The 72,089-nt window shown below is 37.3% G+C and overlaps 4 protein-coding genes and 1 pseudogene across 5 annotated transcripts in view; 3 read left to right on the top strand and 2 right to left on the bottom strand.

The window, feature by feature from the left end:
* LOC132191357 (putative protein S-acyltransferase 4) overlaps nucleotides 1-1,234 on the top strand; it is a 16,151-nt gene extending 14,917 nt beyond the window's left edge. For both annotated transcript variants that reach the window (XM_059606321.1, XM_059606322.1), the window contains exons 5-6: nucleotides 1-454; nucleotides 772-1,234. The exon at nucleotides 1-454 is cut by the window's left edge and continues 103 nt beyond it. In XM_059606321.1, the coding sequence (XP_059462304.1) occupies nucleotides 1-452 (452 nt within the window). In that variant the 3' untranslated portion in view covers nucleotides 453-454; nucleotides 772-1,234. The remainder of the gene's footprint in view (nucleotides 455-771) is intronic.
* Nucleotides 1,235-1,547: 313 nt separating this feature from the next.
* Nucleotides 1,548-3,509, bottom strand: LOC132191356 (cytochrome P450 81Q32). The gene is made up of 2 exons (XM_059606320.2): nucleotides 2,590-3,509; nucleotides 1,548-2,288 (listed from the first exon to the last, which is right to left on the bottom strand). Exons 1-2 carry the CDS (start codon nucleotides 3,481-3,483, stop codon nucleotides 1,662-1,664), a joined length of 1,521 nt encoding a protein of 506 aa, XP_059462303.2. The 5' UTR covers nucleotides 3,484-3,509; the 3' UTR covers nucleotides 1,548-1,661.
* Nucleotides 3,510-32,401: 28,892 nt separating this feature from the next.
* LOC132161745 (cytochrome P450 81Q32-like) lies at nucleotides 32,402-36,249 on the top strand. The gene is made up of 2 exons (XM_059571926.2): nucleotides 32,402-33,295; nucleotides 35,623-36,249. Exons 1-2 carry the CDS (start codon nucleotides 32,402-32,404, stop codon nucleotides 36,247-36,249), a joined length of 1,521 nt encoding a protein of 506 aa, XP_059427909.2.
* Nucleotides 36,250-46,228: 9,979 nt separating this feature from the next.
* Nucleotides 46,229-47,388, top strand: LOC148583332 (uncharacterized). Its single transcript, XM_088511366.1, has 4 exons — nucleotides 46,229-46,343; nucleotides 46,436-46,641; nucleotides 46,747-46,998; nucleotides 47,155-47,388. The coding sequence occupies exons 1-4, from the start codon at nucleotides 46,229-46,231 to the stop codon at nucleotides 47,386-47,388; spliced, it is 807 nt and encodes a 268-aa protein (XP_088367492.1).
* A 3,476-nt stretch (nucleotides 47,389-50,864) lies between these two features.
* On the bottom strand, nucleotides 50,865-53,820 carry LOC148583333 (uncharacterized; annotated as a pseudogene).
* Between the last annotated feature and the right edge of the window lie 18,269 nt (nucleotides 53,821-72,089).

Raw genomic sequence — 72,089 nt, forward strand, 5'->3', positions numbered from 1 at the left:
CTTCTATGCATAAATTCCGGTCATTTGTGGAGGAAGAACATATAATGGTGGCATCTGTGACTCCAAATCATGGGGAAGCTATTATTAGCCCAAAGGAGAAAATTGACATTGAAATGGGAACTAAGTGTGCCGAGGGCGGTGATTTAAAACTTCCAGGAATTTTGCGACATTTGGACTACAGTGATTTGGAAGATAGTATGAAGAGCGTGGAGGAAGAACGAAGAGCCGCTTTTGATCCAGTCCTGCCTGTTGAGCAAGGATCAAAACAATGTGTTCAAAGCTCCACTGATGGAGATGGAGTGGGAACGTTTATCCAAAGATCCTCTACTGGTGATGGAGCTGGAGTGTCTGATCAAAGCTCCACGGCTGCCAATGGAAGTGAAGCATTTGAGGGAACCGATGATGGAAATAACCTGCACCAAACCACAACAGCACCAGTTTTTCAAGCATAAAGGTTTTTTGGTCTTTCCATTCTGAATTTTCAAACTTTTGTTTTTAGGGATAAATACAAAAAAGCCTCCTGCACTACCACCCATTTTCAAAAAAGTCCCACAAATTGACTAGTGTGACACTTAGATATATCAAACTATTATTTCGTGGCAAATGAGCCACTCCGTTAGGGTTTGCCGTTAGATTAGATGGAAAAGTGGTCACGTGACTACTTTTTTTGTATTTATTTATTTTTTTTCATATAATCTCAACAAGTTTAACTTACTAGTCATTAATTAAGCATTTAGCCATGATAAATGGTAACAGCTGGTTTGGGTGCAGGACATTTTCTGTGGCTTATACACCTTGAAGCAGATGGGGATGATTTGTTGTTTCTCTAGTTGCCGTAGTTGGTTGCTTGAAAAGGCTGTGAGTTCCCAAATATTGAAGTTGAATACATGCTCAGGGGCATTTTTTTTATGCTGGAAAAGAGGAGAGGCTGGCATAGGATTTTTCATCTCTTCATTATTAAGTTCAGACCAAGTTTGTTATAAGCTGTAAATGTCACATGCACTATTCCAAATAATGCGGAAACCTTCAACAAAATGGCGCCGGCAACAAATGTATAATGATCTCAACATTTGTGTTGTAGGTTTTCATTTTCCTTTGTGTTCTTCTTTACCACTTTAAATTACTCATGTTCAAGGTTTTTCTGTATTTGGCTGGAGTTGAGTATATATATCTGATGAACTGGACTGACTTGTATTTATAATAATGTGCAATATTCTTTTTTTGTTCCCTTTTTTTTTTTTTGCATATCTCCAGCTCTAAAGATTTAGATTGAAGGATCTTCATTGTATCTGATTAGATTTGTTATCGATGTTCAATTAATCGTCATTTCTGATATATTGACTGGACACATGTCATAAGTGAATCGTGATAATAGATGTATGCCCTCGGTGTTGGTAAACAAAAATCGTGATAATAGGTTTTTATACAACTTTAAAAAAACAAATCGGTCATTCGATTTGCAGGTAAGGGTATGGGTTTTAAGTATTTTGTATGAAAAAAAGGATAAGAGAAGTACAAATAAAAGTCATCTTTTTATCTTACAAAAAAAAAAAAAGTCATCTTTTTAGTCCATACAGACACCTTTGAGACACATTATTATCCGGTAGAAGTCAAGAAAAGAGAAAAAGATCAGAGCTCTAGGAGATTACATCAATTGTTGTTCAAACATGATCTACAGACTTGGAAAGAAGGTTATTCATAATAGGGCGTGCCTTACACATGGCCTCCAGTGCCACAGTTTTAGGCATGGTGATTCCATTACCTTCAGCCATATCTACTTTTTCCTTGCCAACCCTTTTCCACTCAAAGCACTGAATCAATGACCCCAAAGCTAATCCCACCGTTCGTTGGGCTAGCCCTGACCCTGGACATGCCCTCCTCCCCAGCCCAAATGGCATCAACTTGTGTGCCTCTGTCTCACCGCACTCAAATCTCTCGGGCTTAAAGCTGGCTGTGTCATCCCACACCTTGGGGTCTCTGTGTATGGCCCATGCATTCACCAATAACATTGTGTTACGTGGAACATCGTATCCTCCGATAATACAATCATCAGAGGCCATGTGGGGTACTAGTAGTGGGGCTGCAGGATATAATCGAAGGGTCTCCAAAATTATCCTTTGTAGGTAACATAGTTTAGAGATATCTGGTTCATCCATCAAATTCTCTTCCCCAATTTGACTGTCCAACTCAGCTCTAGCCTTCTTCAATACGTCAGGATGGTTGAGCAGATTGGACATCGCCCACTCTAATGTCACTGCTGAAGTGTCAGTTCCGGCAAGTAGCAAGCTCTGCACAGTATACATTAGAAAAAGGGTTAAACAGGAAAAATGGACTGATCATTGGGAGTATAGCAGCTATAATTGAGCAAGATTTTATAACATGGTTTAGCTAATTCAATGTCACGGCCGACACTTTATGTGCATCTATATATACAAATGCCCCAATTCCCATCCATTAAATAAAAATAGCCCCATAATAGATATGTACACATACATGCATGAAGCCACGTTTCCCATAATTTTATACTAAAAATTATAATAATCCTATTTCCACTTATCTGGAAAAACATAAGCGGGCGCTAAAACTTACCAAAATAAGGGCTTTGATAATTTGGTTCGTGTAATAATCAGGCTGTGATTTCTGCAAGGAAAGCAGATGGTCGATCATAGTGTTTCCCTCCTCCTTACCCTTCTTCTCGTCAATAAGAGCTTGCAAGAAGGCATCCATCTTCTTGGCAAGCCTCATCAGCCTCTTCTCCAAACCCCCATGATCAATCCACCGCAAAATGGGCACGAATTCTTGAGGATTCGACGCCCCTGCTGATGCTACAACCTCTATCATCATCTTCTTAAACCGTCTCGCTTCTTCCTCGTTCTTCACCTCCTCTCCGTACCCGTAGTACCGCTTCCCCGCCACCATTCTCATTATGATGTTAAAGGTGAGGTCCGAGAACATTGATTTCAGCTCCACCTTGGTGAAATCTTGGGACGAGTTGCGACCCAGTTTGTGCAGTAAGCGCTTGATCTCGTCCCTTCGGATGCCCAAGAACATGTTGAGGCGGGGGGTGGAGAAGATCTCGAGCGCGCTGATGCGGCGGAGGTTGCGCCAGAGGTCGCCGTAAGGGACTCCTACCACGGTGCTCTGGTTGTAGCCGACAATCTTGGCCACGAGGGAGGGAGGACGGTTGGCTAAGACGATGTCGTTCTTGGTGAAGCATTCCTCGACTGCAGAAGGGGACGAAACGATAACCACGAGGCGGGAGCCGAATCGGAGAGAGAAAATCTGGCCGTATTTTTGAGAGAGGCTGTGGAAAGTCCGGTGAATGGGCTTTTTAACGAGATGGAGATGACCGAGAATTGGGAGAGAAGGTGGGCTGGGAGGGAGGTGTTTCGGTGTTCTTCTTTGAAGGTAGATGATCAGCTTGAAAGCAACGGCGACGAAGAGAAGAGAGAGGGATGAGTAGAGAAACACCATGGCTTCCATATTTGCTTCAGTGCTTCTTTCTGATATTTGATATTGAAGACGACAAAAACTGATTTGGCATGTTTTATATGTATCACGTGCTAAGACAGTGAGGCCTCCTCAAAACCTCACGCGTCAGTGAGTGCGTATGCATTTGTTTTATTTGCTTAATATATTTGATCTTTCGCCATCGACTACGTGTCGCATTGGCTAGCCGTCGATTTTTTTTATATTTATGGTCCCTTCAAGACCTCTGTTTTTTATTTTTTAGTGAATAAAATACTGTTTAAGTTAACAACTAAACCTTCTACAAACAAAAATGGACTATAATCTAATCGAGGCTTCTTATCCTCTTTCGCTTTTGTGGATTGACACCAAATTGAACCAATAGACATGAAAAAGCACATCAAGGTTGTCTCTATATATAAGCCGAGTGTCACCAAAACAGTGCATGTGTGATTTCTCTTTTATTTGCTTTATCTTGGTGTTGCCTAACAAGTAGCTTAAGAGTAAACACATACGTGGCCAAACCTGAGTGGCTGAGTTTTTTTTTTCTAGCTAGATTGATAATATATTAAAAGCCACGGCAAGATCAGGAATGATGCCGAACATAATATAGCAGTTTACATAAACCTCAACACAATCGAGAGCTCTTGACAAAGTGGAACAGAAGAAAGTTGCCATGAGACCTGAGTTCTTGGCGTAAAAAATAAAAAAGCCAGGTTCCCAGTAGGGTCCACAGGGTCCAAACCCTATAAATTATTCATTGTAGACAAAAATTACTTCAAACACGGGGGACTTTGGTGTTAGCTTCCCTTGTTTGGTCAAGCCAAACACGTTAAATGTTTGATGTAAGTGAAGAGTGAATTAATGGAGTCAAAAAATTCAACTCTCATAATTTTTATAAAAGTTTAATCAACTCAACAAATCTATAGGAAGATTTCATTGTTTACCTAGAGCACCGTAGCGTAAATTAGTTAATTTATTCATTAAAAAAACTCACGTTTTTCATATTTGTTTATATATAAGTTGTTTTTGTCTTCTTTTTTTTTTGGTGTGTTTGGTTGTCGTGTTGAGGGGTGCGATATATATGAAAATGGTGGAGATGTTGTCCGAAAGGGAGAGAGAGAGTTGAAGGGGGGGTGGGGGTGGAGATATTAAATGTATGGGCATTTAATGCACTACTATCATTAAAATTTTTGGACAATATTACTATTCAAAGCATACTAAACGAAAAAATTGAAAAATTTTGAAATAGAGAGGATCCATTTCCTAGGAGCGTCCAGGCTCAATGAATTTTTAGCAAATGCTTTTGATCGAGTTTGTAAATGCTCTCGATTATTTATTTTAATAGTTAATGAATTTTTGGGGGTTTGTGCACGTTTTATAATGGGGAGTATTTTTATGCATTCACGCACTTCACCTCTCCTTGTAGGGGCGGTATGCAAAGAACTTTCTATTTCTTTATATATTTAGTATTATTGAATATAGAAGATGATATTGTGTGTATAGAATAGATGAGAGGATTAGAGAGATGGATAATGACCGGGACCAATTGGACGAATGCAAGGGTACATATTATTGAGTCTTCGACATACTCTGTTATTTCCAAAGTAACAGATTATAAACAAGCTAAATAGATCTTTTTTATTAATCTCTTCTATAGTTTGGGCTTATAAAGTCATACTGATTGCTAACTACTTTGATAGCTAAGTCCAACTACCTTTAACTCAGGTCAACTGTCTTAACTAATTACTCTCTCACTTATTTGATATAGAACCATTATAGATCTCTCACATTGTGCGGCCGGAGTCTTAGTTTAAGAGTATATTTGAGATAGCGTTTGAGAAATAGATTTTTAAAGTTAAAAAGTATTTTTTTGGCAAAAACTTTATTTTTAAGCTTTTGCCAAAGTGCGTTTTTGCTATTTTTAATTTTTTTTTTTACCCTTAAAAGCACATTCATTTTATTTTATTTTTTTACCAAATGGATACTTTTCTTTTCAAACGAGGTTTTTTGAGTATTAAATGCACTTTTAAATTCCTCAAACAAATCCTAAAAATGACTCCAAAAAGACGGTAGAATAAAAAGAAACCAACGCCAAGACTGCTGTTTCTTTTTATCTTACGAGAAAAGTTAACATGCAGACTTATAATATCTATATCATACTAAAAATTGCATTTATATCGTTTCAAATTACCAACAAAATTGTAATTTCCTTTAGATGACAAAATTATTCTTAATAATAATAATTAAAAAAAGAAAAAGAAAAAGAAAAAAGATGGTGACAGCCACAGGACACCGTGAGTCAAAAGATTCTAATTTTTAAGGGTATTTTTGTTTTTGTTTTTTTTTAGGATAAAAAAGGTGCATTGTAAATTTTTAATAATTTGAAGGGACATTGATGTAATCTTCAATTAAAAAAGGCATTATAAATTGAGTATTATTTTGAGAGATTTTTTTATTTTTATTTTTATTTTTTTTTGGGTCAACAGCATGTGGAAAATTGAACTTCTTTTACCATTTGACGGAAACAATTATATATAAACACGGTAACCTGAGAGGTCTTCCTTTCTTTCTTTATTTAGTTTTTATTCCATCTTACATTTCTTCCAATATATAAGTTAGTTTCAATAATTCTCGTTCTTTACATTTCTTCCTAGCGGCTTGGCCTATGGTAGGTATCTGGTTCACCGCTTTAGGTATCAACACTATGACTTTCAACTTAAATGGTTTCAATTTCAACCAATCCGTAGTTGATAATCAAGGGCGTGTAATTAATACTTGGGTTGATATTATTAACCGCACTCACCTTGATAAGGAGTTATGTATGCATGAACGTAATGCTCATAATTTCCCTCTTGGCTTAGCTGCTGTCGAAGCTCCATCTACAAATGGATAAAACTTTGGTTTTAGTATTAGTATTTATGAATTATTGAAAATAAATGAGCAATAATCAACTTCTTGTTCTCTTAATTAGGCTTATAATTACTATTTAGTTGTCTTTTACTTACATAAGTCTTTTTCTTTCTTTACTTTTGTTGAAGACAATTTTTAGAGGAATGACGTGGCACGATGTCCGAGGAGTCGTCGGGCTGCAAAGAATAACAAACAAGAGGATAAGAGTTGAAGGTGGTGTGTCGGCGGGGGATAACTCCGATGCCTACGTCAGTAATGTATTTGAGAGGGAGAAAGTAATAAGCAATGAGAGCTTGTGAGAGAATTTTCTGATTACCAAATAATTAATTGAAGCTTCCCTTTTATAGGCATCAGGTAGTAGTTGTCTCCCTAGAATAGTCGACCCCACATTCTCGAGGATCCGTGTGTGCCATGTAGGGGAAGTGGATCGTGGGTACTCTGCGATCGTGAGATCGTGGAGTAAGTTAGTGGGTGGCTTGGCCACGTTTGTGTCAAACATGGGTGCCCGAGTGATCCTTGGGTGCACTTGTCTTGATCTGGTGCCCACAGTTGTGCCACATTCTAGCGAAGGTGGGTGCTGTGTTTGGGACGCTGGGTGAATCCCATGTTTATTGTTGAACATGGGATTCCTTCATATGTGGAAGGACCATTGTATCCTCGGTAAAGAACCGTTATACCCTCGGTGGGCTGACCATGCATCAGGCTGGGCCTACTAAGTCTTGGCCTGGGTGTGGTCTATGTGGGCTTGTACATTGGACTGGGCTTAGAGGCCTGTTGGGCCTTATGTGGCCAATCCATGACCCAACACTTACCTCCAATTTCCTTGTCCGAGTGACTATGAAAATTTCATGTTCTTTAGAATGAGTCAGCTTCCTGAATCCCGACCTGTCCTCGGTGAAAGGATTTTCTTGGATACATCTTCGGAAATTTGAAATTTTGAATTTTAAAATTTTGGAGGGAATTTGTCTTTCGAACTTCCGAGCTAATGATTTTTGAGACCGTTGGTCTTCCCGAGCTATGGTCGACAGCTTGCACGCTCGACCTTGTTTTTTGGGTATTGGGCCACGTGTCTTCGTTGGTGTGGTTGAAGAATCGGTAGCTACGTGTCAAGGAGAACTACAGGGTTTCGTGTGCCACCCATTCCTCTCCCCACTTAAGTGCATTTTTACGAGGCTTATAAAAGGCGTCTTCTTTCCCTCTTTCTTCATCTTACAAAATTTTCGCAAGCTTCTTTCACAGAGCTCCATTTTCGTTTCTTCAAAGCTTTGCTGCAAAATTTTCCTCCAGCTTGCTTCCATTCTTCCAGTTTCCCCCAATACTATTTTTTGAGAATATTATTTTTCAGGGTATTAGTTAGATCTGTTCTGTTTGCTGAACCTTTTGTGTAATACCCCGAAATTTATACCCTAAAATAAGGTGACCTTAATATCAAGGATAATGAGGATTTGCAATTTTATTAAGATTTATATGGAGTTTGGAAAATAGACTTAATGTGAAAGATAATGGAAATTGCTATCTAGAAATATAGTGAGTTATTGAAAGAAGAGTCGCATTGTTTTGGACGCTGAAAATTCAATGAGTGACCTTAAATAAAACTGCTTTAAGACCTTATAGAATGATGAGAAAGGGAGATTTTAAAAGTAGTTTCATGATTTTTGGATGCTTGTAGAAGGAGTCATGATTTTTAGTAGATACAAGTGTCAAAACAGGAATTTCAGTCAAACAGAGGCACAGGATTTTGAGGGACTTTTGAGGTACCAAAAGTATATGGGTTACTATGATTTTTGGATATATTGTGGGTCTTTGAATGAGAAAAATTTCAAGTCAAATTTTGTGTCATTTGGAGTTAAATTGAAAAAGTTATGATTTTTGCAAGTTTAATAGGTCAAGCTGTCGAGTAGTTGAAGTACCTGCGATTTGGAAAATTAATTGAATGGGTTAATGATGTCTGTAAGCCACGATTTTTGGATATGTGGTAGTCAAAAGGTTTAGGTTCATTGTTGTGCAAATTTATTTAACTTGCAAGTGCACGAATCAATTGTAGTTAATGGATTGCAAGTGTGAGGTCGAACCCACAGGGAATTGTGTTTTTGAAAGAGCAATTTATATCTAAATTAATTAAATCTTAATCTAGTTCCAAAAGGTTTTTGATTTTGAATTTAGTTTTGAAATTAAAAGACAGACGTAAACTAATTAAAATAAACTAAGAGATAAAAGACTAAGGTTTGAGAATTCACACTCATCGAATCATAACAACATACTTCCATGTTTATCAATATTAATTTGAAGTTCTCACAATTAAAATCTTAGATATGTTTTACTATGCTTCAAACAATTAATCAAAACCATCTCATGTATCCATTCATTGCACAAATCACAAGAGGAATCCAATATCAATTAAATCATCAGATGTACCGTAAATCACAAAAGATATATAATCTTAATTGAAAGATCAAATGTATCCGTAGAACAAATCATAAGGGATATCCAATTATTTAGGCAAATAAAATCAAGCAATCAATTATGTGAAATTATCTTAAATCATCAAATGTATCATTGAATCACAAAAGATATCAAAGAATCACTCCACACTTTGAAAAGAAGTAAAACAATTTAAATATTAAACCCAATAAAATCAGATAAATAAAGACTTACATAAAAGTATTGATGTTCTTCATCGGTGAGGCTTCATCCCCAACCTTAGTTGGGAATTTATCTCCACATAAAAATAAAACCTAAACTAAAAAGAGAAAAACTGTAGAATTTTGCTATCTAGAATTGTCTATATCTTCTTGAATGCAAAGAGGTCTATTTATAAGTTTAGGAAAGTCCTAAAAGCCCTATTAAACCTAGATAATTCGGAAGTCTGTCTCCTAGTCAAAATAGAAGTCTGAAATCAGAATAGGATTTATCCAGATTTGTGTCCTTTAATTGAGGGGCAATTTTGGCATAGTAACCGTCCGAATTAGGAAAATCCTATTTCACAATGAATTGTATTATTTTGAGTTAGTTTTCCAATACCATTTGAATTACTTCAATACAATATTTGAGCAGAAAGTTATGTTCAAAATACTGAGACGTGTGCAGAATCTTAATTTGAATTAAATCTGAAATTTTATCAAATCTGATCTTTAATCCAATCTGATCTTTAATCCGATTTAACCTTTTCTTAAATTTGGTTAAACTTAACCACCTCATCTAGGTTTTCTTAAAGTATGCTTTCTTCCAAACTTTGCATTTGTCCATTTAAAGCTGTAGTTTTTCTTCAATGACCTATAAAATACTTAAAACACAAAACTAATAGAAAACATTAAACAATGACACAGCTAAAGGATTAACTAATGTAAAGAAATGAGTCCAAATGTGGAATATGTGTCTCAAGAGGGACAGTGATGAAGGCAGGAGCTTCAGTACTCACTTCCATGTCACCGGGTAGATTAGGATCCATTGGGGACTCACTATTCTCATGGTGCTCAACTTGCTCCTCTTTCTCTTCCTCTTCTTTGTTATCCACAATTTCCTCACTCTCTAGTGTGATGGTGACTTGGGCATGCTCATGATAAAAATTTTTGGAATCATCCTCATCAATCATGTAGTGCCTTTCAGCCATCACTAACTTTGAAGCTCTTCTTCCTCTATTCTGTTGAAGTCAGCAACTAGATGACCTATCTATCCTTCTATCTTGGTCATGACCTGCTTAAGTTCTTGTATGACTCTTCCATTAGCCATGTTGGAATTCCTCATCTCTTGTACAGCTTGATTGGTGAAATCTTTTAGCTCTTGTATATCTTGGGAATTGCGCATGGTAGTATTCTTCATATCTTGTATGTTCTTATCCATTGATTGCATGAATACTTTCATCATGTCTTCCAGTGATGATTGTGGTGCAGGCTGTGACACTTGAGTGGTAGATTGATAAACAGGAGGTTGAACTTGATGATCGAACTGCGGATATTCTGAATGATGCAATTTATCAAATTGGTGAGCATAATTTCCTATAACCTGAATTGATCTTGAGAAATTAGATTGGTTGCTCCAATCCGGGTTGTAATAATTGGAATTTGAATTAAACCCCGAACTGGAGAAACTGGTATTGATTTGTTCATATGAAAGTTAGATCTAGTTGCTCTGATTTGGTTTAATTTGTCCCATAAGTCGTTGAGCTCAACTCGCAGATTTGGACAATTATTTTCCTCATGATAAGGATTGAAACAATATGAATATGGTTTATGTAGGTAAAAATTTTGATGGTAGTTGATAGGAGTTGGTGTCCTATAACTAGGAGAGGCATAAAAATCATTAAAATGAAAATTCATGCTACTCCCTGATTTTTTAGCATGCAAATATCCCACATAAAACATTAACCGTTTAATTTTTTTTTTTTTTTTGGTATTTTTAAATAAATTAAACTAAAAAAAAAAAAAACTAACTACCTAAACAAATAAAACTAAAATTTAAAAACTCACAAAAGGGACCAAAAATAAATTTTTGGCAAAGATCTACGGAACTGCTGCAATTGTTGCCTTTGCTGATGTGCGCTTGATCGCACTTGAGTGAAGATGCGGCAGGTAACGAGCGCAGGTAGGGGTGTAAACGAGCCGAGCTTGGGCGAGCTTTAGCTGTCCAGGCTCGGCTCTTTTATTTTTGGGCCAGGCTCGAGCTCGAGCTCGAGTCGAGTCGAGCCTGACTTTGCTGTTCGAGGGCTCGACAGGGTTGGAACCCTGTTCGAGCTCGTCTACTCTTTTTTTTTTTTTTTTTTTTGGTAATTTAAGCCTAACTTTAAGAAATCTGCCCAATATTTTCTGGGCAACCAAACAAACACATCAAACGGCAAGGAATCTCACATTTACAAGGAATCTCGACCCACCCAAAATTGATCCCAACCATAAAATTAGCCTAACTTTAAGAAATCCGCCCAATATTTTCTGGGCAACCAAACAAACACATCAAATGGCAAAACCCCAAACCACCCACCACCCAAGAAGAAACGGAGAAAAAATAACCCAAAAAGAAAAGAAAAACCCACAAATCTTATCACCTCCTCCGCCTCCGATCTGCGGTGTACTGCGAGAGTGAAACGTCCTCCGAGAGCGGCGTGGACAGCGGGGTTGGCAGTGGCAAGTTCCTGGAAACAGGGCACGAGCCGTTCAGCTTCAGCCAGGCGTCGAGGTGTGCAGTGGATGCTGTTGGGGGCACTGGGAGAGTGGTAGGAGCGGCAACAGAGAAAGGAGGCAAGGAGGATGGTGGAGAGTCTGTGAGAGGAGAGTCGAGAGAATGGAGAGACCTGTCGAGAGAATGGAGAGATCTGATAGATTTAGGTTAAATTTGGGTTCTCTAATTTACAACCGTTGGATTTGGAAAAATAATTAAATTTTAAATATTAACGGTTGGATTCGTTTTACCAAAAACTTATCCCATGTGGCTGTGTCTACTTAGATCTGGTGTGCTTGTTTAATATGATCCATTGATCATATATACGTTTTCAACATTTAATATTACTCGTCAGATTAGATCAAACAAAGCAAGTTTACGGTGTCTCTGTTACACCATATACATTCTTCTTAGTAAATGCTTGATAGTTGTCATCCATTAATATCATCCAACGGCTATTAGATCATCAAAACATTTTGGACGGCTACGATTACACTTATATACCATAGATCAAATTCAAATTCAAGTAAATTATTAAATTCAATAAAAAATTCAAAATTCAAAATTTAGAAATTAGGAATAAAAATTGTGTTATGTAGTATTATTTAGGGTCAGTTTGTTATTTCAATTTTAATAATTTCAATTTTAAAAATTGTGTTTTTTTCAATCGCGTATTTTTTTTTCTTCTTATTTTAGATTAAGTATTTTTTAAATTACAACGCAAAACGCTTTATGTCACACACTCACACACACTAATCACTATTATCATATTACATATAGTATTATTTAGTTAATATGTTAAAATGTTAATGCTTAACACGAGTCAAGTATATAATGTCAATATTAATATATATTGTATCTTATATGTAAACATTTATATACTTATATGGTTATATGATTGTATCATTATCTAATTTATATGGGTAATGGATCAATGTTAATTGTTATAACTTATATACTTATATTATATGTTCTCATTATCACGATTCATGATATATGATTTAAATTCAAATTGTTAAGTTTTTACTTACCGTAAATTGTGATTATAATGTATAAATTATAAGAAACACATTAGTTACTTAATTATTAATCATTTAATCTAATAGTAATACTCAAACTCTAAGTAATAAATTCATATGATCTAATGGTCGTACACTCATCCTTAAATTTTATGATCATATTATCTCACAATTAATATTAATATTAACTTAGATCTAAGATCATGTGATACATCATATATGTTTTATAAGAATAAAGTATATAATTATAATGTATTGATTAAATAACACAATAATTTATGCAGATATACCATATGATTATATAATGATTAATGATTATGTGATATATACGATTTCAATTTCCAAAGTATAAACTATCTAATTATAATATTTGTATTAAATGACACAATAACTTGTGCGGTTGTACTATATGATTATATATATATATATATATATATATATATATATATATATATATATATATATATTTCTTATATGTTTTTATATTAATATATACATATATTATATATATAATATATATACACACATATACATAAATAACAAAAAAAAAAAAAACAAAGGTATATAGTATATTTGTTATTTTTGAGTAAATGAGTAATGTTGATTATATATTGTTATTTGTTACTTAATAAAAAATATACGAGCCGAGCTCACAAGCTGCTCACGAGTTAGCCGAGTCGAGCCGAGCTTGCTTCGTTTAATATTCGAGCTAGGATTTGTGTTCGCGAAGTGCTTCATTTAATATTCGAGTCGAGCACGAGCCGAACTTATGCGAGCCGAGCCCAATCTTGCTCGCTAGACGCTTCGCTCACTTAACAGCCCTAAGCGCAGATGCCCTTGAGCTTGCTGTCTTGGTCCCAAGTGCACTTTATCGTAGCAGGGCTGCGATTGATCGCACTAGTAGGGGTTGCGGCAGAACTGTAAAACAAGCCAAAAAAAAAGAAAAAAAAAAAAAACAACAACAACAACAAACAACAAAAAAAATCTTCTTCTTTTTTTTTTTTTTTTTTTTTTTGTAATTAGTAACACGAATAAAAAAAAATAAATTGCAGAAAAATAAAATCCTAATTATAACTAGTAGAAGAATAAAACTAATTTATAAATAAATTGGTTTAAAAAATTAAACAATTCCCCGGCAACGGCGCCAAAAACTTGTTGTGCAAATTTATTTAACTCGCAAGTACACGAATCAATTGTAGTTAATGAATTGCAAGTGCAAGGTCAAGCCCACAAGGAATTGTGTTTTTGAAAGAGCAATTTATATCTAAACTAATTAAATCCTAATCTTGTTCCAAAAGGTTTTTGATTTTGAATTTGGTTTTGAAATTAAAAGACAAACGTAAACTAATTAAAATAAACTAAGAGATAAAATACTAAGGTTTGGAAATTCACACTCATCGAATCATAACAACATACTTCCATGTTTATCAATATTAATCTGAAGTTCTCACAATTAAAATCTTAGATATGTTTTACTATGCTTCAAACATGTAATCAAAACTATCCCATGTATCTATTCATTGCACAAATCACAAAAGGAATCCAATATCAATTAAATCATCAGATGTATCCATAAATCACAAAAGATATACAATCTTAATTGAAAGACCAAATATATCCGTAAAACAAATCACAAGGGATATCCAATTATTTAGGCAAATAAAATCAAGCAATCAATTCTGTGAAATTATCTTAAATCATCAAGTGTATCCTTGAATTACAAACGATATCCAAGAATCACTCCACACATTGAAAAGAAGTAAAACAATTGAAATATTAAACCCAATAAAATCAGATAAATAAAGACTTACATGAAAGTATTGATGTTCTTCATTGGTGAGGCTTCATCCCCAACCTTAGTTGGGAATTTAGCTCCACATAAAAATAAAACCTAAACTAAAAAGAGAAAAACTGTAGAATTTTGCTATTTGGAATTGTCTATATCTTCTTGAATGCAAAGAGGTTTATTTATAGGCTTAGGAAAGTCCTAAAAGCCCTATTAAACCTAGATAATTCGGATGTCTGTCTCCCAGTCAAAATAGAAGTTTGAAATGGGAATAGGATTTATCCAGATTTGTGTCCTGTAATTGTGGGGCGATTTTGGCATAGTAACCGTCCGAATTAGGAAAATCCTATTTCACAACTAATTGTAGTATTTTGAATCACTTCAATCCGATATTTTAATAGAAAGTTATGGTCAAAATACTGAGACGTGTGCAGAATTTGAATTTGAATCAAGTCCGAAATTTTATCCAATCTGATCTTTAATCCAATCTGATCTTTAATCCAATTTGACCTTTTCTTGGATTTGGTTAAACTTAACCACCTCATCTAGGTCTTCTCAAAGTATGCTTTATTCCAAACTTTGCATTTTTCCCTTGAAAGCAGTAGTTTTTCTTCAATGACCTACAAAATACTTAAAACACAAAACTAACACAAAATATTAAATAATGACACAGCTAAAGGATTAACTAATGTAAATAAAGGGGTCCAAATATGGAATATTTGACACTTATCATTCACTGCAGATTAATTGTAGATTTTTATGACTACGTTCTAATGTAAATGCATGAGGATTTTAAAGCTTGACAAGTGACCAAGCTCAAGATGACACATGGCCTTGCATGAGAAGTTGCTTGGGGACCAAGTTTAAGTTGCTTGATTGACACCTAAATTTACAGATGGCATATATAGCATGCTCCCATTGCTTTCTCGGTGAACACCTGGGCAGCTAATGTGTCAAGCTTACTTGACACTTGTACTAGTTCAGCAGGTGGCTAGAGTGCATGTGGGACAAATGACCCTGCGGCTAGCTCTTACATCTTTTAAAGGGGAGCAATTTTTCCCATTTGCTTACAGCTCTAGTGAGCGTGAGATGAGGGAGAGAACCAGAAGGGTGTCCTACCAAGAAAGAAGAAGATAAAAATAATAATAAAAGAAAAAGAAGAGAAAAGAAAAGAAAAAAGAAAAGAAAGGAAAGAGAAGAAAGAAAGAGGAGGAAGAGAAAGAAAAGGGAGGAAGAAGAATTTTTAATACGGTTGATTGTTGATGAATTTTTAATACGGTTAACAAATTTGATTAATGGGTGTTTCTATTGATGGATATTTTTTAGTTCATGAGTTTGATTTGTAGTCTATGGTATAATGACTTTTAGGTTGTTAAGTGATTGAGTAATTGGAGGATAATTTTTGGGTTCTTGTTTTGTTAGCCGAAAATTGAGACGAGGCTTGAGTTTGCTTTGACAATTGAAAGATGGATTGATGCATTCTAGACGACTTTTGATTTTGAGGAATTAATGTATTGATGATGCTTCGGTTATGAATTTGGGTAAATAGATGATGATTAACACACATTAGGTAACCTATCTAAGACCTTGCATGTTAGATTTCAAATTATCAACCAAAGTTATAAGCATGGAAATTGGTGTTGGTCGACCTATGAGAATATATGATTATGCCTAGGTGCGATTATTACTATCTTGATGTTTTGGATTTTACTGATTGTAAGTTAAGAGATGGCTTGGCTGGAGAAAAGTGATGATTTGGTGATGGATGAATGTTTTGACTAAGGATAGATGGTGGAGGGATAGAGATTAGTGATATGATCCTTAAATAACTAAAGTGATGAATGATTGAAACATGTAAACGAATTGATGACTAAGGTGCTATTTACCTCCGTTGTAGGAATGGTGAATTGGATGCAGAAGCAGAATAAAGGCAGATGGTGCCAAGTAAGGGGACACAATATCAAAAACCCCAACAAATTTTATTATAAATCTTTGGAAAAATGTTGGGGATTTTATAAAGAATTCACTTACATGATTTTCAATTGCACTTCCTTTCATATTTTAATACCAAGTTTTATTCAATCATATGTCATTGTTTAAGAATTTTACGTGTTACAGTTACCCTATTTCATGATTTATGCATGACTACAATTATGAATGAAAAGAGCTCTCAAAGTTCATGGCATAATATATAGTTACAAATGAGCTTACAAATCATATGAAATGTTATATGTGTATTCATGATTATAAATGTTTAACCCGAGACACGATTATAGTGACGATCGGTACCGCATAGGGTAGCATGGCAAGCAACCGAAGGACGGTTACGAAAAGTGTGTGCTACCAGCCAGGTGGCCTTCACCTAGGGAAGTTCCCAACCTGGTAGCTCTCCCCTGTGACGACAGGATGAGCATATAGGTCCTTCGGGACAAGCCAACGTGCGCTTCTCATGGTAAATTTGTGGTGTCGGGTCAAAGGGTAAGACAATTATTTGGAAAGGAAAGTAAAAGGAAGTGCTTACTCATTTTGCAACTAACATGCTTATTTTGTTAATTATGTTATTCTGTATAAATTGTTATTGTGCATGACAGAAATTTAGACATAGAAATCTGTATAGCATGTTTTATACCATCTTGGTGTTGTGGCTACTTATTGAGTTGTCGAACTCACCCCTTCTCCCTATACATCTTTTTCAGATTGCTCTATATATCGTAGTACTGAGGACATGGGTACCGGTGGGCCTCGTAGTTGTTAAAGATCCTATCGTGTCTTTATGGACTAGCAAGAGCAGTAGCAGCAAAAGTGTTTGGGACTTCATTCTATAGACTAGACGGCTTGGGATAAGCGTAGACGGTGTAACTTTATTGCTTATGAAATTATTGAATACTAGCACATTATGTGTTTGTGATTTTATAATGAGAGTTTACAATACTCTTGTAATTTTATGTTTTTGTGGTGCACATATGGTAGGAGAAATTTATATTTTTATTAAAAATATGTTACAGTTGCTCTCAGTCGCTCTACCTCTAGAACTTGGGGCGTTACATTTCGTCTGTCCAAACAGTCTGGTTCTCTATTATCTCGACCTCCTTCTTCCTTTCAATGAACCCGAGGTTGACCATCTTCGGTTGAGTATAACACATCCTCTGGTTTAGAGTGATTATCTGTGTATTCATCAGTCTCTGTTTCCAGAATTCCTCTATATAATGGGTTGTTGTTGTGCAAATATCAACCTAAATTAATAGGCAAATAAATGTATGTTTAAACTCGCAAGTGCACAAGGTCAAAACAGTAGCATAGAGTGCAAGTACGAGATCATTCCCACGTGGATTGGTAAATTTTGATTAAAATTAAATTCAGTAAACAAAACAAGATAAAAGGTTGATTTTGATTCAATAATGATAAAAGGTAGGGCTTTGATATCCATCACTAATCACATTTAGATAATATAACAATATGCCAATGATCCAATCATATTATGAATACTTAATGTTTGCCAACCTAAGGGCATGGATGTCTACTCCTTAAGCTATTGATTTTCCTAAGCAACGAATTAGGCATGAGTGACTACTCTAATTATTTTCTTTCTCAAAGGATTTAGTATGGGTGTCTACTAAGTTGTTTTTTAAGAAAGTATAAATCTATGGAAATCGACAAACATTGGTGTCTACTCCTAGTTCCCCATGTTGATTAACCCAAGAACCCGTGGTGAGATTCTTTTGTTACTCTATTAAACCCAAGACTCAATCATCCAAATTGATTTTATTAACTAATCCATACTACGTGCATATGTTGATCAGGTACACACATATGAGGAATTCAATAAAACAGGAATTAATCAAGTTAAGCATCACAATATGATTATCACAAAGGCACCAATATTGAAATATTAAACAAACATAATTAGGGCTTCAATCTAGCCCTACTAAAGAGTTTAGTTACACATGAGTTTGATGTTAAACATCTTCATAAAATAAAATAGAAAGGAAAAGAATATACCTGAAAGCTTGAACTTGAAGAGCCTTCAATTCTTTTCCTTGGAATTCTGTATCTATTCTAAAGGCTTAAAGGTCTATTTATAGGACTTAGGAACACTCTAGAAACCCTAGAAATCGTAGCTTTTGCGTTCTAGTTCACCTAGGGTTTTGAAGGGTTGAAAAAGAGCACTTTCCGGAATAGGGCGCTATTGCCTTACTCTTCACACACGCTCGATCGCGGCCCGTGTTCGCTCAATCGTAGGTCTGCGATTGATCCTATGTCTTCTGCGCTTAATCACAAATGTGATCGATGCTGCTTCTTGTGCGCACGAGGGCAAGGTTGCGGTCGTCTTGAATTTCTCTGGTAGTGTGCTTGAGCACAGATCTCTTACGATCGATCGCACACATAAAAGAACTAAAATGGCACAAACTAACAAAACTAAAGAATTAACAAATATAAGTTAAGGGCTAAAATATGAATATTTTGGCACTTATCACACCCCCAAATTTACATATTGCTAGTCCCTTAACAATATGAAACAAAAAACAAAATGAAAAACATAAAACAAAAAGATAAATCCATCTTCCGTGGGATGTACGATTGCATTTAGCATATGCAACAAGCCTTTTAAACCCCTAGGAATTCCCTAGAGGACGAGTGAAGTCTCGTGAGGGTTTTCCAAGAATGTTATCCACAAACATTATGCACAAGTTCATGTTATCCAAAACTCATGTGTCGCTCAAAACCATGATTTTCATTCATTAGCAAGCTTAAAAAGATAAACTCCATCTTCATAATGAATTAGAATTTTAAAGTCTAATCACTTACAAAAGACAGGCTAAAGTATCACAAGTTCGAAACAGTGTAAAGTGAACTAGCACACAAATATGAAGCTTCCACTTATTTCCAATGTGCAATGTCTCAATATTTCAAAGTTCACTAAAATCCCCATCAGAGTGAATAACTATGGCATAACTTTCTTTTTCTTCTTTTTTCTTTTTGGTTAGGCTATGCAATGTTTGGTTCCCTTAAGCTTTCTAATTGACCCATGTAGTGAGTGTTAAGTCAATGACTCCCAAACCAGGTGGTTTTATGGCATTAGGTGTAAAACACCCCTAAGGATTTACTAACTCGAGTCAAAAAAGCTACGAAACCAACTAACCATGACATTAATCAAATCAAAATTCTTCACTTTTTGACATGAACACTCAATGCTTTGAGGCAAGAGGCCCAGCTACTTAGTGAATAGCTTATCAATGATCATTTTTTTTCTTTATATATCTATATATATATATATATATATATATATATATATATATATATATATATATATATATATATATATATATGCCAAAGTATCTATCTAATCAATCATCTAGTTTCACTCAAGACATAGAAACACACATCAGACTTTCATGTCATACCCCACAAATTATGTCCTAATGTGCTTGTGTAAGATCAGATCAAACATGTGAATTCTCAACTGCCTAAAGCAAGTAACCAAACAGAAAAACTCTATCATCAGATCATGTATTTAAAATTTTAAGCTCACCAATGAAATCAAATCACAATTCTTTCAGATCAACCAAAATTTAAGACAAACATGAACATGCAAATATATATATATATTAGGACCAGGTGTGTCTAAATGTGTCTCCCATACCCCCAAACTTAAATTACACATTGTCCCCAATGTGTTTAAAACATTGAAAGATCTTACCAGGGAGATGGACAAAACTTTCTGGAATAGCATGGCTCGTAGCACACCCCCAAACTGGAACGTACGCACCCTCGTTCCTGAAAAGTAAAACACTCAAACAACTAAAAAGGAACCAAAAAGAAATTAAAGATAAACATAAGAATAAACTGAAAAACAAATAGAAAAATAATAAGATAAACTGTGGGGGTGCCACCCATAAGCGCTAAGTTTAACGTCTTCAGCCAGACTGTTGTCCTCCTCTCATTGTTGTCCTGAAGAAGATGCTTCTGAAGGTGGTGGCAATCGGTTTAGAATGGACCGCATCATTACTTCTAGGTTTGCTAATCTTTGGTCTGTTAGGAATTTCTCCTCCCGGGCCTCCAGTCTTTGATCTGCCAGCTCAGACCGGAGTGCGGCCATCTCTTCATTGATGGAACGATATTGTGCAACGCCAATAGTGATAGTCTCCTCCTCTTCTTCCGCTTCTTGCTCAGCTACATGTTCATCTTCTTCCATAGGCTCTTCCTCAAACTCTTCCGCCTCGGCTGCTGGTGTTTGAGGTGCCCTTGGCATGTGTAAACAACTTTGATTCCATTGTCTTATGCCAAACCGCGAGGTCTTGGTGACTGGTTCATCTTCTGAGGTGCCCTTTATGCCCTTTTTTCGAAGTATGTGAGTGAGTAAATATGCAAAGGGCAACCCCCATGAGTTGGTATTCTCAACTCCCCCTAAATGCACCCCACTCCAGAACTTGTGAATTTGGCTCCAAATAATCACAGGAATAGAACACCAAAAACCTTTATGAAAGGCGTAAAGTGTTTGGAGGAATAGAACTCGCCTTTGAGTTTTGTGTCCTAAGGGAAAGGCATTGTGATGCAAAACAGAGTCTACAAGCCAGAGTTGTGGAGGCATCTTGGCTCGGCTGCCAACATTGTTATGCTTGTCCGTAAACTGCCCTCCACACATGTCCGCAATTGTATCTGCAACGTAGAACCTGGGAGGTTGTGCCTCAAACAGTGCTTCTTCTGGAGGGTACTCATCATTGCACTTTAGAGCAGTGGCAATGTCAGCTGAAGTCACCTCAATATCCTTGCCTTGAACTGTTGGGGACATGATACCCAGCCTGGTGCAGTCGAAAGAAAGATGCTCATAGAACTCTGTGATCAATTTCTTGTATACAATGGAGGTAACGGGCTTGAACATTCTCTCCAACCCACGACGTTTGAATTCTTCAACCACCCGGCTAGTAGCTTCAAGGTGTTGGAAGTCTTCTCGAATTGCAAAGGTCATCTAAAAAAGAAGCTCCCTCTGCTCGAAAGTGGGTCAGGAGGGAGTGGCTTGAGTGTCAGAGACCCAAGAGGATGAAGCTCGAGCTTTAGGCATTGTGCAGCTTGGTTCAAGAATTTCGTTGAACACCTGGTGTGCGGTATCACGAGCTAGAACTACAAAACCACTGCAAAAATGGCCCAACTCCCTGCAAAAATAGATAAACCAACCATAGAAGCAATCTGTGCGTGGGGAAACACCCATAGATTTCTCTACCAACAAAAATTTGGGGAAAAATGGGAATGGGTAAGAATGGGGGTTGGGGTGAGATGGGTGATGGGGGAATGGGTTGTGAGTGATGTGTGGCAGTGAGTGGCGGCTGGAGGGTGAACAGCGACGTGGAGGTGTGGTGGTGGCGAGAGAAGGCCAGTGGAGGCAAGCTTGTAGTGTGCAGTGAGTGAAAAGGGGTTGGGGAGTGTTCTTCGGCGCAGGGAAAAATTGAGAGAGGAATGGGGGAAGGTGACCTAAAAATCGGTCACGTGACTCTCTGCCTGAGTGCGCTTGATCGCACTCGTGCAGACATGTGCGGGTATGGTGGTGATGCGCTCGAGCTCATGTAAGGTGCCCTCGTTTGCAGAAATAGAATGTCAATTTTTTTTTTTTTTGAACAATATTGTATCTAAGTAAAGAAAAACAGACAATAAAAAATAAAAACACTAAAATTACTACGGAAAATAATGAAAAACTAAAAATATCAATTGACACAATGTAAAAGATGATGTGTAAATATCTACCTAAATTAATAGGCAAATAATTGTATGTGTAACTCGCAAGTGCACAAGATCAATATAGTAGTATATGGTGCAAGTATGAGATCATTCACACGAGGATTGCCGTAAATTTTGCTTAAAAAAAATTCTGTAAGTAAAACAAAACAAAGATTGATTTGTGAGTTAATAAAGATAAAGGTAGGGCTTTGATATCCACCACTAATCATGCTCAAACAATATAAAAATGTGCCAATGCTTTAATCATATTATGAACACCTTATGTTTGCCAACCTAAAGGCATGGGTGTCTACTCCTTAAGCTATAGATTTTCCTAAGCAACGAGTTAGGCATGGGTGTATACTCTAACTCTTTTCTTTCTTAGAGGATTTAGCATAGGTATATACTAAGTTGTTCTTTAAGAAAACATGAATCTATGGAAATCGACAAACACACGGAACCTAGGGCATGGGTGTATACTCCCGGTTTTTCATGTTGATTAACCCAAGAACCCGTGAAAAATTCTTTTGTTACTCTATTAAACCCAAGACTCGATCATCCAAATTGATTTAATGAACTAATCTATACCACATGCATATGTTGATCAGGCAAACACATATGAGGAATTCAATAAAACATGAATTAATCAAGTTAAGCATTACAATATGATTATCATAAAGGCGCCAATATTGAAATATTAAATAAACATAATTAGGGCTTCAATCTAGCCCTACTAAGTAGTTTAGTTACACATGAGTTTGATATTAAACATCTTCATAAAATAAAATAAAGAGGAAAAGAATAAACTCGAAAACTTGAACTAGAAGAGCTCTAATTCTTCTCCTTGAAATTGTTTGTCTATTTTAAAAGCTTAAGGGTCTACTTATAGGCCTTAGGAACACTCTAGAAATCCTAAAAATCGTAGCTTTTATGTTCTAAGTCGCCTAGGGTTTTGAAGGGTTGAAAATGAGGACTTTCCGGAATAGGGTGCTGCTGACTTGCTCTTCATGCATGGGTGCGCTTGATCGCAACCCGTGTGCGCTTGATTGCAGGTATGCAATCGATCGTATTTGTTGAGCGCTCGATCGCAAGTGCGATCAAGGCTGCTTCTTGTGCACACTAGCGTGCGCCTTGCTCGTTTTGGCTTGGACTTCTCTGGTAGTGCGGTCGATCGCACTATCAAAACCTTTTGCTTGACTCAAATTTTCCTGCTTTTTCCTAATTTTGTCCTCTAAGCCTGAGACTTCCAGAAATACTTTATTTTCTTCCAAATGCCTACAAAAACACAGAAAGCACATAAAATAACTAAAAGAGCATAAACTAACAAAACTAAGGAATTAACAAATGTAAGTTAAGGGCTAAAATATGAATATTTTGGCACTTAATACACCCCAAACTTACATAATGCTAGTCCCTTAGCAATACATAACTAAAAATAAAATGAAAAACAAAAAACAAAAAGATAAATCCATCTTTCATGGGATGTACGATTGCATTTAGCATATGCAACAAGCCTTTTAAAACTCTAGGCATTCCCTAAACGACGAGTGAAGTCTTGTGAGGGTTTTCCAGGAATGTTACCCATAAACATTATGCAAAAGTCATGTTATCCAAAATTCAAGTGTCACCCAAAACCATGATTTTCATTCATTAACAAGCTTAAAAAAAAAAAAATAAACTCCATCTTCACAATGAATTGAAATTTTAAAGTCTAATCACTTACCAAAAATAGGCTAAGGCATTACAAGTTCGAAATAGTGTAAAGTGAACTAGCACACAAATATGAAGCTTCCAATTATTTCAATGTGCAATGTCTTAAAGTTCACTGAAATCTCCATTAGAATGAATGAGTATGGCATAACTTTTTTTTTTATTATTTTTTATTTTTTATTTTTTTATCTTTTTTTCTTCTTTCTTCTTGGTCAGGCTGTGCAATGTTTGGTTCCCTTAAGTTTTCTAATTGACCCATGTAGCGAGTGTTAAGTCAATGACTCCCAAACTAGATGGTTTTAGGGCATTTGGTGTAAAACACCTCTAAGGACTTACTAACTCGAGTCAAAAAGGCTACAGAACCAAACTAACCATGACATTAACCAAATCAAAATTCTTCACCTTTTGACGTGAACACTCAATGCTTTGAGACAAGAGGTCCAGTTACTTAGTAAAAAGCTTATCAATGATCATTTTTTTTATTTTTTTTTATCACATATATATATGCCAAAGTATCCATTTAATAGATCATTCAGTTTCACCCAAGACATAGAAACATACACATCAGACTTTCATGTCATACCCCACAAATTATGTGCTAATGTGCTTGTGTAAGATCAGATCAAACATGTGAATTCTTAACTGTCCTAAGCCAGTAACCAAACTGAAAAACTCTATCATTAGTTCATGTATTCAAAATTTTAAGCCCACCAATGAAATCAAATCACAATTTTTGAGATCAACCAAAATTTTAAGACAAACATGGCATTTTTTTTTTTTTTTTTTTAAATCACAAAATAAAACTGGAACAAAGTGTGTGTAAATGTGTTTCCTATACCCCTAAACTGAAATTACACATTGTCCCCAATGTGTCTATAACATGAAAAGAATTTACTCGGGAGATAGGTGAACCGTCTGGAAAAGCATGGCACATAGCACACCTCAAACTTGAACTGAAGCACACTTGTCCGTGCAAAACAAAACACTCAAACAAATAAAATAGAAACAAAAAGTAACTAAAGATAAGCATAAAAATAAACTAAAAAACAAATAACAAGATAAATTGTGGGATGCCTCCCATGAGCACTAAGTTTAACGTCTTCAGCCAGATTGTGGTTCTGCTTTAGTACTACTATTCTGCATCTTGGATAGACTGGAGTGTCAAATCTTCGTCTCTTGGTACCAATTTCACTTCAAGATATGGCTTAACTATGTATCCATTCACCTTGAATGTCTGATTTTTTTCTGGACTATAAACCTCCAAAGCTCCATGAGGAATACCTTGGTGACCACACAAGGACCAAACCATCTAGACTTAAGTTTACCAGGGAAGAGTCTTAACCTTGAATTATAGATTAACACTTTCTCTCCTACATGAAACTCCTTCTTGACTAGTTGCTTATCATGATAAATCTTGGTTCTTTCCTTGTAGAGCTTGGCATTCTCATATGCATCACGTCTTAATTCCTCAAGTTCATTTAGCTACAGCTTTCTCTTGTCACCAGCTTGTTTCATGTCAAAGTTGAACTTCTTGATGGCCCAATACGCTCTGTGCTCCAACTCCACTGGTAGATGACATGCTTTCCCAAAGACCAACCAATATGGGGACATACCGATAGGTGTCTTGTATGCAGTCCTAAAAGCCCATAGTGCATCATTCAAGCGCAGAGACCAATCCTTCCTACTGGGATTCACTGTCCTTTCTAGGATGCTTTTGATCTCTCTGTTGCTTATCTCCACTTGACCACTAGTTTGAGGATGGTATGGAGTGCCAACCTTATGTGTGATCCCATATTTCTTTATCAAAGAAGCAAAGATATAATTGTTGAAATGGCTACCTCCATCACTGATTATTACCCTTGGCGTCCTAAACCTAACAAAAATGTTTTCCTGCAAAAACTTCACAACCACTTTGTGATCATTAGTCTTTGAGGGGATAGCCTCAACCCATTTAGACACATAATCCACACCCACAAGAATATATAAATAACCATATGAGTTAAGAAATGGACCTATGAAGTCAATACCCCATACATCAAAGAGCTCTATCACTTGAATATTTTGCAATGGCATCTGATTTCTGGATGAGATGTTACCTGTCCTCTGGCATCTATCACAAGAGCTGTAAAACAAAAAGGCATCCTTAAACACATTAGGCCAATAAAAACTAGATTGTAATATCTTAAGAACTGTTCTCTTGGCCCCAAAGTGTCCTCCACAAGCAAATTGATGGCAATGCTGCAATTGCATGGCGCAACATCCATGGTGCGCTAAACATTGTCAAAGAGGGACTTTACTGGCGGATTGGCAATGGTCAGAATGTTCGAATATGGGGGGACAAATGGATTTCCAAGTCTTCCACAAATACGGCCCATTCTTTCCCCAGGATTTTGACAAGTGACGCTAAGGTGGGGGAGCTCATTGATACTCATAGCGAATGGTGGAAACAAGAACTGCTGGCAACCTTGTTCACTAAGGAAGAGCAAAATGCTATTAATACTATCCCGATCAGCTCTACCAACCAGCCGTATAGGCAGATTTGGCGATGCATGGCAATGGGTATTTTTTTTGGTGAAAAGTACGTATCATCTTGTAAAGGAAGTGGAACATAATAGCCAACTGAAAGGGTCCACCCAGGTAGGGGATAGTGAAATCTAGAGAATTTTATGGAAATTACCCCTCCAAAATGCGGAAAAGAATTTTATGTGGAGAGCTTGCCACAATCTTCTTCCGACGAAGGATAATCTTCTAAGGAGGAAGATTGTTAAGGAACCATACTATCCTATTTGTGGCAGAGCTGCAGAAAAGGTGTATCATGCGCTATGAGAGTGCCCAGCTACAGAGGACGTCTAGGGAGCTAGCAAACACATTTTCCAGAAATGTTCCTCCTTGGGACCAGGCTTCATGCAAGTGGCAGAGAGTATCCTTCAGAAAAGTGGGGCAGAGGATTTTACTTCCTTTGTTTGTTTGGCATGTAAAATCTGGTTTCTAAGGAATATTGTGTTTCATGGAGGGAGTATCACCCATTCGAACCAGTTACTAGAGGAGATGGAAAAGTCAAGGGAGGAGTACCTACAGACACAACGGATTGGGATTCCCGTCCCTACGGCAGCACCGGCAGACACAGAGGTGAAATGGACTCCTCCACCTGTGGAGTGGTTCAAGGCAAATTGGGATGTGGCTTTCCAAAATGATGCAGGCCGTATGGGTGTGGGAGTAATTGTGCAGGACCACAACGGTAAGGTGCGAGCAGCAAGGAGCTTTACAAAAAGGGGAGTGTTGGAACCAAAAATAGTAACCAGTCTTTTTCACACTGGAAGTGTGTTCATGTGAAACAGTTTGACATGGCAGCTCATAGGTTGGCCAAGTTGGCAACAACTGATGTCTTTGGTTATGAAATTCTTTAATTCCCGACTGTATTAGTGATGTTTTTTGATGGAGCAAATTGCCCCATCTAGTGATTGATTTTAATGAGAATCTAAATTTTATTCAAAAAAAAAAAAAAAAAAGGGAGAGTGGAATCTATTCCATCTCCATGAATGTAATTTTCATTAAGATTTTTTGAATAAGAATCCCAAGTTTTCTAAAAAAAAAAATTAAGGCCCCCTACTTAATTTTTTTTTAAAATGCATTAATATCATTTGATTCTCCAACATTCCGAAACAAATAAAGCTTAAAAAATCCATAACAATAAATAAGAGAATCAAATCATAATCAAACATTCAACCCTAAAATCAAATGGGAAAAACAAATAAATAAATGCTAGAAGATGGAAAGTTTCTAAAATACTATATTCAATTACAAACTCCTCTATTTATAAGTTTCCATTTTTCTTTCATAATCAAATATTTTCATTATTAAAAGTTTTAAAAGAAATTTTACAAATATATAGAAGAAAGTGCTCCAATTGACATGTTAAATTATATAAAAATACTTGATTCTTTTTCTAAATGCATGTGTCGCTTATAGAATTTTATTGACAAAACTTGTTACAGTTGTTTCTGTAGAAAGAAGTTTTTCAATATTAAAATTGATAAAATCGTACCTAAGATCAACAATATTGTTACGAGAGAGATTAAATGGATTAGCCATATTATCAATTGAAACGAGGATGTTAGAAAATCTCGAATATAAAAACTTAATCATAGTTTTGCACCCCAAAAGGTAAAAAGTGAGAAGAATTATTTTAAATAAAAATATAATAATAATAATAAAATAAATATTATTTAATTAATATTTAAATATTAAAAATAAAGCTCCACTTAAAAGTTTCGCCTAAGACTCCAAAATATATTGAGTGGGCCCTATATATATGATAAATGCCAAATATTCCATTTTTGAACCCTTTTATTTACATTAGTTAATCCTTTAGTTGTGTCGTTATTTAATATTTTGTGTTAGTTTTGTGTTTTTAATGTTTTGTAGGTCATTAAAGAAAAACTACAGCTTTAAAGGGAAAAATGTAAAGTTTGGAAGAAAGCATACTTTGAGAAGACCTAGCTGATGTGATTAAGTCTAACCAAATCCAAGAAAAGGTTAAATCGGATTAAAGATCAGATTGGATTAAAGTTCAGATTGAATAAAATTTTGGATTGGATTCAAATTCAGATTCTGCATACGTCTTAGTATTTTAACCATAACTTTCTGCTCAAATATTGGATTGAAGTGATTCAAGCGGCATTGGAAAGCTAACTCAAAATAATATAGTTCATTGTGAAATACCTAATTCGGATGGTTACTATGCCAAAATCACCTCTTAATAAAAAGGACACAAATCTGGACGAATCTTATTCCGATTTTAGACTTCTATTTTGACTGAGAGACAAACCTCTGAATTATCTAGGTTTAATAGGGTTTCTAGGACTTCCCTAAGCCTATAAATAGACTTCTTTGCATTCAAGAAAAGATATGGAATTTCAGATACTAGTTTTGGGATACAATTTTGGAGACAGAATGTAATCCACAGCTTTTCTTTTAATTTGGTTTTTTTTTTTTTTTTTTTTTTTTTTTTAAGTTTAGGTTTTATTTTTATGTGGAGCTAATTCTCAACTAAGGTTGAGGATGAAGCCTCACCAATGAAGATCATCAATGCTTTCATGTAAGTCTTTATTTATCTGATCTTTTGTGATTCAAGGATATACTTGATGATTTAATATAATTTCACATAATTGATTGCTTGATTTTATTTGCCTAAATAATTGGATATCCCTTGTGATTTGTTCTACGGATACATTTGGTGTTTCAATTAAGATATTGGATATCTTTTGTGATTTACGAATACATCTAATGATTTAATTGATATTGGATTCCTCTTGTGATTTGTGCAATGAATGGATACATGGGATAGTTTTGATTAATTGTTTGAAGCATAGTAAGACATATCTAGGATTTTAATTGTGAGAACTTCAGATTAATATTGATAAACATGGAAGTATGTTGTTATGATTCGGTGAATGTGAATTCTCAAACCTTAGTATTTTATCTCGTAGTTTATTTTAATTAGTTTATGTTTATCTTTTAATTTTTAAAACCAAAATTAAAACCCTTTTGGAACTAGATTATGACTTAATTAGTTTAGATATAAATTGCTCTTTAAAAAACACAATTCCCTGTGGGTTTAACCTCGCACTTGCAAAACATTAAACAACAATAGATTCGTGCACTTGCGAGTTAAATAAATTTGCACAATAATATATATATCTATAATCCCATAAAAATGTACCCCAATCCATTTCTGCCTATACATCCATCTTGAAGTTTTCTTCTTCTACAAAGAAAAGTATGGGAGTTTTTCCTAGAAAAAAGTAGATCATGAAAGATGGGATTTCTCACTACAAAAAACCGGATGGTTTCTAACGAGGCAAACAGTAACCAAATTTTGCCACGTCAGTAATTATTGACGTGCCAAAAGTGTCACGTCAACAATTTTTATTTTTGACGTGTTGAATGTGCCACGTCAATATTTATTAACATGTTACATTCAACACGTTAGGATTTTCTGACGTGTCAATATTTGACACGTTAGGAAATTGAAATTTAATTTAATTTTTAAAAATTTTATTTAAATAACTTAATATTTAAATATTTATTGACGTGATAAAATTAGACACGTCAAAATTTCTTGACGTGTCAAAGTGACATGTCACTTTGACACGTCAATAAGTTCTTGATGTGTCAAAATGACACGTCAATAAACATTTTTATTTTTATTTATTTATTTTTTTATATCAGGTTTATTTATATTATATATATTTCATCTAATTTTTGTTTTTTTATTAGGAAGGATTTTAAAATGAAAATGAGACTCAACATCTTTCTAGATCTTTATTAAATAACTCTGTTGCTGCTCTTGGCCTTCTCCGATCCGGATTTCTTTGATTTATTATTCTCCATGCAGTAATATAGAAATTAAAAAAAAAAAAAATCTGTTTTTTACTCTATTTCTTTCTTCTTTCTTCTTTTTTTTTTTTTGTTTTTTTTTTTTTTTTTGTTTTCATGCAAAAACACTATTTATTTGCAAATAAAACAAAGAAACATTAAATGAAATTTCTGACGTGCCATCTTCACATGTCAAAAAATTTCTGACATGCTATTTTAACATGTCTAAAATTTTCTGACGCGTGAAAATAGCACGTCAGAAATTTTTGACGTGCTATTTACAGACGTCAGAAATTTCTGACGTGTTAAATGTTGGCATGCCACTAAAAAAAAATGAGCGGAGTTTTAACTTTTCCCCTCTTTTTCCCTCCTTTTCCCTTTTCTTTCCCTTAATTTATTCTTTTATTAATCTTTATTCCCTTTATTCTTTATTCTTTATTCTTCTTTCCCTTTATTCTTTTATATATTCAACTTCTTTCCCTTTTCTTTTATTTCCCTAGACTCAGCTATAGATCTCCTCTTTCAATCTCCCTCTTCTATCTGCACATGCAGCCGGCTAGCTCCCTCAAGAGGGAAGAAGAAAAGGAAAAAGGAGAAGAAAAAAAGAAGAGAAGCAGCAGAAGAAGAAGAAGAAGAAGAAGAAGAAGAAGAAAAAAAGGAGAAGAGAAAAAGAAGAGAAGCAGAAGGAAAAAAAAAAAAAAAAAAAAAAAAAAAAAGAGAAGATAAGAAGATTTTTTGGGTTTTTGAAGATTTGTTGGATTTGACGTTTGAGTTTTTTATTTTTCAGATTGATTTTTTGATTTGGGTTTTTAATTTTTTAAAGAATTTTTGGGTTTGGGTTTTTGAAAATGAAGGAAAGAAGAGAGAGAGAGAGAGAGAGAGTGAGAAAATGGAGAAAAGAAGAGAGGGAGAGCTAGCCGGAGAATTAACGAAAATGGAGAAAAGAAGAGATCAGGGAGAGAGTTGGGAGAAAACGGTGGTGAAAAGAATTAAAAAATATATATTATTTTAATTGAAAAATAATTTAAATTAATAAATTTTTTAATTGAAAAAAAAATTCCAAAAAAATTTAAAAAAAGAAAAATTATTATTTTTTTAATAATTTTTAAATTACTGACGTGTCAATTTTGACACGTCAGAAAATTTTCCTAACGTGCCAATTTTGACACGTCAACAATTTATGACGTGTTACTAATGACATGTCAGAAATTTTTCGTTTCTGACACCTAAAATTTTAACGTCTGACACACGTCAAAAATGCTCTGTCAGGAAAATTTTCTGACGTGCCAGACCACCTAACACGTCAGAAAACGCATGTCAAGAAAAAATTCTTTTTCTGTATTGGATCTTAAGGAGTTGAAGAAAGAAGAAGAGTTCTGCATAATGAAAAGAAAAGAAAGAAAATGATGAAAGAAGATAGGTGGTGTTTGGTAAATGGTTTGACCTAGAAACCGTAATTGATGTAGATTGATGTGAAAAAAAAAAAGTAAGAATGTTTAGTATAAAAAAATAAAAAAGTGTTATGAAAAAGTAAAAAAATTTTGTTTCGTAGTGTTTTTTTATTTGAATAATAATAAAAAGTAAATGATATGATATAAAAAATGAAAAAATTAGAATATTTTGATATTAATTTTTTAAAAAAATGATGATAAATAGTAACAAAGAAACCAACTCATTTACCAAATAATGCCGTCAAAGGCAAACTCAGTCCCATACTAAAGTTAGGAGGAAGAAAGAAAATTTTGGGTTTGCGTTTTTTAATGCAGAAAAAGACATGCCTACAATCACGCCACTTCACTCCCTGACACCAACATTGGGAGTGGAGAATGGGTATTTGTTGAACATTTCTTTAGGAGGGCATGATACAAACTCAACTTTTTAAAGGCAAACTTTTACCTTTTTTTTTTTTTTTTTAAATGACATTATTATGAAGAAAAATATAATTTTTTATTTTTAAAAAGATACCAAATAAAAGAAAAACAAAAAATAAATAGGGTTGCTTCAAACATTTTTTTTATTTTTTATTTTTTTATTTTTTTTTAAAAAAAAGATAAAAATTAGACTTATGTGGAGAAAAAAATTGAACATTTAGCATTTGCCTTTCTCTAGTCTATATACTGATGAAAAAACAAATGCGTACGCGCTCACTGACGTGTGAGGTTTTGAGAAGGCCTCATTGTCTGATCACGTGATACATATAAAACATGCCAAATCAGTTTTGCTCGTATGGTCGATCGTCTTCATCAAATATCACAAAGAAGCAGACATGGAAGCCATGGTGTTGTTCTACTCATCCCTCTTTCTTCTCCTCGTCGCTGTTGCTTTCAAGCTCATCATCCACCTTCAAACAACAACACCCAAACACCTCCCTCCCAGCCCACCTTCTCTCCCAATTCTGGGTCATCTCCATCTCCTTAAAAAACCCCTCCACCGGACTTTCCACAGCCTCTCGCAAAAATACGGCCAGATTTTCTCTCTCCAATTCGGCTCCCGCCTGGTGATTATCGTATCATCCCCATCCGCAGTTGAGGAATGCTTCACCAAGAACGACGTCGTCCTAGCCAACCGTCCTCCCTCCCTCGTGGCCAAGATTGTCGGCTACAACATGACCACCATGGTAGGAGCCCCCTACGGCGACCTCTGGCGCAACCTCCGTCGCATCGGCGCGCTTGAGATCTTCTCAGCCACCCGCCTCAACATGTTCTTGGGCATCCGAAGGGACGAGATCAAGCGCTTGCTGCGCAAACTGGGACGCAACTCGTCCAAAGATTTCACCAAGGTGGAGCTAAAATCAATGTTCTCGGAGCTCACCTTTAACATCATAATGAGAATGGTGGCAGGGAAGCGGTACTTCGGGTACGGGGAGGAGGTGAAGAACGAGGAAGAAGCGAGACAATTTAGGAAGACAATTGTAGAGATTGTAGCCTCAGGAGGGGCGTCGAATCCTCAAGATTTCTTGCCCATTTTGCGATGGGTTGATTATGGGGGTTTAGAGAAGAGGTTGATGGGGCTTGCCAAGAAGACCGATGCCTTCTTGCAAGCTCTTATTGACGAGAAGAAGGGTAACGAGGAGGGAAACACTATGATAAACCATTTGCTTTCGTTGCAGAAATCACAGCCCGATTACTATACGGATCAGATTATCAAAGGCCTTATTTTGGTAAGCTCTAGCACGTGCATATGTCTTTCCAGAAAATATCCAAATAGGAAATTAAATTATCACCGAAAAGGTAAATAAACTTAAGTAGGAAATTAAATTACTATCTGAAAATGGATAAGGAGGTAAAAATAGATAATGCTCATCATCGGAATGGCTAATGGAAAAGAAAAATGATAAAACTAATTTTCTCAACAATCTTTCAACCATCATCAAATAGTAAATAAATAAATTTATCATTGAATTTGTGTGGCACTTACATGAGTCCACAAATCTAATGGTAAATCTATTAAATTTGCAGAAAGAGATACTTGAAATTGAAGAAATTCGTGGGCCTAATAACTCATCTCATAAAACCGGTTCAATAAGAGAGGGTTATCCATTTCTTATAAATATGCTCAAGATCTTGTTCACAAACAATGTGGAATCATTCCTCAACACCCTCTCTCACGTACGGGCCAGTATTTTCCCTAGTCCTTGTCATGGGATAAGTAGTGTGGGCTCCATTCGTCCTGTGGTAGGCTCTGATACCACAAATTTCTTCATGCTCTGATACCATGAAGAAATTTATGGGCCTAACTCATGTCATAAAACCGGTGCTATAAGAGAGGGTTGCCCATTCTTTATAAATATGCCCAAGATCTTGTTCACATGCAATGTGTGATTATTCTTCAACACCCTCCCTCACGTGTAGGCCAGTATTTTTCCTGGTCCTTGTTACGGGGGAAGAAGTGTGGGCCCCATTTGTCTTGTGGTAGGCTCTAATACCATGAAGAAATTTGTGGGCTTAACTCATCTCATAAAACCGGTTCAATAAGAGAGGGTTGTCAATTCCTTATAAACATGCCCAAGATCTTATCCTCAAGTAATGTGGGATCATTCCTCAACACCCTCTCTCACGTGTTGGCCAGCATTTTTCCTGGTCCTTGTCACATGGTAAGAAGTGTGGGCCTCATTTCTCTTGTAGTAGGCTCTGATGCTATGAAGAAATTCATGGGCCTAACTCATCTCATAAAACCGATTCTAGAAGAGAGGGTTGCTCATTCATTATAAATATGCCCAAGATCTTATCTACATGCAATGTGGGATTATTCCTCAACATCCTCCCTCACGTGCAGGCTAGCATTTTTGCTTGTCCTTGTCACGGAGTAAGTAGTGTGGGCTACATTCGTCCTTTGGTAGGCTTTGATACCATGAAAAAATTCGTGGGGCCTAGCTCATTTCATAAAACCGGTTCAATAAGAGAGGGTTGTCCATTTCTTATAAATATGCCTAAGATCTTATCCACAAGCAATGTGAGATCATTCCTCAACACCCTCCCCCACGTGCAAGCCAGTATTTTTTTTAGTCCTTGCCACGCCTGTGGACAAAATCTTGGGTATGTTTATAAGGAATAGACAACCCTCTTTTATCGAACTAATTTTAGGAGATGAGTTAGGCCCATGAATTTCTTCAGAAATATGGTTAAGAGAATGCTCTGTAACCTGCCTCAATAAGAAACCACTACAAAAAAAAAAAAAAATAGCAATTTAGTGACATGTGAATAAGGACTCTTAATGCCCAAAAAAAGTCACTATTCATTTAGTGGCGTTTGAATGGTGACCCTTTGTAAAAGACTCTAAATATTGTGTCGTTTTACTATACAAACGACATTAAATTGTGTTTTTTGGGGCCAAGCGTCACCTTTTGGAAGGTGATGCTTGAATAGTGTGCGTCACGCCATCCCACCTTGGGGGTGGTTTATTGGGCCACCCCAGATCTACCCTAGGGTGGCTCGCTGGCCAACCCCAACCCCTTAATTTTGTTTTTGTTTTTTTTTTTTACAAAAAAAAAAAAAAAATTAAGATTTTAATGTGTGGGTGAGAGAGAGAGAGAAATTGTAGTGTTTTTTAGTGTGTGGTGTTTAGCTTATAAGCCCCAATTTCGAGCGCCTAATTTTCAAAAAGTACTTAGTCGTTTGAACAAACCTTTTGTAATTAATAGTGTCGTTTGAATAGTGTTACTGTTCAAACGATACCTTTTTCCTTCTAGGGCTTGAATATATGGTGTCGTTTGAATTGTGTTTACTGTTCAAACAACACCTTATGTAGTGAATAATATCATTTGAATAGCATTATTGTTCAAGTGACAATATCTGGCACGTGAATGAACCTATCTCTAGTATGAGCCTATTTTTATTTAATGGATGGTGATAAGGGCATCTATATATAGAAGCACATAGCGTGTCAGCAATGACCTTGTTATTAAATCTTGGTCATTTATAGTTGCTATACTACCAATAATCAATCCATTTTTCTTATTTAGCCTTTGTACTAATGTATACTGAGCAGGTCATGCTATTTGCCGGGACGGACACTTCAGCAGTGACTTTAGAGTGGGCGATGTCCAATCTGCTCAACCATCCTCATGTGTTGAAGAAGGCTAGAGATGAGTTGGACAGTCAAATAGGGGAAGAGAATTTGATGGATGAGCCAGATACGTCTAAACTAAGCTACCTTCAAAACATAGTTTCAGAGACCCTTCGATTGTATCCGGCGGCCCCAATGCTATTACCCCACATGTCCTCCACTGATTGCACCATTGGAGGATACAATATACCACGTAACACGATGTTATTGGTGAATGCATGGGCCATACACAGAGACCCAAGGGTGTGGGATGACGCAACTAGCTTTAAGCCTGAGAGATTTGAGTACGGTGAAACTGAGGCGCACAAATTGATGCCATTTGGGTTGGGGAGGAGGGCATGTCCAGGGGCAAGGCTCGCCCAACAAACAGTGGGGTTGGCTTTGGGGTCATTGATTCAATGCTTTGAGTGGGAAAGGGTTGGCAAGAAAGAAGTTGACATGGTTGAAGGTAATGGGATTACCATGCCCAAAGCGGTGGCACTAGAGGCCATGTGTAAGGCGTGCCCCATTATAAATAACCTTCTTTCCGAGTCTGTAGATCATGTTTGAACAATGTGATGTCCTAGAGTTTTGATCTTTTTCTCTTTGCTTCGCTTCTACTTGATGATAATTTGTGTCTCCAAGGTTTTTGTATGGATTGAAAAAGAATAGCATTTAGGGAATTTTGAAATTGAAAGTTTGACAAAAAAAAAAAAAGTGTGTAGTTTTGGAAAATTGTTTCTATTTCAAAATTTCACAAATCATTATCTGAGTTTAAGTTTCTCATTTTGAAATTGCTGGATCACCATCAGGCCTTTGCCGGACCTCCGACAAAAGTCTCCAATCACTTTCCGCCACTGGTCATTTTTTGTATGAGGCATATCTTTTGGTCAAGGCTGACCAAAGTGAAGAGACTGTTGCATGGTACATAAAACATGGTATTCATCCGCTCCTCCATAGAATTAAACAGCCAATTCATAATAGTACAGCACAATGTTCTGCTCCAAAAAAAAAAAAAAAAAAAAAAAAAAAAAAAAAGGAAGCCAAGGAAAATTACACTGTCCCCCTAAAGTTTCACTCAATTTACAATGCACCCATCAAAGTTTCAAATTTTGTCAATGTAGCCCATCAGTTAGCCACATTCATTTTTTCTAACAAAAATTTAAGTGGAAAATGCACTTTACCCCCTTAAAATTTCACCTCATTTGCAATTTGCCCTTAAATGTTTTAAAATTGGCAATGTACCCCAACAAAGTATCAAAAATTTGCAATATGACCCATCCATTACCCATTTTTGTCTAATTTGACTAAAAATTTCCAAGTATAGCGCACGTGCATTTTTTTTGTGTCTACTTTCCAAAATTGCCCCATATTTATTTGACATAATTCCAAAAATATCCCCAATGAAAAACACCAAAAAAAAAAAAAAAAAAAAGGTTGTCGTAGCCCCCTTTGGCCATGGGGTCGCTTGGCCACCCCCAATATTTTTTTGCTTTTTTTTTCATTCTTTTTTTTAAAAATTTTTTATTTTATTTTATTTTATTTTCAAATATAAGGGTAATTAGTTCTTTTCAATAATTTGCATTAGAAAAAACATAAATTATTGATAGATGGGTCACATTCCAAATTTTTGATACTTTATTGTAATACATTGCTAATTTTTAAACATTTAATACAAAATTGCAAATGGGTAAAACTTTAGAGGCTAAAGTGCATTTTCCCAAAATTTAATCATGTGCGAGGCACGTGCTGTTTTAGTTGGGAAACTTTCTAAAATCCCCCCAATCCCACGCGTGGTTCAGTTTGAGAAAGACCTTAACGTTTTAAAAAAGACTGCCATTAACGTTTAAGAAAAAAAAAAAAAAAAAAGGAAGACAAAATCGCACGTCGTTGCTCATGGCAACTGTTAAAATAAAATATAGAATACTAGAGAATATAGGGATAAACTAAATATTGTGTTTCTGTGTGTTTAGAACTGTATACAATGAGGCCTATTTATAGTTGAATAAGGCCAGATAAAATAGGAATTACAATCAAGGAATTAATGTACAATATTACAGAATAATATCAATGTATATACAGGAAAAATATATCAAATCAGCAATTATGGTGATTGTCAGCAATTATGGTGATTATCAGAATATAATCAGAATATATTCTGATTATATTCTAACATCCCCCCTCAAACTCAAGGTGGTAATGTAGATGCCAACTTGAGTTTGGAAACAAGATCACGGAACCGTCCAGGTGGATGTGCTTTGGTGAACACATCGGCCAACTGATCAGCGGAAGCAATGGGACAGAGACGGAGGGTCCCCTGCAAAAGATGATGGCGCACAAAATGACAGTCGATCTCAATGTGTTTAGTACGTTCATGAAATACATCATTATGCGCAATTTGAATCGCACTTCGATTGTCACAAAAGATAAGAGAACTAGAGGTCTGAGAAACACCCATGTCATGTAAAAGCCAACGAAGCCAGAGAAGCTCGGAAGTGGTGTCGGCAAGAGCACGATACTCAGCTTCGGTGCTAGAGCGTGCAACAACTGATTGTTTCTTACTACGCCAAGAGATGAGAGAATCACCAAGTAAGAAACAATAACCCGTGGTGGAACGACGATCAGTGGGATCACCTGCCCAATCAGCATCTGAATATACATATAAGTCTAATGATGAGTGAGAAGAGAAATGCAAACCATGAAACAAGGTGCCCTTCACATAGCGAAGGATGCGAAGAACAGCCGCATAATGAACCGAGCGTGGTGCTGTCATAAACTGACTAACAAGGTGGACTGCATAGGCAAGATCTGGTCGTGTCACAGTAAGATAGATGAGACTGCCAACTAACTGTCGATAGAGAGTGGCATCAGAAAGTAGCTCACCATCAGTGGCACGGAGTTTGACATTTGTCTCTAGAGGGCTATCAACAATTTTGCAATCAGTAAGGCCAGCTCGTGAGAGGAGATCTGAAGCATACTTGGCTTGAGAGAGATAGTAACCTTTTGGATCAGAAGACACTTCCAATCCAAGAAAGTAGCTGAGAAAACCCAAATCCTTCATCTCAAATTGTTGGCTCAAAAACTGTTGAAGATTACGAATACCAACAGTATCATCTCCAGTAATAATCATATCATCAACATATAGTAAGAGAAGAATGAGACCAGCATCAGATCGCCGGATAAAAAGAGCAGAGTCATAGGGGCTAGAAACAAACCCAATCTGCGCAATAGTGGAGCTGAATTTGGCAAACAAAGCCCATGGAGCCTGTTTCAAACCGTACAACGCCCGGTGAAGTCGGCAAACCTTGTGTGGCGGATGATCGTACCCAGGAGGAGGCTGCATATAAACTTCTTCACTAAGATCACCATTGAGAAATGCGTTTTTCACATCCATTTGAAAAAGATCCCAATGACGCACAGAAGCCACAGCAAGGAGTGATCGAACAGAAGTAAGGCGAACCACTAGTGCAAAAGTCTCCTCATAATCAATACCATACTCCTGATTGAACCCCTTTGCCACAAGACGTGCCTTGTATCGCTCAATAGACCCATCAGATTTTGTCTTAATCTTGTAAACCCACTTGCACCCTACCGCAGTTTTGCCTAAAGGTAAATCAACTAAGTCCCAAGTATGGGTTTTGGAAAGGGCATTAAGTTCTTTAGACATAGCATTCTGCCAAAGAGGGTTAGCATGAGCCTCACGGAAGGAGTGAGGTTCATGGAGAGTAGCAAGAGCAGAATAACAGTGATAATCATGAAGATGGGAAGGAAGAGATGTTACCCGAGTAGAACGACGAGGGATAGAGGGAGCGGGCTCAAGAGTAGATGGATCAACAGGCAGGGCAGTGTCATTGGGGTCGACCGTCGGAATGTCGTCTGAAGAGCTTGTCATCCCTGCATCAAGATCAGTAATGTCGGGGAGCAAATCAAGTGAGACATTAGTGAAGATAGGAGAAGAACTAGAGGGACGAGTAGGAAAAGACTCCATATCACTAAATAGCCTATGTTCCCAAAAAGTGACGTGCCGCGAGATGCAGAGCCGTTTGGAAATAGGATCATAACAACGATAGCCTTTGTGTTCAATGCCATACCCAAGAAAACAACATAGACGAGAACGAGGTTCTAATTTTGTTCGTTCATGGGATGGAAGTAGCACGAAACAGACACAACCAAAGAGGCGGAGAGATTGGTAATTAGGAGGAGATCCATACAAAAGTTCATAGGGGGACCTATTTAAGGTAGTGGGAGACGGGATCCTATTAATGGTATAAACAATGGTAAGAGCGGCTTCTCCCCAAAAGTGTTCAGGGATAGAAGCAGATAGGAGCAAAGCCCTAACAGTGTCTAAGATGTGCCTGTGTTTACGTTCAGCACGACCATTTTGTTGAGAAGTATTTGGGCATGAGCGATGGGGAAGAGTGCCATTTTGTTTGAGGGTAGTAAGGAAGGTAGATTCACGATATTCCATAGCATTATCAGAACGAAAAATTTTTATGTTGCGAGAAAATTGGGTTTGAATCATCCGTTGAAATTCAGAGTAAATTCGGAAGTTTAGATCGATTTTGTAAAAGATAAAGCCATGTGTATCGAGAAAAATCATCCACAAAAATGACAAAATAGCGAGATCCACCCATGGTGGGAATAGGCGCAGGGCCCCATACATCAGAATGCACCAAATCAAAAGGAGCAGAAGAAACAGATGCACTATTATTAAAAGGTAAAGCACTTTGTTTTCCAAGTTGACATGCAACACAATCAAATGACTCAGACTCAACAGACCCTAATTGACCACTTGTAGCTAAAGAACGAATACGAGAAATAGATGCATGCCCTAAACGAGAGTGCCATAAACTGAGGGTGGTAGAGGGAGACCGAGATGGAGTGGCAGCTGATACAGCAGGAGGAAGATGGAGTGATGAAAGCTCAAACAGACGTCCAATCTTACGGGCGGTCCCAATTAGCTGTCCCGTCTGTGGATCCTGCACATCACAACCTCGGTTAGAAAAATGTAGTTCTAAGCCAAGTTCACAAAGTTGGCCAACAGATAAAAGATTTAACGAGAGATTAGGCACTAAGTATGTATCAGACATAGATAGTTGATGAGTTGAAACAAACCTGATGTGACTGACAGCAAGATGGGAACCATTAGCAGTGTAAATGGTGGTAGGCCTAGGTAACACAGATTTTGCAGAAAATATGGAAGAATTCGGTGTCATGTGATTACAACAAGCAGAATCAATATACCAAGAGGAATTACCTGGTGTGGTGGACATGGCGGTATTAAGATTGGACTTAGATAAAACCTGATGAATGAGAGCTTCGATTTCTGCAGGAGAAAGAGTACTGGGTTGGGGTGCAATATCGGTGTAAGACATATCTGATGTATCAGTATAAGTGACCGCAGCAGCCTTATGACTAGGAGCTCGATGATTCCCACGAGAAAGTCTTTTCCTGCATTCACTATATCTATGGCCAAACTTCTGACAATAGTGGCACTAGATGTTCCGATTGGATGAGGAAGACCCGGCAGGAATAGAAGTGGGAGCACGCGCATTGCGAGATGCAGTAGCCATAACCATCTCAGAGGTGTGTAACTTCATAGTAGAGAATCGAGTCTCTTCTGAAACAAGTTCACTAAGAGCACTCTCCAAAGATGGCAGTGGTGAGCGGTGAAGAAGAGAAGCTCGAGTATGCTCAAACTCATCTCGAATTGCCGCAAGAAACTCAGCTAGGCGCATGCTATCGCGAAAAGCGATGTACTCAGAGGCATCAACCTTATCCCTCCACTTTGGCTCACATAATGATAATTGATTCCAAAGACAAGTCATTTGTGAATAAAAATCAGTAATACTCTGACCTGGTTCCTGGCGCATGTGATGAAGCTTGGTCACAATTTGAAACCGCTGAGCAAGATCAGTAGTGCTGTAGCGCTGAGCTAACATATCCCAGACATCTTTGGCATTGTCAAGATTGCCAAATGTCATGCTGATGGAGACAACACAAGTGTTGGAGAACCAAGAAATGATCCTGTAATGGATACTTTTCCATGTACGAAGGCGGGTTGAGAAAGCTGCAGCAGGTTCCACTTTTCCAGCAAGAGGCTTAGGTTCTTCACCAGAAACATACTCCCAAAGACAATGTCCTTTGAGCCACCTACTCATATTTTGAGACCAAGCCGGGTAATTGGAGCCATCAAGAATAGTAGGGATAGGTTGGGTAATATCTTTGGTGTTTGGGAGAGTGGTAGGAGGTACGGCCATTTTTTTTTTTTTTTTTTGGGATATAATCCGGTGTGGTTGGGTGTAGGGTAGGTTCTGTGAGCCTGGTGCGAGAATTAATCTGGTGTGGTCGAGTGTATGATAGGGGATATAAGCTTGTTTTTAAGGGTTAGGATCTGGTGTGGCTGAGTATATAGTAAGGAGTATAGGCTTGGTTCAAGAGGGCTGAAATCTAGTGTGGCTAGGTGTACTATAGGTGTGTGAGCTCAAAAGGTAGAAATAATCTAGTGTGGCAGGTGTAGTGTAAAAGAAATGAGCTCAACAAGACAACTTACAAGGTGGCGGCGCGTGGTGGCGCGTGGCGGCTCCGGGTGGCGCGTGCTTCAGCTGGTTCGACAGATCGGCAGCCTCCGATCACGAATCTATGATTCGTTTTTGAAAAACGGCTGACAGGGCGGTGCGTGGTGGCCGGAAACAGAACTTGGTGGTGGTTCAAAATTCCACAGAGACTTCAGGCGGCGCGTGGAAGATCCTGGTGGCGCGTTCTTTCTGCAGGTCAGTAGATCGGCAGCCTCCGATCTGGATTCTGGCGGAATTTTTTGAAAACGGCTGACTGGGGCGGCGCGTGGTGGCCGGAGGCGGCGCGTGAGACGCGTGAATAGTGACACAGAGACTTCAGGCGGCGCGTGAGAGCGCGTTGAATTTCAGAACGTTGATCTGATAACTCCACAGGACAGATCAGACCTTTTTGAGCCTGTTGGTACAATAATTATACCAAAACAAGATCGAAAAAGCTTTTGAACGGACTGACTTCCTACTTCTCTAGACAAGGCCAAAACTTGGCTCTAATACCATGTTAAAATAAAATATAGAATACTAGAGAATATAGGGATAAACTGAATATTATATTTCTGTGTGTTTAGAACTGTATACAATGAAGCCTATTTATAGTTGAATAAGGCCAGATAAAATAGGAATTACAATCAAGGAATTAATGTACAATATTACAGAATAATATCAATGTATATACAGGAAAAATATATCAAATCAGCAATTATGGTGATTGTCAGCAATTATGGTGATTATCAGCAATTATGGTGATTATCAGAATATAATCAGAATATATTCTGATTATATTCTAACAGCAACCAACCACCTCCCTCTATCCTCAACTTTGGCTCATCTTCTTCTATATATATATATTAACAGAGAGTTCTACCACATTTCTAGTGCGTGAAGGGGACACTATGAACTTCAAGTTCTTCATAGTTTGTGGCCACCTTGATTCTTTTACCATTGATGCTGGTCATACTAGGTTCTTCAACCCATGGTGATTTATGTGGCGAGGAACTTGTGACTTGTGCCTTGGTGGCCACACTTGTTTTTTCAAATGTTGAGGATGAGTATGCTTGAAATGTGCTTATATTAGAACAATAACAATTAGAGCATGAATCCAAACGATGAAAATTCTAAACTTGGCTACTGTCATGAACTCCTGTTTTCAAAGAAAGTGATTAGATGCATCTCCTACATCATGACAAAGAGCATGAATCCAAAGGATAAAAATTAGAACCATAAAAGCGACGAGTTTAGGTAGACAAACTTAGAGAAAAAAGTTTATCATTATTGATAAGCATACAATGTTGCACATTCAAGCCCCTTAATTTTCATATGTTAATTCCTTGGCATTGCTATTTGTTTGATTTTGTGTTGCTATAATGTTTTCGAGTTTTTAGTAAAGATGCAAGAAATTTCATAAATTTTGGGCTTAAAGCACAAGATGTGGTTAAGCCTACCCAATCATAATAGATGACCTATATGATGTGGTTATGTTTAATCAAATTAAGGAAAATGATTAAATTGGAATTTATCTAATTCGAGTAAAAATCGGATTTGATTAAATTTTGAATTCTGCCCACATCTCAGTACTTTAACCATAACTTTCAACTCAAGTATCGGATTGAGGTGAAACTAACGGTATGAGAAAGTTAACTCAAAATAATACAAATCATTTGGAAATAAGATTTTCTCAATTTGGAAGTTTACTATGCCAAAATATTCCCGCAATAAAAGAACGAAAATTTGGATGAATCCTATTCTGATTTATACTAAGATTTCTTCGTAATTGGACTAGGAGACTGAAGCTCGATTTTTTATGGATTTCTAAGGCTTATAAGTTTTGTTTTACACACTATATAGATAGGCCTCTAAGTCTTGAAGAGAATGTGTGCTTAGTTTTAAACATAAAATATCTTCTTGGACACTTGAAGAGTTGAAGAGAAGATGAACATGGCAGGAAGCCATTCTAGCACCACCATGAGCAGCTAAATTCATAATAGGGTGTTGATGTAGCCCTTTCCAAGTAACAATGGTTTAATTGTATTTTAATTTAAAAATTTTCTATATGCATGATGGTTGTATAACTTAGAGATTTGGTTTTAAAGTTCATCTTCAATCATTATGAAATTCTTCTCTTGTATTAGAAAGCTTTTTATCTTGATTGAACTCAATCCTTCATATTTTCTGTTATTATATGAATGATTGTTATACAACGATTTTAATTGACATATGATCAAGAGGGTTTGATAAGCCATGCCTAGGGAAGGTGAATTACTCTACACCCTACCTTAGTGTAATTTAGGTAGCAATTCGTACAACCCGAAGATGAGTTATGCTTATCTCTTGATTGTGGGTAACTGATTAAGCCATTTGATAGTCCAAACGTAGGAAAGATGGACCGTACATCATCTAGAGGTTAGGCATATAGTCCGTGGCAACCGAAGATGGATTATACTTATTTATTAATTATGATATTTTCTTGACTACTCGGGTGAGACGAGCCCTATATCATGCATATTATGAATTTTTCTTGTTAATTTATAATTGACCATTGTTATACGGTTAGCGAGGAAATCAACCCCTATTCTTTATCTCATTACTATTTATCTTTACTTTTACTTTTATGCACTTACTTTTATAAAAGAAAAACAAAACAATCATCTTTTGAATTGAGTTATATTTTATCTTGACAAGTTTGATAATAACACCTGCGTAGTCCTTGAGGTTCGACACCCTCAATATAACCATATCCTACAAGGATTCGTTATATTGCAAGTGATTATTTTTATTATTATTTTCGCACACAAAAAGACCACATCAACAGGCCAAGTGCTGTGGGATGTGCTCATGTTGCTAAATGGATTAAATCCATTTGATGTTAGCCCAAGCCTTACATTGTGTGGATATGATGCAAATTCCAGGTGTCTCTCATCTAATGACTTTCATGCTTAACCGTCCGCTAGATGCCTCAACACCCTGTCTTTTGTGCGCCTATCAGCATGCCTCTCATATGGGCATCAGTGTATTGTGACATAAACAACATTTGCAATTGTGGTATCAGTAGAAATCACCGCAACACCTTAATGGGCCATCTTTTAGGTGGTCGGGACTGCCCATCTTTAGTAGCTCTATACGGTCTGCAATGAGGGATTTTGGTGAATTCATATCGAAGCAGGGCCTCATGGACCTTCCCTTAGTTGGGGGGATCTCTACCTGGTCAAATAATAGTTCTTGGTCTAGGCTTGGCCGCTTTCTTGTCTCTCCGGATTGGGAAGCTTGTCATTCGGATTTGTGTCAAAAGAGGTTGCTTCGGGTTTGTTCTGATAATGCTCCTATTATTTTGGATTGCAATTTTTATTCGAGAGGCAAAAGGTCTTTTAAATTTGAGAATATGTGGCTCAAAGTGGAGGGTTTTGTGGATAAAATGCCCAACTGGTGGGACCCGTATCATTTTTAGGGTACTCCGAGTTTCATTCTTTATAAAAAGATGCAAGCTCTTAAGTGGGATATTAAAAGATGGAATGCTCAAGATTTTGGCAACGTGGGGGTTTGTATTAAGGCTCGTATGGAAGATCTTAAAGCTTTGGATAGGGTGGAGGAAGAGAGGTTTATCTACAAAAGAGATTGTGAGGAAAAGGGTGCTCGAAAGAGAGCTAGAATCTTCCCTCCTTCAAAAAGAAATCAGTTGGCGGCAAAAATCTAGGATCCGTTGGTTGAAAAAGGGGGACAAGTGTACGAAATTCTTCTATTGGATCGCTAATGCCAACCGAGGACAAAATTATATTGAGTCTTTGAACATTTATGGCACTAGTACTTTTGATCAAGAGTCTATTAGTAATCATATCACTCGCTTTAATGAGTCGCTCTTCACAGAGACTCTTAGTTAGAGACCGATGTTGGATAATCTCCATTTCGATATGTTGGAGGTGGATGAGTCTTCTAGTCTGGAAATTCCTTTCAAGAAAAGGGAACTGTGAGAGGTGGTCAAAAAAATGGATAGGGACAAGGCTCCAAGCTCAGAAGATTTTTCTATGGCTTTCTTCCAGGATTGCTGGGATGTGATTAAATTGGACATCATGGCTATTTTTGTGGAGTTCCATGACCGAGGTAAATTCGAAAAAAAACCTCAATGCTACATTTATTGCTCTTATTTCGAAGTCGCATGGGGCTTCTAATCTGAAGGATTTTCGCCCTATCAGCCTTGGGAGGGGGGATCTATAAGATTATTGCAAAGATTTTAGCCAATAGAATGAGGAGAGTCATGAATCGGGTTATTTCCAACCCGCAGAATGCTTTCATCAAAGGAAGACATATTTTGGATTCGGTGCTTATCGCCAATGAATGTCTGGACAGCCATATCAGATCTGGGGATCCTAGCCTCTTGTGTAAGCTAGATATGGAGAAGGCTTATGATCACATGAACTGGAAGTTTTTTATCTACTTGTTAAGGAGGTGTGGTTAAGGTGAGAAATGGTGTACATGGATTGAGCATTGTATCTCATTGATGTAGTTCTTAGTGTTGATTAATGGCTCTTTCTCCGATTTCTTTGAGAGTTTGCGTGGGGTGAGACAAGGTGATCCTCTTTTGCCTTTTTTGTTCATTATGGTCATGGAGGCGTTCAGCAGGATGATTAATGCTTCTATCAGTAGGGGTTTCATCAACGGCTTCTATGTGGGTGCCAGAGAGCCTGAGTGGGTAATTGTTTCTCACCTTCTTTTTGCTGATGATACGCTGGTTTTTTGTGGGGTTGCTCCTGACCAAGTTAGATTTATTAAAGCCCTCCTTATTAGCTTCAAGGCGATCTTAGGGTTATAAGTAAACCGGGCCAAATCTATCTTCGTCCCAGTTGGAGGTTCGGTGGAGACGGGGGAGTTGGCTGGTATTCTAGGTTGTGGCACTAGTTCTTTGCCCTTGAAGTATCTGGGTCTTCCGCTAGGGGCTTCGTTCAAGCTTTTGGCTATTTGGGATGATATGTTGGAGAAGATTGCTAGAAGGTTGGCCCCTTGGAAACGCTTATATCTGCCCAAGGGGGCAAGGCTCACTCTCATCAAGAGCACCTTATTCAATCTTCCCACCTATTTTTTGTCTCTTTTCCCCATACCTGCTTCTGTGGCGAATTGTATTAAGAAGATTCAACAGGATTTTTTATGAGGGGGTTTCAACGACGAGCCTAAGTTTCACATGGTCAATTGGCATGAGGTTTGTTCTCCAATTGCTGAGGGTGGCCTAGGGATTCGGAGTTTGCGTCTTTTTAATCAAACTCTTTTGAGGAAATGGTTATGGAGATTTGCAAATGAGGAAGAAGCTTGGTGGGGAAATATTTTGGTGGCAAAGTATGGGGTGGATTAGGGTGGTTGGCATTCTAAAGTTCCTTGTGGAACGCATGGGGTGGGGTTATGGAAACACATTTGTAAGGTTGGAGGTCGTTTCAATGCCATTTTTGATTTGATCCTGGATTGGGAGTGAGTCAAATTTTGGGAGGATATTTGGTGTGGCAAGATGTCCCTTAAGGAAGCTTTTCCCAGTCTTTTCACTATTGCTAGCAATAAAGATGCTTCCATTGTGAATATCTAGGAGTGTTTAAATGGTATGGTTCACTAAAATGTTACCTTTACCCGTAAAATTCATGATTGGGAGGAGATGTTCTTAGCCTCTCTCTTCTTGCTCTTGTATTCGTCATCGATTCGTGGGGAAGGAGAGGACCAGATGTGGTGGACCCCATCAAGAAAAGGGAAGTTTGAGGTTCGCTCTTTTTATAGGATGCTTGTCTCTAAAGAGTCCAACCACTTCCCTTGGAAAAGTGTTTGGCACACAAAGGCTCCTTCGAGAATGGCGTTTTTTGCTTGGTCGGCCACCCTTGAGAAATCTCTCACATTGGATAACATTCGGAAAAAAGGTATTGTAGTGATTAATCAATACTATATGTGTGAATCGGATGGAGAGTCTGGATCATCTCTTTCTTCATTGTGGGGTTGCGCGCAAGTTGTGGGATGTTATCTTCTCTTGTTTCAACATGTGTTGGGTTTTGCCTAGAAGTGTCAAGGATATGTTTGCCAGTTGGTGATCAGGCGGAAGAACTAATAGTGCCGTGGTGTGGAAGATGGCTCCCTTTGAGAATTTGTCGAAGAACCTTGAGGACCTTGTTCATTTCTTTTTGTACACGCTTTTCACTTGGACTGCAGGCTGGCTTGCTCCTTTAGTGATTAATTTTCCTGATTTTCTCTTTATGTTCTCTTCTACTTTCTCCCCAGCTTAGTCACTCTGTTGTATACTCCATGTGTCCTTGGGTTGAGCCCCTCTGCGCTCTTTTAATGCATTATTACTTATCAAAAAACTTAGGACCTCAAACTACCATGTGTTTTGAAAAACCCCCATAAATTTCAAAAACTCAATTTCACCCCTGAACTTTCAATTTGATGCAATTGACCCTTCCGTCAATTTTTGCCGTTAAACCCTAACGAAAATCATTAAAAATACCAAATTACCCTTCATTTTTTTTTAAAAAAAAAATCAATTTGAAATTTTATAAAAGTTTTAGAGGTATAAAGGTCATTTAATCACTTTTAACATCCAAAAGAAGATGGGAATGACGTAGATTGCATCAAATTGAAAGTTTGGGAAATAAAATTGAAAGGTTCTAAAATTTGAGGGGTCTTTTCAAATCGAGTGATAGCTCATGGGTCCTCTGTAAAGTTTTCCCAAATTTAAAAAAAAAAAAAAAAAAAAAAAACAATAAATGTGGTGAAGAGATGCACCAAATTGTTGGCGCTTCGGTAGTAGGAGACTTCTATTGGCTATATGTATATAAATAGGCTTGAGCACCTTTGAATGCAGACAACCAAAGAAAACTAAGAAAGATAGCTGGAGAGAAGTGTGTTAAGGTCTTTTGAGAGAATAGAAGCAATTTATACTAGACATAGTAACATGAGAAAAATGTAGAATAACATACAAGGCTAACTACATAAATCATGACAAGGTCAAAAGGCATTATTTACTAAAATGCTAGAGTAAAAAAAGTGGGGGAAAGAATACTAGATGGATAGAAAGGCACGCACTAGAATTTCAGCCATCAATTGAAATTATCATTAATTTATTTTGTGTCTAAAAATGGTCTTCATTATTCTTCTATGTATGCACAGTAAGGAAACTAAGAAATGCAAAATATGGGTGTTGGAAAGAAGTCCTCCAAGTTGATGCAAGCAACTAATCCGGTCCAACAACCTTTAACTATTGGAGAACAAGTCCACTGGCAGTAGCAACTAACACAAAGACAAGTACCATTACCACCAGCAAACCACATACAAACTAATCCATGCTACTATTGTGTCTGCAAAAACAATAATTGCCGTATGACTGCTACTACTACTAGTGAGTTACACATAGTAGACACCTAGGATTTCACTCCAAGTGAGATTTCTCTTCTTTCCTTTATTCAAGTTCATGAAACTTTGTGCAAACAACTACCACACAACAAATTAAAAAACTAAAATAGCCACAAAATCGTAAAATTACCCTAGGCGTCTAGGGTGTTGCAGATATTATTAGGGAGGCAAGCACATCCTATTCAAAATACTCTAATTTCCATTCAGATTTCTTAAGCACAATTTTCTTTAAAGCTTTTGCTCTCTAGTTTAGTCTAAAAGGTAGACATGTACTATGTCACAGTTTTTTTAATTGGGTGGTAAAACCCATCTATATCAAGTGGCAGTTTGCTCTGTTCAAGTAATTGGTGAACAAATGAACGAGGAAATGGAGTAAGCGGGTTGACAATGGAGGTGAAGACTTCTAATATGAACAACTCAATAAAAGATCACATGAACCAGTGAAATCAGAGCTTACAACTGAATTTAGCGAGTTCATTCGACACATCACTATATTAGAGACAAAAAAAAAAAAAGGGGGTTGACAATGTAGGTGAAGACTTCTAATATGAACAACTCAATAAAAGAATCAGAGCCTACAACTGAATTTAGCGAGTTCATTCGACACATCACTATATTAGAGACAAAAAAAAAAAAAAAAACCCCTCATTCTAGCATTACTCATTCCATTATAGTACATAATCCCTTCGATTCCACGCAAAACCTCCAAAACAAATTTTATTAAAATATAAAAGAAGACAGAAATCTCCATCCTAAGAATGTAAAATACACCCAAAAGCCAAGTATTAATAGTTGATAAAAACATACCTCTTTCAAATGCTGGCGAATCTGTTGGATCGTGGCCGGGCTTTTGTAAACCCTGAAATAATCTATTGACTTTGAATCTCCATGAGTATCTTGTAAATTCCAGATCGAGGTTGCACTTACCTTGATGATCATACAAACCCGCCACTTCAATGGCCTGTGCGGCAAAATAGTATTATACATCAATATCCTTTTGACAACAAAAAAATGTTCATAGCGTGCGCATCAAAGAGATGGCCACAATACTATAATTGGATCTATGAATCTCTGGTATCTTCTTTTTCAAAACCGTACTGAATATAAACAATATAACAATATAACATTTATTTCAATCTTCCTGAATTTTACTCTCTACCCTAATAAAATGCTCAAAGAGAGAGAGATTTTAGATGAAAAGCAAAACATTTGATTCGCAAAGAAAAATTGTATAAAAAGAACACCTCAAATGATTCGGATGAAAAGCCCTAGATTTTGCAGATTGTGCCCCCGAACCAGGTGTTTTTGTCTTGTTCCACCGGTAGCTCGGAGCTTGGTGTGCAGAGCAGCAACGCAGTGTCAACCAAACTTAGATCTATAAGCACCAGCTCTCACCCAATCAACCAAAACTAAAAACAAATCACAAATCAAACACGAAATAGCAGAAATCGAAACAAATAAACCCATTAACGCGCATAAAAAGGAACACAAATAGAAATTTATAGAACCAAACTGACCTGGCACGAAGAGGGACAGAATGAGAGCGCGAAACAGTCCTGGGATTAAAATTTTAAAGAAAAATAATGGCGACTTGTCTGACAAGAGGCAAATTTACTGTAGCCCTACTGACCTTGCTGCAGGCGGCATTTTGAGCTCACTCGGTAAAAATTTGGCTAAAATGGGTTTTGCCGAGCTCACTAGGAATGCTCTTAGCTTAGGATCCGAACGTGGATGACGGAGGGAACCGCGAGAATATCAGATCTAAAGGAAAAGAGAGGGATGCGAGCCTGCGAGGTGGCGCCGGTGACACTGACAAGTGCGCCGAGAGAAACGCTAGACAACAGTCTTCACGACGAGGGAAGAGTGGTGGAAGACGAGGGTGAAAGTGAGAGGGAGAGAGAAAGAGAGCGAGAGGGAGTGGGAGTGGAGATTTTTAAAGCGTGAGCGGGATTTTAAAAAAAATTCACTTAACCCTCCAAGCTTTTCATATATTAACCCTCAAACTTTAAAATGAGACACAAGACCCCCCTCCCCGGCTAACTATCCATACATTAGCATTTTAACCCCTAAACTTCAAAATGAGACACAAGACCTCCTGAAGTATCAGCTATTAGGGCATTTTTAATGAAATAGCTAAATGTTCTTTTTATCTAAAATAATTCTTCAAATGTTTAAAAAACCTTACATTGAATTAGCAAAAAGAAAATGTAAAATAAATATTTGATTAGAAAAGCTAAAAAAAAAAAGTAAAATGTAACAGTACTTTTCAAATAAGCCATTTTATTGTTTATTGTTTCTCACCTATTTTCTCTTTTTTTCAAATCTTTTTCTACTTTTTCTTTGCATTTTCTCTTTTTTTTCAAAAATTTTTCCATTTTTCCTCACATGTTCTTTTTTTCCCAAAACTTTTATCACTTTTAATAATATTTAAATGATAATGATATAGATAAAAATAAGGAAAAATTCACTTCACCTCCCTAAAGTTTCAGAAGTTTTTCAATTTGAACCACAAAATTTAAAAATTGGCAATATACCCTCCTAATGTTTCAAAAAATTTCAATTAAAAATTTATTAGTTAAACTAAATAAATATGAATTTTAAGAAGTCATTTTGCATTAAAATTTAACTCCTCTATTAAAATTTGGCTCCTCGGTTATGGATGCTAATAATTTAGTACATCCGTTTATTCTATCTGTCAATTTGGTTGGAAATCACTTATCAAAAATATAACCTTCCCAAAATACCCTCCGGAGAAACGCACCTTCCTTTTCTTTCTCCCGTCTTCCTTTTCTTCCTTTTCTTCTTCATTCTCTCCTCTTTGCCGAACCAGAGAACCAGGCGTTGAGGGAGACTGGGTCTCTGTTGGGTCTAGCCGCCAAACCCGCGTGAGTCACGGCCAACGCCTGGGTCTCTGCTGTGACCCGCCTGTGTCTTTGCTGGAAATCCTCAAATCATCCTCCACGCCCCAAATCATCCACCCCGCCGGCGGTTAACGCGGAGCAGCAGCTGCGGGAGTCTTCTTTTTGTTGCAGATGGGTTTGTGAGGATGGAGCAGATGAAGATGGAGATAGCAAGGGCGATCAAGGCGATACGGATGGAAATGGAGATGATGCGCACCGAGATGATCCAAGAGTCGCAGCAGCGGATCGCAACCTCGCCCCCGGAGGCTTAGAATGCGTTATCAGCGGTCGGATTTTGAGGGTTTCTGGCGGTTCCTTGTGTTTTCCTCTGATGTTGTATTTCTCTGTTTTTTGCCCTGTATTTCCTCTGCTCTCTGTGTTTTCCTTTGAAATTCTTTGCTCATATAAGTTGATGGGTTGATTTGGTTTGGCTTTTTGTAATGGTCGAACATATAGTTGATTCCTGGCTTTTTGCTTAAAATTCTGAGATACCCATTGAACTACAAGCATCATTTTTGCTAACGTCATAAACCCATAAGGTGAAGAGAAACTCATAAGGTGAAAATGAAGAGAGTAACAAGGTTTGAGAAACTCTATCTCAAGGTGATGATAGAGAGTATTTTCATTACAATTTATAGAAGCTGTACAATAGACTATACATGGTTACATCCCTTGGCTACAATCTTTCCAAACCAGGGATAATGCGATCAATGCTCATGATTCAGAGCATGCCCGGCGTGCTTCAACAGTGAAGCACACCAGGCTAAATTTTTTTTTTTTTTTTTTTTTTTTTTTTCAAAAAAATTAAAATAATAAAATAATAATAAAAAAAAATCACGGTTGGCGTGCTTCACTGTTGAAGCACGCCGGGCGTGCTCTATATCTTTACCCTGCGATCAATTTCTCCCTGAGATATTTACATGGAAATAATCACAAAGAGAGGAGGATATTACGTAATCTACATAAGGCATAAAATATCAAATCATTTTATAAAATCAAGGACCCAATCAAGGAGGTTGTTGACCTTCCTTATCAGACCAACGTGAGCTGTCCATGATGGAGAGAATTGGTGCCTTATCACTCCCCCTCAAATTGGGCTGGGGGTCCGGCCATAAGCCCAATTTGATTCGCAAATCGGCAAAAGACAACTTGGGCAGCGGCTTGGTAAAAATATCGGCAAGTTGACGGTTGGAGGGAACAAACTGTGTTTCAAGTGCACCAAGAGCTACACGTTCACGAACAAAGTGATAGTCTATCTCAATGTGCTTAGTTCGTCCATGGAAGACAAGATTAACTGTCATATAGAGGGCACTAAGATTATCACAAAGAAGGACCGGCGACTTGGGAAGCGAGAGAGTCCAATATCACGAAGAAGGAATGATAGCCAAGTTAACTCAGTCGTAGCAGATGCCATGGAACAATACTCAGCCTCTGTACTAGAGCGGGCCACGGTAGATTGCTTCTTAGCACTCCACGAGATGCAATTACTCCCAAGGAAGGTGCAAAACCCAGTCGTGGAACGCCGAGTAGTTGGACAACCAGCCCAATCAGCATCTGAAAAAGCATAGAGATCAAGGGAACTTGAAGAGAGAATTCGCATACCGAAGTGAGTGGTGCCACTAATATAGTGCAAAATACGTTTTACCAACTTGAAGTGAGCCATTGTGGGAGAGTGCATGAATTGACAAACAAAGTTCACACTATATGAAATATCAGGACGAGTGAACATGAGGTATTGAAGTGCACCAACAAGACTACGATAGTGAGTCGGATCGGGGAATAACTCATCACTAGCAGGAAGCTTGCGACTGTGGAGGGCCATAGGTGTAGCAAGGGCTTTACAGCCCTCCAAACGGGCATGGGACAACAAATCCTTGGCATAGCGAGTTTGACAGAGAAACAGACCATGATCAAAACGTCGAACTTCAATACCTAAAAAATGATGTAAGAAACCCAAATCCTTAATAGCAAATTCATGACTAAGGTAAGTGATCAGCCATTGGATACGAGCGGGGTTGTTGCTTGTGACAACCATATCATCAACATAGAGGAGCAATATTAAGATGCCAAAAGAGGAGTGATGGATGAACAGACTAGGGTCAGCAGTACTGGAGAAGAACCCGAGACTTAGAAGAAATGTACTGAGCCTATCAAACCATGCACACGGTGCTTGTTTGAGGCCGTAAAGAGCTCGATTGAGCTTGTAAACGTGCAGGGGATGATGAGGATCTTCAAAGCCCGGAGGTTGCTGCATATACACGAGTTCAGACAAAAATCCATGAAGAAAGGCGTTCTTCACATCCAACTGGCGAATATCCCATCCCTGAACCATAGCAACGGTGAGGATTAACCGAATACTTTCCAGGTTTGATAACCGGTGAAAAAGTTTCGAAAAAATCGATGCCATCAACTTGATTGAATCCCTTTGCGACAAGCCGAGCTTTCAAGCGTTCAAGAGACCCATCAGACCGAAGCTTTACCTTATAGACCCATTTGCTACCCACAATGTTCATACTTGGTTGTTGAGGTACGAGATCCCAAGTGTGATTGGCAGAAAGAGCTTCAAGCTCATCATGCATGGCAGCCTTCCAACCAGGATGGCGTAAGGCAGATTTGATAGTGCGTGGTTCAGTGGGCAGAGCAGGGGAGATGCGAGCAGCATGAAAGTCAAGGTACTTGGGGTTAGGCCGAGTAATCCCATGTTTAGATCTAGTCTGCATAGAATGAAGGTTGGGGAGATCATTAGTAGGTGGGGACAACGGCTATGCAGAAGGTTGGGGAGATCATTAGTAGGTGGGGACAACGGCGCAGGAGAGATACCTGGGACTGTATGATTAGTAGCAGATGTAGAAACTTCTGAGGAAGAGGAATCCTCTGCAACTGGTTGGGTCTTGTCGATGAGAGATGTAGAGGGAGCCATATCATCAGAAGGGCTAGGACTGAGGGTGGGTTCACACGTGTTTGTGTGGGCTGGCTCACCTAAAGTAGGTTGTGAGCTGTCCACATCTAAAGCTGGTCCACAGCATCACAAGAGCCATGACTGGGGCTATCAGAAACGTCAAAATTGGGCTGGCCACATTTAGAGCATTGTTCAAGTCATCATATGAACCATGGCTGGTGCTGGGCCCACAAATGGGTGTATGGGCTGGTACATGGCTAGTGTTGGGCCCACTGTGGAGGGCTGAGATACCCACATCAGATTGCAAACTGTCCATATCAAAAGAGGATTGAGGGGCTGTGTCTGGAGAAATAGTGTCTACAGGGGGAATTTCACTAGCTGGAGTTGGTGAAGTCACCCAATCACTAAAGGCGCAAAGCTCCCCCTGAATGGGAGCATCATCATAGAGACAACTGGGCTTCGTAAAGGGTAGTACCTTCTCATCAAAAACAATGTGGCGTGAGATATAGATCCGGCCAGTAGGAGGATAGAGACCTTGTAGCCTTTGTGTTTGGTGCTATAGCCAATAAAAACACAAGGCAAAAAATATTACGTAATCTACATAAGGCATAAAATATCAAATCATTTTATAAAATCAAGGACCCAATCAAGGAGGTTGTTGACCTTCCTTATCAGACTAACGTGAGTTGTCCATGATGGAGAGAATTGGTGCCTTATCAGAGAGTTGCCTTGATTTCTTTTCTCATAAGCAAATGGAGAGACGTTTAAAAAGGAGAAGCAACCCAGACAATTAATCCTTTAAAAAAAAAATGGTCAAAAATGGAGATAGATGAGCCTGCAACTTGGAAATCCAGAAATGAAGAAAGGGAATAGTGGTCTGTGTGAGGCGCTTTGCAACCCGCGGGGCAGATATGGATGAGGGTATTTTGGGAAGGTTTAATGATTTCCATCCAAAATGACGGAGATAACAAACGAAAGTATTATTTTGCCATCATCTGATACTTCAGGGGGGTCATGTGTCTCATTTTAAAGTTTGGGGTTAAAATGCTAATGGTATGGATAGTTTGGGGGGTTATATATATATAGAGAGAGAGAGAGAGAGAGAGAGTGAGAGAGAGATTTTCAATGTTTTGTTTGTTTTGTTTTTGACTTTGAGAGGTGGTTGTGGCACAAACCTATTATTTTTTGTCACCAATAAAAAGTTGACATACAAGCTTATTATACTAAATTTAAGCTTAAAAAAAAAAAAAAAAAAAAAAAAAAAAAAAAAAACACAAAACACAAAACCAAGGAAAAAAAAAACAAAAACTTAAAAACTATATATATATATATATATATATATATATATATATTAGAAGGTGGCTGCTTTAACATTAGAGTATACATTAAAATGATGTGACAATTTTTAGCTGTTAGATTTTTTTTTCTTCAGGAAACTCCTAGCTCATGCACGGCTACTCTCCAATTTAAAGGGAAATGGCGGGATGACATGACGCAACAGTATAGTAGCTGCTACTCTTTGGCTTTTTATACAGCTTTAAGATAAGATAATAATATAACTGGTATTAAACTACTAATTGTCCAAAAAGCTTAAGTTGATAGGAAGAGATAAATTTAATCACTTAATCATTACTTTAACAACTTAAATAACGTGACAGTGAAAATTAACTATAATTTTTATTTTTATATAGCCTTTATTTATTCACATGTTATTTTCACTAATCAAGATAATTAAATACAATTATAAATTATAAATTAACAATCTAATGTAGACTATTAATAAAACTGTTTGACATAACATAAATCATGATCTATATTACATTTATCATATCAGGTTCACATGTAACTCAACACTACACAAATGAAAGAAAAAAAAATCTTAGCTGCTCTAGCTTCTTGTTCCAGCAATCAACCACCTCCTTGTGAGGCATACCCACCTTCTTGTGAGGTTTACCCACCTCCTAGTGAGGTCTATCCATCTCCCTGTGAGATTTCCTCCTTGTGCGGAAGTTTTTGGTTTTCTCTCTTGTTACCCAGCCTCTAAACTTTCTTTTTTGTAGCTCTGTTTTTTGCAATTATGGTTTTCTAAAGCTGATTTTCCTCTTAGTTTTCGGGTTCTTTGCATCCATTCCCTCTTGTTTATGCCCTTGTTGGTTTGGTGAACATGCAACCATTCTAGTTGGAGTTAACGACATCACAAGTGTTTGTTAAAATGCCCAGATGACCAAGTAAAGAGAGAAGGCTTTCGATCATTAAGTTTTTCATCAGTAATTGCCTTGTTGCTAATTAACTGTTGTATGATCAATGAAAGTTCTTGCTTGGAATTGTCGTGGTCTAGCTCGTGGCCCCAACAATTCGTGCCCTAAAGGCGCTGATCTGAGCTCATCAGTTTGACCTCCTTCTTCTTTCTGAAACTAAGTACACTCTGCACACTTTCAAGCTTCTTTGTTTGGTTTTAGTTTTTCTAGCTAGTTGGAAGTTCCTCCTTTGGGTCTCAAAGGTGGGATTTATTTTGCTTGGAAAGATGATGTTGATGTTGAGCTGATTAGAATCGATAAGAATTGTATTTCTTATTTGGTGTATTCGAATCCTCCAAACAATCCTTGGCTATTTTCTGGTGTTTATGCTCCTCACACTAGCTAGTGGCATGCTGATTTCTGGAGTTCTTTGGCTTGTTTGGGGAATTCTTTTGGTGGTGCGTGGCTGCTGTTGGGGGATTTTAATTCTATTTTGTCACCTTCTGAGAAGTGTGGTGGTAGAGCTTTTGGTTCTGCAACTCATGGTGATTTTGCAGATTTTGTCAACTTTAATGCTCTTATTGATCTTGGTTTTGTTGGCAATAAGTTTACCTCGAGCAATCATAGGATGGGAATAGATAATTTTAGAGAAAGGTTGGATAGGGCTTTGGCAAATCATAATTGGGTTAATCTTTTTCCTAATTCCTTGATAAGTCATTTTCCTGCTACTCAATCGAATCATAGCCTTATTTTAATTTCCACTATTGGCTCTTATATTAATATCCCAAGGCCTTTTCGGTTTGAGGCTTTCTGGACCAGGAATAAGTCCAGCCATGCTGTTGTAGCTAATGCTTGGTTGGAAGATGTTGAAGCTCTCCTGCTTTTGCTTTGAGTAGAAAATGGAAGAATACGAAGTGTGCTTTGAAGTCTTGGAATCATCATCACTGTGGGCGAATTTAGTCTAAGATTGAATTGTTGATGTTTGATATTAGCTCAATTCAATATGCTCCTCATTCTTCTATTAATGCGACTAGGGAGATGGTTTTGCAGGAGGATTTGCAAGAACAACTTTTGAGGGAAGAAGTTCTCTGGAAGCAAAAGTCTAGGGAGTTGTTGTTGACTGGTGTTGATCATAATACGAATTCTTTCATGCTTCCATTGTCGGTCATCATAGGTTTAATTCTATTTCTAGTATTAAGTCTTTGGATGGCATTCATATTAGTGGTAGAGATAATATAGGGACTTTTCTGGTTCAACACTTTCGTTCCCGTTTTTTCTACTACTAATCCTGTGCTTGATAATGGTCTCTCTGATTTGGTTGAGAAGGTGGTTTCGAATGAGGAAAATGTTATGCTTTGTGGTATTCCTGATGAGCCTGAGATATTTTTGGCTATTTCTGATTTATGCCTTAATAAGGCTCCTGGTCTGGATGGTATGACTAGATTGTTCTACAAATCCTACTGGCCCATTGTTAAGTCTATTGTGATTTCCTCTATTCAATCTTTCTTTGGGGGGGTGGGGTTAGATCCTTAAGTAATTTAATCATACGAATATAACCCTTAATCCTAAGGTGGATAACCTTCAATCAGTGCATCAATTCAGGCCTATTAGTCTCACTATTTTTTACTACAAGATTATCTCAAAGATCCTTTCCTCTAGATTCAAGCTGGTTTTGCATAAGATTATTTTTCCTACTCAATCGACTTTTCTTGAAGGTTGATCTATCCATGATAATACTATTTTGGCTCATGAGGTGTTTCATTCCATGAAGTAGAAAAAAGGAAATGGTGGGCTTATGGCGCTTAAGTTGGATATGGCCAAAGCTTTTGATTCCATGGAATGAAATTTTTTGTTGAAGATTTTACATTTGCTTAGGTTCCATCCTGTTTGGATACAATGGATCCAGCAATGCATTACTACTTCCTCTTTCTCTATTTTGTTGGATGGTGCTCCTTTTGGGAAGTTTTTTTCCTACTCGTGGGTTGCAGCAGGGAAACCCTCTTCCCCTTTCTTGTTTATTTTGGTTCTAAAATTCTTTCTAGATTGATTGAAAGAAAAAGAGAATTTAGGTCGCCTTCATGGTATTAGGATGACCAAATCATGTTCTCTGATTTCTCATTTATTATTTGCTGATGATGTGATTATCATCTCTAGGGCTAATGAGATTGAAGTGGTGTGATTATGAAATTCCTCAAGACTTATTCTTCTTGGTCTGGGCAATACATTAATATGTTGAAGTTTGATGTTTTCTTCAGTAGAAATTGTTGATCTAATGCAAAGGCTTCTATAAACAGGATTCTCAACTTAGCTCAAATTCCAGCTCGAGCTAAATACCTTGGTATTCCTCTCTTTATGCATAGGAGGAAGCATGATTCCTTTGTTGAGCTTAAAGACAGAGTTTTTGCCAAAATTACGGGGTGTAAAGCTCATCTTTTATCCCAAGCAGCAAGGATTACTTTGGAAAAATCAGTGGCTAATGCTATCCCTACTTATCTCATGTCCTTATTTCTTATTCCTAAATCTTTATGTTCGGTTATCAATTCGGGTCTAAGAAAATTTTGATGGGGTTACCCTCAAGATAAGAAGCATTGCCTCTCTCTTCTTTATTGGAAGAATATTTGTATGCCTAAAGCTTTGGGAGGTTTGGGTATTCGTTCTATGGAGTCTTTGAATAATTCACTGCCTGCTAGGATTGGTTGGAAGATGACTTCGAATCAGTCTCTTTTTTGGGTTGACTCTCTTATAGGCAAGTATCTAAAGAATGATGTTTCTTTTTTGAATGCGCCTTCTACCCCTTCTTCTTCTTGGCTTTGGAAAGGATTGCTTAAGAATCGGAGGATTGTTGAAAAGTGTGCTGATGAGTGCCAAATATTGTATATTTGGGCCCCTTAACTTATGTTTGTTAAGCTCTTAGCTGTGTTAAGTTATGATGTTTTTGGTTAGTTTTGGTGTTTTAGTCATTTGCAGGTTGTTAAGAGAGAAATGCAGCTTTAAGGTGATATTTGCAACTCATTCCATTAATTCTGAGGCTTAAGACACTTCAGGGAGCATTGCAGCAAATTGGGATTGAGCGATGATTCGCACCCAACAAGTCCCACTAAAAAGGTCATATCTAGAGTTGTATAGCTCGGATTAAAGCGATCTTGATTTCCTTGGAAAGCTAACTCAAAGATATACAAATTCATATTTCACAAGAGTAGGCTAATTCCTACTGGAATTGCGATCGATCGCACTAAAAGTGCGATCGAGCCCACTTGCGCCCTACGCAACAGAAAACATGTTGCCCGAGTGCGTTCGAGCGCACTTGGCCGACCTGGCAGCACTAAAACCCTAAAATTAGCTTATAAATATCATTCTTTTCCATTGTAAACATACAGAGACGCGCCGGGTGCGCCGTTCTTGGTCGTTTTTCGTGTTTTCTGGGTTTTTGTAGCTTGGAACTTGAATTCTTTTGTAAATTTTTAATTTTAATGAAGTAATTTAGTTTCTTTATGATTTCTTTTGTCATGAGAGGCTAAATCTTCAACTAAGGTTAAAGATGAAGCCTCACCATTGATTAGTTTTATGTTTTCATGTTTTGTTCGTACAATTCCAATCTTAATGTAATGTATGTTCGTTTCAATTCAATTATGTGACAAAATTGTGTTTGATTGTGCCGAAGTTGGATATTCATTGTGTTTCATCTGACGGATACTGTGCACCTTATGATTTACTTTGGATATCCATTGTCTTTTGTGCAAAGCATGGATACATTGGATCTTTTAAACTAAATTTGATATGCATTGCTATTTGTAAAATGGATGGATTCATTGAATCTTTCAATAGGAACAATAGAACATGCATAGGTTTTAATTGTTTGTCGGATGTATGAACAAACACATGAGAATGTATGCTTTAATTTGATGAGGTGGATTATGAAAACCTTAGTGCCCTTTTTATCTTTTAATTATTTCATTTTGTTTCATTTGCCCTCTCAACCTTTTTTTCATAAATGGACGTGGGTTCCTTCTTGTGCTGGGGTTTTCTGTGAAGTCTACTTATAATATTTCTTTCACTATGGGTGGTAGACCCTCTCCTCTCTCCTCAGATGCTTGGTTGGTCCTTTGGGGCCTAAAACTCCAAGCTAGGTTAAAACATCTCTTATGGAAAAGGCTTGGTTGTGTCCTTTTTGTTAAGGGCCTGTGGAATCACTCTCATATTTTCTTGGATTATCATTTGGCTAGAATTCTTTGGAGAAGCTCCCCCTGGCCTCTCTCACTGTTGGTTTTTTCTTCCAGACCTATTTTGGATTGGGTGATAGCTCTCCTTTCTCCAGTGGCTGCTCTAGGTATTCCTAAGGTTGATGTGTGCAAATTCCAGCTTTTTGCTTCCTTTACTATGGATTTTATTTGGAGAGCTAGGAATATGTTGATTCACGAAGGTACGCAGCCTTCTCTGAGTACAGTGATTCTTCAAATCTCCAATACTTTCAATCATCATAATAATGCTTGGAGGGATCTTGCTTTTCCTTTCGTTTGGACGCCTCTAGTAGCTGGTTGGATAAAAGGGAGTTTTGATGTTGTGGTGAGGGGCTCTTTTGCAGTTGCTGCAACGGTGATCAGTAATGAAAATGGTTCCATTTTTGCAGCTGCTACTCAGAAACTTGTTTTCATGGATGTTTTGCAAGGTGAAGCTCATGCAGCCCTTTTGGTGGTTTGTTTGGCTGCTTCTATGGGTTTGGGTCCTATCTCGGTTGAAGGGGATGCTCTTGTTATTTTAGCTATTAATAGCCCTGCTTTTTCTTTTTCTTTTTTCCTTCTTGGTCTTTTACAAGCTGTGTTTCTAATATTAGTTTAGCTCTTTCTTCCTTTTAAAGTTTGAATGCTTTGAAAGTATCTTGATATGCCAATTTTAGGGCACATGCTTTAGCTAAATGGACCATTTCCAATCATGTTTTTGGAAACATTCCCGCATGATCCCTCATTATCTCTTCCATTCGGATTATAAATGGGAAAGATCCTCCACTGTAACCTTTTTCCTTATTCAATTTTTTTTAAAAAAAATTATCATATCTAAACAACTAATTAAACTGTTTGACATAATGTGCAACTACAAATTACATGAGGAACTTAATGATAGAATTTCTGAATGCCAATAGGATCTATTTCATTTGAAATGATATACATCATTAACACTCATGCCCTTAGGTTTACAAACATTAGATATACATAACATGATCAAAACATTGACATATTGATATATTATCTAAATATAATTAGTGGTGGACATCAAAGCCCTACCTTTAATTTTTCATTTATCTTTAGATCTTTTTATTTCTTTTTCACAATATCAATTCAGTGACAAGTTGATATTTTTAATTAATTCTAAACAAAATCACAATCTCCATGGGATCGACCTCGTACTTGCTGCACTATACTATTGTTTTGATCTTGTGCACTTGCGAGTTAAAACGTACTAAATATTATCTATTAATTTAGGTAGTATTTGGCACAACAAGTTTTTGGCGCCGTTGCCGGGGCTTGTTTGATTTTGTTTGGAATTCCTTTCCTTTAATTTATTTTTGTTTTAAATTATTCTGTTTTTATAGTCTTTTTCTCAATTTCTGTGCCTCTGGAGGTACGATTGATCGCCCAACTAGGGTGATCAAGCGCACTAATAAGTGCTAAAATATTCATATTTTCAACTCTTAACTTGCATGTTTTAATCCTTTGGTTTTGATTAATTAGGTCATTTTAATTCCTTTTTGTGTTTTTCATACTTTTGTAGGCTTTTGGAAGAAAATGAAGTAAATCTAGATGATTTGGGCTCAAAGAGAGAAGATGGAAAAATTGGGAGCTCTCTGACACTACGATCGATCACAGGGTACTTGCGATCGAGTGCAATACCCGAGAAGACCAAACACAAATCAGGCCAGGAGCGATCAAGCGCAGGACAGAAGAAGGATTGATCGTAGACTTGCGATCGAGCGCACACGGGTTGCGATCGATCGAACCCGTGCGCAGGAGACATATCAAGTGGTGGCTAGATTGTCATTCCTTCCATATTAGGGTTTTCCAACTTCCAATTGTACTAGGTTTTGAAACCCTACGAAATCCCTAGGTTTACTACTTTGTCAAGGACTTCTAAAGCCTATAAATAGACCCTTAAGCCTCTAGAATAGATATACTTTGTAAGGAGAAGAAGAGATATAATAGCTGCTGTCCACCTCTGGTTGATATGCTATGCATGAGGGTTGATGGAGGTTTGTTGGCACGTATGCTTGCTTCAATGGTCTCCTCACTCGTGGTGGATTTACTTCTAAGGGTCTTGGCCCAATTAGATTTTCTTGCAAATCTTCCATTTCAACTTCTTCTTCTCCTTCTTTGTCTCTAGGTCGTTGTCGAATTGTCCACTCAATTTTAGGATCGAGGGGAAAAACGGTTGAGGCTTGAGATTGACGACCTTGCATGAACTTGATTACTTCTTCAGTTAGGCAGCATCAGTATTGCCTGGTCTGGAAGCTCCCTGGAATTGCGCTCGATCGTAGGTCTGTGCGTGCGTTCGATCACAGTGCGCTTGATCACACTTGGCTGACGATTGATCGCACTCACAGAATGCCAATCCGCAACCTGAAACAGAAAACAGAAACGTTAGGGAAAACAAGAAATTCTTTTTGATTTTTTTTTTTGCTAATACTAAATTAAAAATTGAAAATTAAAATAACAAAACTTAAAGGAAGATAAATTTAAACAAAATTCGCCGCAATCCCCGGCAACGGCGCCAAAAACTTGATGTGCAAAATATTACCTAAATTAATAGATAATAATTTGTGCGTTTTACCTGCAAGTGCACAAGGTCAGCATAGTAGTATATGGTGCAAGTACAAGATCATTCCCACGAGGATTGCTGAATTTATGTTTAAAAATAGATTCCTTAAGCAAAAGCAAAACAAAGATTGATTTTTGAAGTGATGATAATAAAGGGTAAAGCTTTGATATCCACCACTAATTATATTTAGCTAATATAACAATATGCCAATGCTTTGATCAGGTTATGCATATCTAATGTTTGTCAACCTTAGGGCATGGCGTCTACTCCTAAAGTTATAGATTTCCCTAAGCAACAAGTTAGGCATGGCATCTACTCTAACTCTTTTCATTCCTAAGGGATTTAGCATGATTTATACTAAGTTGTTCCTTAGGAAAGCATACGTTCTATGGAAATCGACAAACACACAAGGCCTAGGGCATGGCATATACTCCCGGTTCCCTATGATGAATAACCCAAGAACCCAGTGTGGATTTCTTTTGTTACTTATGTTAAACCCAGGACTCGGCCATCCAAATTGATTTAACTAACTAGTTCATACCACATGCATATATTGATCAGGCACACACATATGAGGAATTCATGTAAGCAGGTATTAATCAAGTTAAATAGCACAACAAGGTCATCACAAAGGCACCAATATTGAAATATTAACAAAACATAACTAGGGCTTCAATCAAGGCCTACTAATTAAATTAGCTACACATAAAGTTGATGTTAAACATCTTCATAAAATAAAAGAAAAGAAAGGAAAAGAATAACCCGAGACTTGAACTTGACGAGCTCCTATTCTCTCCTTAAAAACCTCCCTATTCTAAAGGCTTAAGAGCCTATTTATAGGCTTTAGAAGTCCTTGAAAAAGTAGTAAACCCTAGGGATTTTGTAGGGTTTCAATCTTATTACAATTGGGAAATAGGGACATCTTAGCCGCCACCTTGGTTTGTCTCCTGCGCACGGGTGCGCTCAATCGTAGCCCATGTGCACTCAATCCCAGGTCTGCGATCGATCCTTCTTCTGGCATGCGCTCGATCGTTCCTGGCTTGCTTTGTGCTATGTCCTCTCGGGTACTACGCTCGATCGCAGGTACCCTACGATTGATCGCAGTGTCAGGGAGTTTCAATTTTTCCCATCTTCTTTCTTTGAGCCCAAATCATCCAGTTTTACTTCATTTTCTTTCAAAAGCCTGTAAAAACATAAAAAACACAAAAATGAATTAAAATGGCCTAATTAAGTAAAACCAAAGGAATAAAACATGCAAGTTAAGGGCTGAAAATATGAATATTTTAGCACTTATCAGCCTCATGTGTTTGTCGATTTCCATAGAACATATGCATTCCTAAGGAACAACTTAGAATACATCATGCTAAATCCCTTAGAAAAGAAAAGAGTTAGAGTATACGCCATGCCTAACTCGTTGCTTAGGGAAATCTATAGCCTTTGGAGTATACGACATGCCCTTAGGTTGACAAACATTAGATATGCATAACATGATCAAAGCATTGACATATTGTTATATTAGCTGAATATAATTAGTGGTGGATATCAAAGCCCTACCTTTTATTATCATCACTTAGACAATCAATCTTTGTTTTACTTAAGGAATTTATTTTTAAACAAAAATTCAGCAATCCTCGTAGGAATGATCTTGTACTTGCACCATATACTACTATGTTGACCTTGTACACTTGCAGGTAAAACGTACAATTATTTACCTATTAATTTAGGTAGATATTTTGCACATCAAGTTTTTGGCGCCGTTGCCGGGGATTGTTTGATTTTGTTTGGAATTATTTTCCTTAGTTTGTTTTTGTTTTAAATTTTTTTGTTTTTATAGTTTTTTCCGCAGTTCCTGTTTTGCCTCTGGAGGTGCGATCGATCGCCCAACCGAGGCAATCGAGCGCACCAGTACGATCGAGCGCACTCATAGTGCGATCGATCGCACATCCAGAGAGCAACACAGTTACTACATTAATTATAGATCTGATTTTTTTTCTTATGTTCATGTATGGTTATTCGAGTCTGCATATTAGTAAGTTTTCTTTTTAAATTTTGTTTTTAATTTCCCTTTTTAATTTTTTGTTATTTTATTTTTAATTTCACATATGTGGGGAGGCATTCCGACACCTCGAAGACCATGTTCATGTTGCCATGACCATTATCACGATATTAGAGAATGTCCTACAATGAGACAAATTTTGAACAAATTTTATGGGCACATGAACACATCATTCTCTAGACCGGGGAACGACAACTATCTTGATTCATGCAACCCAACCTGGAGCCAACAATCAAATTTCCCGTGGCAAGCTCAAGCTCTTAGAAATCATGCATATTCCTTTCATTCGGATCCACCACTACAAGATTAGCTGGCTGCCATGCAAAAGACATTGAATATACTTGTAAATTCCATGGCTAGTCAGAACTTCTCTCCCAATCAGCCAGGCACCCAATGCCAGGTATGTGCCATATGTTCTCAAGTAGGTCATACTACTGAAACTTGTCCTTTGTATTCATTTGCAGATCAGGAGCAAGCGCACTATGTGGGACAAAACAATTACCCCTACAAGAACAATCCATACTCCAAGCCAGGGTGGCAAAACCACCCTGATTTCTCATGGAGTAATAATCAGAACCATCAAGGGCAGCAGAGGAATTCCCAACAAGCAAGCCAACCAATTCAAGAGTCAAATTTGAACAAACTGGAGAGTATGATATACACCCTGGTGACTTCACAACAACAATTTGTGAATGACCAACAACAAACCAATGCTAAGCATGAGCAGTCCATTCAAAGGACCAAGCAAGTTGTCCAAAGATTGGAAGTACAAATGGGAAAATTGGCCAAGGAGCTGAGTGCATTTTCCATCAACTAGCGTCAACAATATGAAGAAGAAGAGTGTCAAAATCAGTTGATGGAAAATCCCAATGAGCATTACATGGAGGACGAGTGCACCTACTATCATGAGCAAGCTGTCCCATTGAGGAGTGAAGAGGTGGCTGAAAATCAAGTAAAAGAGGAGAAAGAGGAGCAAACCAAAATTCCACAGGAGCCACATCAGGAAAAAGGAGAGAGCACTAAGATTTTTTCACCATTAGCTCTCATTCCTGAAACACCAAAAGGCCAAGAGAAAAGTCTGTTAGAGCTACCACATGAGCAATTTGAGGACATCAAGATAGAAAAACTCCCTGAGATTTCTTCTTACTTTATCCCAGTTCATGATTCCCCACCGGATGAGCAACTGTTTGAGAAAACTCAAAGTGGTCTTCCCTAATCTAGAAACACTCAGAATCACCTTGCAGTAGAAAAGATTCATTCCCTTTGGTGCAAGAGAAGAAAAGACTGGTGTTTCAAGTTTAAAGTGCCACAGTCTGGCTGAAGACGTTAAACTTAGCGCTCATGGGAGGCACCCCAAAGCATATCCTTTTGTTTTGTTGTTTGTTTTATTTTGTTTCACTTATATTTTGTTTTTGTTTTCCTTTATGTTTTATTTTACTTTGGTATTTTAGTGTTTCAAGTCTTTTGTCATGTTTTTGCATTCAGTTACTACGATCGAGCGCAGGTCTCCACTTTTGGTTTCATTGCATTCTGTCAGTGCGATCGTACGCACCATGTGTGCATTTGAGCGCACCTCACCCACACACGTACTCCACTGCACGAGTGCGATTGAGCGCACCAGATGTGTGATCGAGCACACTCAGACAGCAGGGCACGTGACCTATTTTAGGTCACTTTCCCCCAGTCCCCACATCCTTTTTTTTCCCTACGGCCACCACCATCATCGCATATCACACACACCACCCCATAGTTATCGTGTTATTTTATTTTTGCCTTTGTGAATTTTCATTTCATCTTTTTATCTTTAGTTTTGTTTTCTTTTTACTTGTTTGTATGTTTTCTTATTTTGCAGTATGTTTTCTTATTTTGCAGGGACAAGTGTGTTTCACTTCAAGTTTGGGGGTGTGCTATGAGCCATGCTTTTGAAAACTATGTCGTCCCTATCCCGAGTACATTCTTTCCTTAATTTAGACACATTGGGGACAATGTGTCACTTAAGTTTGGGGATATGGGCACACATGTTCACACACACTTTGTCCCAATTTCATGTTATTTGTTTTGTGTGTTGTTTGTTTAGTTGAAAAGAAAGAAAGAAAGAAAGTTTATGCATGTTCATGTTTGCTCTAAAATTTTAAGTTGATCTAGAAAGAATTATGGCTTGAATTCATCAATGAGCTTAAAATTTTGAACACATGATCTGATGAGTGAATCTGTTAGTTTGATTACTTGTTGAGGATAGTTGAAAAATTGATAAGTGCTAAAATATTCATATTTTCAGCCCTTATCTTGCATGTTTTAATCCGTTGGTTTTGATTAATTAGGCCATTTTACTTCCTTTTTGTGTTTTTCATGATTTTACATGCTTTTGGAAGAAAATGAAGAAAAACTAGGAGATTTGGGTTCAAAAATGAGAAGATAGAAATTTGGAACTCCCTGGTACTGCGATCAATTGCAGAGAACCTGCGATTGGGCGCAACATCAGAGAAGACACTGCACGAGCTAGGCCAGGAGCAATCGAGCGCAGGCCAAAAGCATCGATCGTAGACGTGCGATCAAGCGCACACGGGCTGCGATCGAGCGCACCCGTGCGAAGGAGACATCCCAAGTGGCGGGTACAATGTCCCTATTTCCATATTAGGGTTTTTCCAACTCCAAATTGTAATAGGATTGAAACCCTACAAAATCCCTAGGGTTTACTACTTTTCTAGGGACTTCTAAAGCCTATAAATAGACCTCTTAGCCTCTAGGAATAGGTGTGGAGAAAAGAGGCACAAGCTTTGGAAAGGAACTGAAGGCTGAATCAAGAGGAGTTTGGGTTTTTCTTCTCTTCCATCCTTTTTATCTTTATTATGTAGTTTATACTTTGTTTAGGGCTAGATTGAAGCCCTAGTTATGTTAAATTAATATTTCAATATTGGCGCCTTGTGATGATCATGTTGTGCTATTTAACTTGATTAATACTTGTTTGCATGAATTCCTCATATGTGTATGCCTGATCAACATGTGCATGTGGTATGGACTTGTTAGTTAGATCAATTTGGATGACCGAGTCTTGGGTTTAACATAAGTAACAAGAGATATCCACCCAGGATTCTTGGGTTAATCAATATAGGGAACCGGGAGTATGTGTCCATGCCCTAGGCCTTGTGTGTTTGTCGATTTCCATAGAACATATGCTTCTCTAAAGAACAACTTAGTATAGACCATGCTAAATCCTTTAGGAAAGAAAAGAGTTAGAGTATGGACCAAGTGTTTAACTCGTTGCTTAGGAAAATCAGTAGCTTAAGGAGTTAGGGTTTAACCCTTAGGTTGGCAAACATTAAATATGCATAACTTGATCAAAGCATTGGCATATTGTTATATTAATTGAATATAATTAGTGGTGGATATCAAAACCCTAATCCTTTTTAGTTTTTGTTTATCTTTTATTTTATTGAATTCAATCGTGACAATTGAATTTTATCTTTTAATTAAATAGGAAATTACTTTTAAACATAATTTACCAATCCTCGTGGGAATGATCTCGTATTTGTCTGCTATACTATTGTTTTGATCTTGTGCACTTGCGAGTTAAAACGTACAATTATTTACCTATTAATTTAGGTACATTTTTGTACAACAAAAATCACATGTTTGATCTGATCACACAAGTACATTAGCACATAATCTGTGAGGTAGGACATGAGGTCTGATATGTGTGTTTTTGTATCTTGGATGAAATTGGATGACTTATTAGATGACACTATGGCATATATAGTAGTGAAAAAAAAAAGTATGAAATAAATGATCATTGATGGCTTTTCACTGAGTAACTGGACCTCTTGCCTCAAAGCATTGAGTGTTCACGTCAAAAGGTGAAAATTGTTGAATTGATCAATGTCATAATTAGTTGGTTTTGTAGCCTTTTTGACTCGAGCTAGTAGGTCCTTAGAGGTGTCTCTACACCTAATGCCCTAAAACCACCTGGTTTGGGAGCAATTGACTTAACAATTGCTACAAGGGTCAATTAGAAAGCTTAAGGGAACCAACATTGCACAACCTGACCAAAAATAAATAAATAAATAATAATAATAATAATAATAATAATAATAATAAAGAATAGAAAAAAAAAAACATGCCATTGTGTCATTCTAATAGGGACTCTAGTAAATTTTGAGATATGGAGCCATTACATATTGGAAATATTTGGAAGCCTCATAATTTTGTACTAATTCACTGTACACAAATTTCAAACTTGTGATGATTTAGCATATCCTTTGTAAGTAATCGAATTTTGAGATTCCAATTCATTGTGAAGATGGAGCTCATTTTTTTTTAAGCTTGCTTATAAATGAAAATCATAATCTTGAAGTGATGCTTTAATTTTTGAAATAACATGAACTGTGCATGATGTTTGTGGGTAACATTTCTGGAAAACTCTCACGAGACTTCACTCGTCCACTAGGGAATTCCTAGGGGTTTAAAAGGCTTGTTGCATATGCTAAATGCAATCGTACATCCTACGAAAGATGGATTTATCTTTTTGTTTTCTGTTTTTCCATTCTTGTTTTTAGTTTTGTATTGCTAAGGGACTAGCAATATGTAAGTTTGGGAGTGTGATAAGTGCTAAAATATTCATATTTTCAGCCCTTAACTTGCATGTTTTAATCCTTTGGTTTTGATTAATTAGGTCATTTTAATTCCTTCTTGTGTTTTTCATACTTTTGTAGGCTTTTGGAAGAAAATGAAGTAAATCTAGATGATTTGGGCTCAAAGAGAGAAGATGAAAAAATTGAGAGCTCTCTGACACTGTAATCGATCACAGGGTACCTGCGATCGAGCGTAGTACTCGAGAAGACCAAACACAAATCAGGCCAGGAGCGATCGAGCGTAGGCCAGAAGAAGGATCGATCGCAGACCTGCGATCGAGCGCACACGGGTTGCGATCGATCGCACCCGTACGCAAGAGACATATCAAGTGGCGGCCAGATTGTCATTCTTTCCATATTAGGGTTTTCCAACTTCCAATTGTAATAGGTTTTGAAACCCTACGAAATCCCTAGGTTTACTACTTTGTCAAGGACTTCTAAAGCCTATAAATAAACTCTTAAGCCTCTAGAATAGATATACTTTGTAAAGAGAAGAAGAGGAGCTCTTCAAGTTCAAGTCTCGAGTTTATTCTTTTCCTTTCTTTTCTTTTATTTATGAAGATGTTTAACATCAATTTTATTTGTAGCTAATTTAATTAGTAGGGCTAGATTGAAGCCCTAGTTATGTTTAGTTAATATTTCAATATTGGCGCCCTTATGATGATCTTGTTGTGCTATTTAACTTGATTAATGCCTACTTACATGAATTCCTCATATGTGTGTGCCTGATTAACATATGCATGTGGTATGGACTAGTTAGTTAAATCAATTTGGATGGCCGAGTCCTGGGTTTAACATAAGTAACAAAAGAATACACACTATGATTCTTGGGTTAATCAACATGGGGAACCAGGAGTATATGCCATGCTCTAGGCCCCATGTGTTTGTCGATTTCCATAGAACATATGCTTTCCTAAGGAATAACTTAGTATACATCATGCTA

Source organism: Corylus avellana, chromosome 10 (genome assembly GCF_965113065.1).
Source record: "Corylus avellana chromosome 10, dhCorAvel1.hap1.2, whole genome shotgun sequence".
NCBI classification, from domain to species: Eukaryota; Viridiplantae; Streptophyta; class Magnoliopsida; order Fagales; family Betulaceae; genus Corylus; species Corylus avellana.

What these genes read in the sequence shown, in the direction of transcription:
- LOC132191356 (XM_059606320.2), bottom strand. Translation starts at nt 3,483, where the DNA reads ATGGAAGCCATGGTGTTTCTCTACTCATCCCTCTCTCTTCTCTTCGTC. An exon ending in TTATCAAAGCCCTTATTTTG is followed by an intron (nt 2,289 to 2,589) that starts GTAAGTTTTAGC and finishes TATACTGTGCAG; the next exon opens with AGCTTGCTACTTGCCGGAAC.
- LOC148583332 (XM_088511366.1), top strand. Translation starts at nt 46,229, where the DNA reads ATGGATAGGGACAAGGCTCCAAGCTCAGAAGATTTTTCTATGGCTTTC. An exon ending in TGTGGAGTTCCATGACCGAG is followed by an intron (nt 46,344 to 46,435) that starts GTAAATTCGAAA and finishes TCGCCCTATCAG; the next exon opens with CCTTGGGAGGGGGGATCTAT. An exon ending in GTAAGCTAGATATGGAGAAG is followed by an intron (nt 46,642 to 46,746) that starts GCTTATGATCAC and finishes TCATTGATGTAG; the next exon opens with TTCTTAGTGTTGATTAATGG.
- LOC132161745 (XM_059571926.2), top strand. Translation starts at nt 32,402, where the DNA reads ATGGAAGCCATGGTGTTGTTCTACTCATCCCTCTTTCTTCTCCTCGTC. An exon ending in TTATCAAAGGCCTTATTTTG is followed by an intron (nt 33,296 to 35,622) that starts GTAAGCTCTAGC and finishes TATACTGAGCAG; the next exon opens with GTCATGCTATTTGCCGGGAC.